Source organism: Antrostomus carolinensis, unplaced genomic scaffold (assembly GCF_000700745.2).
Source record: "Antrostomus carolinensis isolate BGI_N321 unplaced genomic scaffold, ASM70074v2 scaffold30447, whole genome shotgun sequence".
Taxonomy (NCBI): domain Eukaryota; kingdom Metazoa; phylum Chordata; class Aves; order Caprimulgiformes; family Caprimulgidae; genus Antrostomus; species Antrostomus carolinensis.
The window spans coordinates 1-59,762 of record NW_010328532.1 but is presented as its reverse complement, the minus strand read 5'-3'; the positions used below and the strand labels follow the sequence as shown (position 1 = coordinate 59,762).

Sequence of the window (59,762 nt, the reverse complement as noted above, 5' to 3'; positions counted from 1 at the left end):
CTCCTACAGGAAAAATCAGCCAGCAACAAGCCAGGCACACTTGTGTGCTCCACACTTCTAGGGCCAGGACCGGAGCCACCCTTCACTGCCTGCCAACTGCCCTCCCTCCCCTCTGTCCCTTCATTCTCCCTGGCTCCAGCAGCACTGACGAGCCTCAGCAGAAGGGACAGCCTGGCTGCAGCCCCTGCCCCGTCACCCCGCTCACCTCCAGGGAAAGGCATGTCCACAAGCGTGTGCTGACCTGCCTGTACAAGCACAACTGCCTGCTGCTGTCAAGACAGAGGCAGATGGTGGTGTCTGCCATCACACAAAGCCCTCCTGATCTCACATGTAAAACCCAAAGCACAAGAGTGGGGACAGCACCCCATCTTCACCCTGTCCTGATTAAATGGGAGACACTCACTTTTTCTACTTCACAGTAGAGTCCTGACTCCATCAACTTAGAAGAGATGCAGGACTTCACACTAACACTTAAAATCAAATTTCTCAGCTGGCTCAGGCCCTGACATACCTCATCTATGTACCCAGCACTTCCTGCAAGAGGGGAGATGAGACTTGTGGCAAACTCTCACCCCGAGAGGTGACAACTGCCCTTTAGAGCAAGAGCCCTTGCTATTCCTTACGTCAGCTCTTCGCTGTAGCACTTGGCTGAAAAACTCTCCTCCTCCCTCCGCAGCTCTTTGACTCCCTTTTCCTGTGCAGCACTGCCATGCACTCCATATGTCAACTGCTTTCATCCTGGAAGGATTCCAAAAGTATTACTGCAACATCACTGCCTGAGAGGGGCTACTGCCAAGGAAGAATGTGAAAATTAGGAAGGGCTCTTTTCTTCTACTTCAATCCTGTAAGAAGTGTAGAAAGCCAAGAAACAAGTTGCTGATTCAGCTGAAAATCAGAAGGCTCTGGGCAAGCGTATAGAAACACCCTGCATCCCACACCTGCTGTGCAACACAGCCCCACTCCGGCCAGCCCAGGCCATTTCCATCCACCAGTTCTCATCCCTGCGTGCAAGGACAACTAACTGGTCCTGCAGATACACAGCTTGTCCTCCAGCAACCACCCCACTGAACCTACTGGTGCTACCCATGGCAGCATGAGTGTCCCACAGCACCCACACAATATGCTAAAGAGCCCAGCAAATGTTAATTAGCTCCAACCATTTTGAGATTAACTTAGGCTCTTCAGAAGAAAAGCCTTCTCTGTCCCACTGTACCCCAAAAATGGAGCACAAAGCAAATCAGCAGTGCTCTTCTACAGTCGGGCAAGAGATCAGTCATTACTCGGGACAACCTGAGTATGAATTGCTCTCCACACCATGAAGCTTTGCTACAGGTCAGGGATGAAAGTCAAGCATGACTCATTAGCCAGCTGTACAGAAGCAAGCCTTTGTGAGAGCTGGGATGGCACAGCCCTCTCGAAACAGCTCCTCGGGCCCATGTCCAGAGCGAAAAAACACTCTGGCAGCAGCTAAAGTTCATAGGCTCTGACAAAGGGAAATGGACCTTTGACAAAGAGTTAATTAATAATGAAATATTAGTGGAATCTGTTTCTCTTACCTGCCTCTGTACCTCCAGCCTTCTGCTTTTAAATTGTAAATGCAAATCGTCAAGAGGACAGGCAGTTTTGCTTGAGCCCAAACTAGTCCAAAGCAGTTTCCCCGCTAGATTTCTGTGCTCAAGCAGAGCTGAGACGAAAGCAGGGGAGGGTGGGAGGGGAATAGGATGCTGAGGCCAAAGGCTGATGACCAGCTGCAGAAGGTTAAGCAAAGAGCAGAAAAAAAAAAAAAAAAAAGAGCAATATTTAGTTTGAAAGAGGTTTTAAAGTTCAATCTGACAAGGGAAAGTTTGACCACTTACCCCACACAAGTGCCAGATGCCTTCAGTTCTTGCCAACAGAAAATGAACTGCTCATACAATGAAAAAAACTCCTGGACTTTCAAGAGTTCAAATAAAAATGTGATGATCTAAGGTATTTGTAAATCTCACTTTAGTATCTTTTAGCTCAGCAAAATGTTTCCCTCTGCCCCAAGTCCCATCAGCCCCCATTCCCAAACAGACACAAGCTGGGAGAAACAGCCCCACTTCACACTCTGCAGCTTCAAATTGCCCCTCGTAACTGCACTCCCCTTTTCACACAATCACAGAGTGGTAGGGGTTGGAAGGGACCTCAGAAGATCATCTAGTCCAACCCCCCAACTGTTGCCCAACTGTAAAGCTGAGGATTAAAAGCATCTCCCCCAGCCTCCAGCCCAAAAAATTTTGTATCTAGGATGTGGTTGCTCCACAAATTCAACAGCACTGCCTCCTGAAAATCAAAATGCAGGAGCTGGCTGGCTCAGTGGGTGCTAAAGCTGCCCTATTACTGGTCTCCAGTAAGAGCCCAGGACTTAATGGAAAATGCAGCTGCAAATTGGTTTGAGGGTAAGCAAAAGACTTTACTATACCAATAAAAGCTAGAACTAAATGGGACAGAGACAGTGGAAATAAATGTATGTGAAAAAGGATTACATGCTCTGGACCCCACTGTGCTTTTGCAGGTTTCCCTCCATAGCCTGGGACTGCAAGTACCTCTCTGAAAAAACTGCCTCTGCCCAACATAACATCATTCTTGCTCTCCCATCAGACCTATCATCAGGGATATCTTCACCAAACACAAGCACAAAAGCTACACAATCCCCTCTCAATACTGCCCAGCAATACACACAAACGCCTGCTCCTCAGAATTGCTTTCTGCCTGACCACAGATCAGGCCAGACCTGCAGTGCAAGTCGGTGAGTAACCCATGAGTTAGGTATTTGTAATGTGCTGTAGGAGGTAAAACATCCTCTATGAGAAAGGACTCACACACCATACCTTGTGGCTCCAAGTGGCTGGTAGTTTAGTTTTCCAAGGTAACTTTTGCAGGTTCCAGGGTCTTTGGGGCGAGTTCAGGATCCTCCACACCCAGCGGGCAGACATCCAAGCACGGGTTTCCATTCACCCCACGCTTAGCAGTAGTTTAATGCAGTCAAAACAAGAGCGAACACCTATGGTATTTTACACATCCCATTACCTCCAGCTAATGTGAATGAACTCTTACCAGTGTGACAAAGTACGCTGGCATTGCGACTGCACGCTCGCTCTGGTGTACAAGAGAGGCCAACTTCCCAAAATGGAGCATGGAAATGCTTTATTTCATGATGGTGGCCCTCGTGCCTCAATTTTAGTCTCTCCCACACCCCCTGTCCAGGAGAAGGCAAGTCAGTCCAGAATCATGGGGAAGGACAAGACATCCCAGCCAGGACAGGGGACCCCTTCGCTTCAGGGTGCTGCTGCCTTTTCGAAGTGCCTGCGGAGCTGTGCGGTGTGGCACGCCGCTGCCAGAGAAAGGTGACAAGCTCTGCTCTCTGCTTCTCAGAGGCAAGACCCAGAGGAGTTGACAGCAGCAGGGAGACAGTTTTCTCAAAATGTCCTCTGAATTACCCCATTTTTTTTAGGAACAGCCCTTAAACATACCTGAGTGGCAAGCAGAACACAACTTGACTTTGTGTTTGATTGTGGTTTGTGCTTTGGGTGCTCGCTGGTGAGTCTTATGGCAATGTGCAGAGAGGAAGGACGCACACACAGAGTCTCTGACATGGGATAAACCCTCCCCTGTGTCCTGAACTAGTCTTTTGCAGCTCGTTTCTACCCCATTATCCACAACCAAAGGGAAAATAAATTTCCAGCAGCCACCATCCATTGAAACCAACCTCTCCTTGTTCCTATATACAAAAAATTTCCAAGTTTCCCCAAAGCTTTCCTGATTCAGAGCAGTCGCTGCTCCACTCCAAAGGGATCTGACTCTCCACGGCACTTCAGATCTTCTTTAAAAGCCAACCACTGCACAGAAACACTGCTTTTTTGGCTTGTGGTTTTGTTTGTTTTTCCTTCCCAAGTGAGTAACTGACCATCTGGGACCCTCAGACAAGTGGGGAAAAAAGGAAAGGAAACTGTCACCACCTGAAACATCCAGTTTTCTGCTGGAGTGCCCACTAAATACAATTGCCTTCAGAGGAACTGAATGCTTCAAGTCATCCAGTGAGAAAAGTACAACTGTGTGGAAGTGTGAGGGGGTCTAATAGTCAGCAGTGATGGGCTTCAGTCCAGCACAGCACACACCTCAAACTGGATCCCTTGGGCCTGGGCTCAAAAGTAAAGAGAGAAGTAATAAACATGTGTCTAAACTCCCAGGGCAGAAGGCTGTGCTTGCCCTGGAACAGGAGAAGGAGTAGTTTTTCAGATAAGTTGCAGCTTATTCTGCATGAGACTATGTTCAGCCAGTCTCAGATTTATAGCCAGCCACTGACTTGCTAAAGCCCACAAACCAGCAGGAAACAGGAGCGAGAGAAGATTAAAAATCACAAAGCAGACTGTGGTGAGTCCCACTTCAAGGCGAGTTCCAACACAGGCTCAACATCAGAGGCATGCAGCTTGCCCCTCGCTCTGAAGGGTTTGTTTTGGTTTTAAACACATAGACTCTCTTGAAGCAATCAGCAGAACTGATTATTTTGAATATCCTTTCTTGATCACCTCCAGTGAACACGTGAAGAAGCCACTTTGTTTACAGGCAGAGTCAGAGGAGAACAGACCAGATCTCCAAACACAGGCACGTGGCTTCTCTGCTATTTGGCATCTCTTGTGCTCCACTCTGGCAGAGAACAAACACACCTTGACCTGGAGGAAGTCTGACACAGTCAGTCTTACACCTCACACAAAATTTAGAACAATGCACATTCACCCCAAACAGAAAATGAGAGATATTTCAAAGTGTTCTCCATTAATTTATCATTTAATATAAATGCTGACAGAAAAGCAGATAAGACCTTGTAGACACTTCCATCTACTTACAGACCAAGTAGTGAATCACCACCTTTCCACTTATTAAAATATTTTCTTGTTGAATCTGCAACTCAAAGGACCCTTAGACACTATGTGGAAGCAAGGTGAGGCCAAGTCAGCTTTAAGAGGGAGAAAAGCAAGGTGAAGAAGGGGAGAAGAAACAGCATTTCAACAGATGGCTTTTTCTATATAACCACCATGCACACACAATAGGTCTCCCTTGTTCTTTAACACAAAGTGACACTCTTGGCTCTATAGCTCTAAAAAGAAGAAATAAAGGAGACAAATACTGACTTTCAGATCTCTGGATCCTCTTGCCTTTTGCCTCCTTCGATCCACTCGGTCTCACTTCAGCATAATATCTAGAAGGCTTTTCTTTCAAGTTTAAAAAGTATGTTGCAGGAGTAAAGACACAGGGAGTTGGGTATAAGGAACTCTTTCTTCTACTCCTTTTGTCATCTCAGTTTTTCCAAAACGTAGTCATGCATCTAACCTTTCAAGGAAAGAGATGTCAATGCCTTGTGTGTCTCTGAATGTCACCCCCATGATCAGGCCTGTATGTACAAGGCTTCAAAATTCCCCTCTGAACTCAAAGAATTCAGTTTACGGAATTCTTCTCCTACATTCTACTTAATCTCTACTCCTATTAAAAATGTTTTGATAGTTACAAACAATAAATATTCACAATATCAACCCAGAGTCAGCCATTCCCATAAAGGCTCAAGAATCTTTTTTTTTCTGATGGGGAAGAGAAGCAGGAAAGGAAGAAAACCAGCAGAAGGAGAAGAAAAGCAAGAAAAGAACCAGTCCAAACAGAAAGAGAGAATTCATGACATTTTGTTTAGCAGTGATTTATGAGAGCAGCAGACAGGGAATTTCACTTATCCAGGATCCTAAATAAATTCAAGAAATAGTTCATAACCTGACTCAACAAATCTCATGGTCTCCTTTATTACCTAGACTATCCTTTATTTTATTTTATTTTTTTGTTAAATATACCTCTGCAGGGCACAATCACATACAATCAATACGATTGGAAAATTACATGAGCTCTATCCCAAGCATATACGCACCAATGTTAAAAAGTTATTTAAAAAAACCAAACAAACCAAAAAACAAAATAAACTCCACCCAAAAAGGTGATAATGACTGCAGAATGTCTCGGGGAGACTTGTACAGAACTAACAAGATCAAAGAAAACTAGGCTTACAAAAACCAGGGAAAAAAAAAAGTCATCTATAGAGAAATCCCACAACTGGAAGTAGATGATTTCAAAGAGGGGGTGGGAGCTGTTGTATAGAAGATCCTCCAGCTCTTCCTCCCTCCTCCCACACGTGCCTTGCCTCACCTCTTCCTCCCCATAGCAACAAATACAATGGGGAAAGAGCTCGATGCTATGCTACTAGTTATAGAAAATAGGGAAAAAAAATAATCAAGCTACAGCACAGTTGCTAAGCTGACTCCAAGGAAAGCTCCTCTTAGCATAGAGGCTGCTTACACAGCAAGCAGAGGCCAAAGGGGGAATGGGAACTCCTTAAAATGGGAAAAAACTGAAAGTTATTTGATGTGCCAGATGTGTCAGAGCAGCTTCACTTAAGAGAGGCTGCGGATTCAAGGTACCAATTGTAAACTGTGCAGCAGCTGTGACGTGAACAGGGTTTCTTCTCCCCTGTCTCAGGTGGCTTTATACATTTACAAAACACTGCTACCAAGTTTGGTTCTTTTAAAAAGCTAGAAATAGAGAGGTCAGTGCACACATCCAGTTGTGGGATCCATCCAATACACAATCTGGTTTGGATGCCAAAGACTTGTGAGTACTGTCTGCCATAGAGTTATTAATAAATTCTTATAACATTACAAAGAAGCAAATAATTTCTTAAACATCAAATACTCCACAAGATTTTCTTTTTTGCTTACAGATATATTTTCCCCATATACATCATATGAAATTCCATCACCTCTAATGCTTTTTATTTTCAGAGACACTGCACCGCCTGTTGCTTCCATCTTTCTCAAGACTGTATTTTCCAAATTGAAGTTGGCAATTGTGTTTTCCTAAAATTTCCAGATCTTAGAATGAGTTGTTTCCTGGAATAAGAAAACATCCAACCTGTATATCCAAAGACACCTGCCTTGGTGGATGAAGCTAGACACCTAAACTTTCCCAAATACTCAACACCTGGCAATTAGCACTAAAAATCATACACAAACTCACTGGAATTGCAAAGATTGCCTGGGAAAGATCAGTTAATTATTTAGGTTACTAAGCTATAGACATCCAGTTTTGATTATTATGGTTATGTATTTTAAGCTTCAAATGACTGGGATGTTCCTGATGCAGACAAATCCACATTCCCACAAGCTCTTTTTATTGGGAAATTTCAGAAAAAGTTGCACCCTCTTTGCTTACCATAGCGCTCAAAGAGTTTCCACTCTTGGCATGATATTATACTCGCCATTGGGAAATAAAATGATAAAGAAAATCAATACTAAGTTTGCTCTCCTTTCCCTGCTAACCAAGGCTCTACCTGCATCACAAGAAGCGCCCTGAAGACTGTGACAACACTAAGCAGTTACATTCTTCTTCCTACACAAGAATAAAGACCACATGTTAGCTGTATAAGGACACTGTGCTGGGATAACATTCCCCAAAATCACTTACTGATATTGTGTAACTTGAACTAACTTACTCTAGCCTCTTTCACTCCCCTGACCTCTCAACAGAAAATAGTGCAGTTGGTAAGAGCTGAGTATGGAAAAAGAGAATCCCCAATGAAGTTTTTGACATTTTAGATTATAGTTGATCTGAGAAGAACTCAATTTGCACTACACGTTCTGTAGGCTTAGACACCACGAGTAACAACCACCCAACTGTTAGCACGAAGGCTCTACCTAGAAGGTGGCTCAGAAGCAGTGCTTCACCTCGCTCAATTAATTCAGAGTTTACATTTACTCAAGCAAGGCAGATGTTTTGCCAGTTCATGTCTAAATTACCATTTAGACAACTCAAGAACTGTTGCTTCCTTTTTTTTTCCCCACCTAGGGGAACTGATTTATTTTAACAGCAAAAAATGAAGGTGCTGACACATTGACTTTTTTTTTTTGTTGTTGTTTTAAAATCAGTGCTACCAACATTAGGGGACAAGAATAAGAAGTATGTGCTTTGGAAAGTGAACAATGACAAAATTTGAACATGAAGGTAACATGATGGGTCTGTCGTGCTTTGTGCTCCTTCTATTCTAGGAATACAAAAACTTCTTCATACACACACAGAGAAGCACAAAACTTTCACACTTTTTCCTCCATTTTATAACAGAGAGGATGAGTCGTCACTCCTGCTGCTGAGCCTCCTGATTATTAGCGCTGGATTTCCTGGACCATAAAAGTGGGTCTGAAATAGTTAGTCAACCAAGATACTTTATATTGGAGTTCTTCAGACAGCTATCCTGTAAGTCTGCTTCATTCTAGTCCAGATTTATAGATGGAAATGGCAATGGAAGTGAGGGTTTATGCTACTCTGACTTACAGATTTCTCTCTGAAACTAAAAATCTTAATGTCTGCAAGAGTTTAAGTTAGATCAAGGAAGGGAAATGCAAGCAGCTTTCTTGTATTACCAATGAAAAGCCTCACTCCTAATCCTTTCTAATAAAGAATTTGCCCCAAGTTACTCAATTTATGCTGTCCAGAGACAATATCATCATACAAGTTTGCTTCTTTCACATCTAATTTAATGTAATGCTACAGTTTGACAAGTCTTTTCAATTCCAATGGGCTTAGAAGTCAGTCATATTTGCAACACAGATTTATCTTTTACTGTAACTGAAGAAATTTTAAATCCGTATTCAATTTAGATTTAAACACTTAAAGACAAGGCTTCTTTGATTACATAAAATTTCTCTGTTCCTTCTCCCTCTCTAAATGAGCCATTCTGTCAGCTGAGAGAGTGCATGAGAGACTGAAAACATGTCAGAATACCCCAGATATATCTCAGTACATTGCAATTTGTATGCCTAAATGAAATGATTTTCCACAAGTCAATGCATGGATAAGGCTTGACAATCATTAACTCTTGTAAATTGTTATTAGGATAATACAGTCAACTCACAAAACCCTACAAAGATTTGACAATCAACATGGCTACACCAGGAAAAAAAAAAAAAAGTGTAAAGCACAAGTCTTTGGCTCTCCTTTAAAGAAAAACAGCAGTTTACCATGTTTATACAGCTCCCCCGTTTGCCTACCAGTAGGGGCAATATCACATTTGTGCATCACTGAGTAATAACACCATTAGAAAAGGCAACTTCACAGAAGTTATTGGCTAAGCGAATTCATTTGAATGCTCTGTTTTGAGGCAGCAAGCTGTCACTGTTACACAATCAGGGAGGGTGAATGGGCAAGCCACAGAAGGAAAGAATGGACGAAAGGGAGAGAATAAGGCTCAGAAGAAACTAGATGGAGAAGAATTTGAGAAGAAAGGGGGATAACAATGCTGCAAGTTTGAAAGGTGCTCTGATGTAAATAAAAAGTCCTACTCTGAAATGGGACAGGATATGACACTATACGAGAGGGGCAGAAGAAAAAGGGTCATTTTCTCCTATTAAGAAAACTAGGTCATAGGAAAGGAAGAAGACATGTTGACAGGAAAGGAAAATAACACTACAGAATAAACAAACATAATTTCTACACTGACTAAAGCACTGACATACTACAGCTTAATCTAACACTTGGAAGCTTCCTGTTCTGGGGGGTTTGTCCGAGCTGGGGCTGAAACCCATGTATGAATGAGTGTTTGAAGTTGTCTACTGCAATTGAAAATCTAACCCACCTACCAAACGATGCAGTGGTGCCCTAACACCATTGTAATGCTGTTTCTTCTCGACCGAGTAGAAAGAAGCTACTTTCCAGCTGAGAGCAATTTCACTGAGGTGGAGAGCATTCCTGTACAACTGGGACAATGAGGGGCTGTAGAAATGAATGTAGTAGGACAGAGAGTTACTCCGGAAATGTTCATTCCCTGGTTATTTGCTGTAACCATCAATGGTTCTGTTATGTGTAAAGCTACCTGTCCTCCCAGTTCTACTAGCATGCTTATCCACAAAAAGGGATAATTTTAGGTGCAGCTTCCAGAAAGACTCAAAAGCATGCATTGCATTTTGCTGTTTGACTTGTTTAATTAACTAAACTTCTCCATAGAAGCAGGGAAAGGGCAAAATGAGGAAGGGCAGGGGGGGGAAAAAAAAAAAACAAACAAGCCAAAAATCAATACTGCTGGTGGATATTAAACAAACTATTTAACAAACCAAACTATAATACTGGGCAAACAGGGCATTCACCTGGACACACTGAACACGACAAGGACACTATGCACAAAGTACAGCACGGAGAGCTGGATAAAGAAAAAAAAAATAACCCAACAGTAAGGTCTCCTTTCTAATCCGGAGGTTTTGGAAGCATTCACATATGTAGGCCAGCAATCTGAATAGCTCTTACTGCAGAATTCCTCCCAGGAGCAAAAGTGGAGAATAGAATTAATCCCTAATCTGGCAAGGAAACTAGGTGGGCACAAGTAATAAAAGGTAAGAAGTTTTTGCCCCTCCAGATTTTCTTCTTAGTGTTGAAAATGAATCTGTAGATTCAAACGTATCATAACCGTCTTTGAAAATTCATTTTACATCAAGAATTACGGCAGTCAAACAAGGTACATTCTGGGCTTGTCCTCCTAGATTAGAATATTGCACTAATTACCTCAACTAAAATGAGCTCCCTATTGTTAATAAAGACACAGCAAGAAGAAGTAAACTAATTAAAAACAGCAATGAGAAGGCTGATCTGACAGTGGTGCTCTGCATTTAAAGATGGGAGAACAGGGTACGGTGCCTGTGTCAGTGGAGTTGTGAGGAGGCTGCCAGGGGAACACGTTAATCATCGTCATGCCCAGAGCAGAGAAGGAAGGAGAAGACCTGATGGGCTCAAAACTGCATCAGTCTAGCTCTGCTCAGCTCCAAGGGGAGCAGCTCTAGAGCTCAGCCTCAAGTAGGAGATACGGATGGACGGGGGCAAGGTGCAGATGAAGCTCTTTTAGTGCAAAGATGATTCTTTGCCAAAAGTTAAGAAGGGTTAGGGGAAAAAAAAAGAAGCAGCAAGCTTCAAAACTACTCTTGGCAATCAAGAGGCCAAAGTTCAACTAAAATGAAATAAACCTGTGTGAAGACATATGGAAAATGTGGGCGTGTGTGCTGAAAAATGCCTTTATTTTCATTCAGTGCTTCTACCTCCCAGACATTTGATCACAACAGCTGCGCTCATGCGAAAAAATTCTTAAAACATACCCAATATATATACAGATATAACTATGTATATATGTATATATATATATTTATATATAAATTTTTATTTAAATAAAAAAGAAAGCTCGAATCCCAAGCCAATATGTGTATCAAATCCTTGACCAGCCAGGTCTGTAGGGCATAATCAAATTCAATGTGAAATAGTATATAAACGCGGTGCCTTGACTGGGCAAATTAAATAATTGCTACTCAAAAGAGTCTTCTGTTTGGACTCTCCTACTGGTAGGCAATAGTGGGACTGTATCCCCTCCCACCCCCCATTTTGTTTTATTTAACAGTATGATGAATGCAAAGCTTAGCCCAAGGTTGCTATGACCTCAGCAGGAGTTAAGGTTAAGGAAAAAAAAAAACCTAAAAACCAAGAAAATCATTAACTCTTGCTTTACCCAACCAAAGCAATGCAGTAATTTATTACATAACCAGTGCTTTCCAATTTAGTAGTCTAACCCAGAAAATAAAAACGAGAGCAGGCCAAGAAGATGCAGAGGGAGCAGCACTTCAAAATAATTCTCCACAGAGTTCTTCGTATACAGGATCTCATCCCAGTGCATATCAGAGTCAAAAAAGTGTGCAGCAAGAACAGAATCTCTTTCATTTCTTTAACTTTTAAAGGAAACACCTAGAAAGGCTTACATTTTCTCCAACTTATGCTTACAAAGCATTTAATTGGAGAAGCAGCACACTAGATCTATCAAGAAAAATTTGCTTTTTAGCACTTCTGACAGGATCTGTGCTGTACCTTAGGTGGTCATTTTGATGCAACCTTTCCCCTGTGAAAGGGGGAACCTTGGAAGGATTCACTGCAGCAGTGACAAACAAGCTGCAGACTGATTCTCAGGTGTCAAATTCTAATACACACAGACCTTAAACAATGCCAACTTTAAAAAAGAAATAAAAATTCTCCTCTATTTTTTAAAGGTGGCCACCATTGATGTGCACAATCAAAGATGTTAGTCTCCTTCAGTAAAAGGCCCTCACAACAGCATTACAGCTGATGTATCACTGAACAAAAGAAAGAAGAAAAAAAAATCAAGTTATAGAGGAAATTACTTAGTTTTTAATAATAATAAAATAGCAATGAAGAAAAAACAAAGGCAAGAGTTGCTGAGAAGGAAGCATCCATCAAAGGCCTGTTTCAAAAGGCAGAGAGATCAGTAAGTCCCTCTGCCTCAGCTTAATTGTAGGGACTTCTGGTAAGCGGGTTTCAAAGGCATAATGAGAAGGGGGGAAAAAAAACCCCCAACAACCCAGCAACCACTGGATGAACTAACACATTCACCAGCTCATCTGCAGTTAACACCCTTCTAGCAACTGCATAACCTTACGTTCACTCTACTTCTTCTAACCTCTAGAGATTCTGCCTTGGCCACAGCTGCACACCTGCACTGGTTAGTGCAGCCTCTCTACCACAAGCCTCAGAAATCCCCACGCTGTAGGAGACTGGTCTGTGTTCTGCTGACCTCTTTAGTCCCAACAGCAAATAAAAGACCAGCAACCTTCAAATAAAATGTGGTGGACACTTATTTTGTAAGTCTCTGTAATTACACGTGTTGTGCTGGCATACACACAAAGGACTGCAGCTGTTGCACTGCAAAGATTCTGTCACTTGTAGTTTAAATAATTGAAGCAAGAAGTCTCATACAAACTAGGGTTCAGTTCCTAGTCACAATGAGAGGAATTGCTTTAAGAATGAAATTTGCTGCACATCTTTTGACACTGCAATTCACAGCTACTCTCCAACCCTCTTTCCTTGTTTACACTTAAATCATACAAGGAAGAGGCTAGGTTGTTTTCGTTGTTGAGAAATTAAGGTGATAAGGAATTATGCACTGGGTATGTAATAATACCAAAATAAAAGAAAAAACCTACTTCATTAAGATCATACAATTAATCAAACAGAGTATATATATATAATATCTTTTTTTTTTAAGCCCTGGGATCCAAGGCGTCCAAAGTTATTAAAATAAAGTTCATTCACAGAACAAAAACAAATTTAATTTGAATTGCTTGCAGATACTGCTAATTTTCATTTTTTTTTTTAATTAAAAAATGCGTTAATGTGAACTATGTGCAGGATTTGTTTCTAGTAGTTGTGTTTGTGCACATTGCCTCTGGACCTGCTGCTCTGCTACTGCTGTTGCTCCTGGGTTTCTCCAATCACCCCTGGAAAAAAATGTGATGGAAGCTACCAACACCCCAGCAAAAGAAGCTCTGGGGTATGCTGGCCTCACTTCATGGAGCAGACGTGGGCGTAACTCCCGCTCTCTGGGAGTCGTGGTTGTCTCCTCCTCCCTCTGGGTCCTCCGACAGGCTGAGAGATGCCGTCTTGTTTGACAGGAGACCAATGTTCTCTTGTGTCAAGGCTGATCCATTCGGAACATCACTGCTAAAAGAAGGTTGAGGAGAAAGGGGAAGGGGGTGAAGAGAAATAATGGCTGAGATTTTTCATTTCAATAAAAGAACTTCAATATTTGTTGCTGCAGCCTCTCAATGAACCGTTGTGAACATATGTAAACGTGTCAAGACTTGTCTTGTATAATAAATAGGTTGTCTGTTATTCTGCAGGTACTTAACAGAAAGAGAGGAACTAATATAAGGCTAATTGAAAACAAACAAGACTGCATATTTTTAAGGTTCTAGATTAGTTATATTCTGCAAAGTATTTCAGTATATCATAGAGCAAATCTTATCATAGAATGGTTTGGGTTGGAAGGGACCTTAAAGCTCATCCAGTTCCAACCCCTCTGCCATCAGCAGGGACACCTTCCACTAGACCAGGTTGCTCAAAGCCTCATGCAGCCTGGAAGCCTCAATATGCCCCAAGACATGGCGTATCAATCTGCACAATGCACACATTCCAGAATATTTAACTTATTCTGGATAACTTATCTTCCCTTTTTTTTAATTTTTAAAAAAATTAAATAAGTGTTTCAATTTCATCACTTTCAGAATTTCATATGGAAAAATTAGTTTCTGAGCTGGAGGTGCAGTGCAGAACTCAAGGATTGGTTATAGGAAGAAAGTGCAGGCTTCAGAAGCAATTGAGAGGGATACATTTTCTGAATAAATACACTTTCTGAATAAATATCCAGATTCCAAACTGCTCACGTGAAGTTATGTAAACTTGACTTAGTGAAACATCTGCAGCATTTGAGCTTTTCTGTTCCAAGTATTAGTCTGAATGCACACAAAAGCTTGCAGCCATCTGAATATGGTTGCTGTGTTGATTTCCAGCATTCCCATCCAACACTGTATTTCAGTTGATTATAAAACGTGTGTTTAAATCAATCCCAGCTTCTACAGAGATAAAAATTACTGCCTACAAATAAAAGTGGACTTTGTTTCGAAGTTGCATACCTTCCTAGACAACATCCACATCACAAACCTTAGCAGGATGGAATAACTTTCCTCTCACATTTGGAACATTGCTTTTCTTTGAAACTAAAATGGTAGATAAAGATTTCTTTTATGGTTGTTGTTTATCTCCTGCTCCTCCCTACTAATCATCCAATATTGACGAGATGGATTTCTGGTCTTGCAATTCTACTGCTGTGTTAACTGATATATAGTCTCATTCCACTCACCTATTCATCAGCTGAAATGGCCCTTAATTCATGCTCGCACTATAAAAACTTAATTTGTATAATCTCTTCCTAGCAGATGCTTCCACATCAGAGCTACTGTGAGGCAAGGGTTGTTATTCACATACTAGAGAGTCAAATTAAATCATTCTCCTGTTATACAAAGAAAGGTTGAAGACCCATGTTACCTGAATGTCAGTGCGAGGTCCTCAGCTGGAACCTTGCTTTGCGGTTCTAATTGTCCATTTTCTGTCTGTTTAGTGGTGCCCAGTTTGGTTTTTATATCCAATGAGGACTGGCTCTCCTTTAAAAAAAAAAAAAAAAAAAAAAAGGACAGAAGAAAAATTCTTTAACACTGTTTTAAAAGAATCTGGGACTTCATCCTTTGAGACTGATGATGAAGGCCTGTAAATTGGAGTCATACAGTGTAACCCACAAAAGCTATGAGACAAGAAAACAGACTCAGGAAGATATGCTCATCCTCTCAGGACACAGTATTTCCCAAAAGGAAGGGATGATCCTTGTAACAACAAGCAAAGACCATAGACTGTAACAGCACACAGAGTTCTGAACACTAGCCTGTACCTGCAGATGGTATTTTCTATGTTAAAGCAGTTTATACAACTCATGGCACAGTGACCTTGGAGACGATTAATAGTTTTCAACAAATTCAGCGCCATGCTTATTTTCCAATGGTGACAAAACAACAGCAGAGTGTTTTGAAGTTGCTAGAATTGAAATTCTTCACAAAGAAGAATCATGAAACTCTTCAGGAGGTTTTGAAGAATAAAGAGGTGAAGAGGGAGATGACTCCAGCTGTGGTCATCCAGCAGAGAGCCTTTTTGCCAGGGTGGGTGAAAGGGCTGCAGCCAGCTACACGGCTCTCCACCTCTCTGCCTCCCACCCCCACGGCACTCACCATGCTCAGCTCACGGGTTCTCTTCCCAATTTCCCTTTCCACCTGGTGTAGCTCCAAGCTCAGCTGTTCACTTGAGATCATCCCAGGCCACTTGGGAGGTGGGGGTGGGGGCTGTGGTTGGCCTGCCAGGGTAGTCGCCTCCCTCTGCAACAGCAGCCTGTTACTAACAGCCTAAATGCATAAAGCCAAGCACATACACAACTGAGCACACAACACACCAAGCACAGAAAGAGCTCTAGGCCATAACTCCAGAGTATTGCTTATTTGCAAAACCCAGGCCTTCTCTCTCCCTTTTTAACAAGGTCTTAATTGAAATAATTTCCAGTGCAAGTTTGAACATTTTTTTACGTGCAAACAAGTCTTTTCACTTTTAAACAAACAGTGTTAAATACCTTTCACTGTAATAAATCTGCATGGGTTTTCCCCATACACCACTCCCTTCTCAAAACTCAGATTAAGTACATGAACAAAACCACTACTCTTTTATGAGCGATTTGTTGAACAAAAGATAGCAGCAGATAAGCAAATCTGCTGCTTTATTTTACAGTAGCAGAATTTATCAAATTCTACAGTAGAGCCAGCATTATTACTAAATCATCTAAAGTATCTTGAGAGATGTGGGTGTCAGTATGCAGCTCTCTACAGACCCAGATTAGAAAGCACAGGGACAGAGAGGGGCAAGTGACTACAGTCATTCACAAGCTGCAAGTTTCTAGCAGCCAAGTAAAAGCAGTGACCATATCAGCCACTCCAAAAACCTGATAATACTTGGGCATCAGTTCTGTAAGTGTGTGCTCTGCATCTAAACACACTACCTACTACTCCAAATAACCAAACATCTGGCTGGTCTTCAAGTAGAAATGCTCATTTATTTGAGAAGAAAAAAAATAATCTAGTTCATGCTCTGACTGCTGCAACCTTGCAACAGGTAAATCAATAAAGCCTCCTGGATTTCAAATATCTACTTGCAGCTTTGAACACAAGAGAGAAGCTGAAAGCTGCTGTTACTCAAAATCACTGATTAGTTCTGACAAATTCAAATTATGGTAAAAATCAAGGCTCAGAACTCAACTATGTAGGATTTAACACTGACACAATCACAATAATAACGAGCAGGAGAGACAGGCCACTCAGGGGTTTTGCAACTTTCCAATACTCTTCTATTATGGCAAAGGCAGACATGCAAGATTTAAAACATTTGCTCTTCTTGTTCCCAAACAAGAGCACAAGAACACAAGTCACATTTCAAGTAACTCAGAAATGCATACTACTTGTAACTGCTGCTGCAACTGAAGAAATGTGAGCTCTTACAACTCATCTGCAACACCAGGTTCTTAGGTAACCACAGTTCCAGCAGAAGCTGCTATCCACTACTTACAGCAATTCCTTTTGGGAAAACATTAATATCAACAGTTGCTGAGGTACCTACAATAGTTTCCTGGTAAATATTTACTGATTTTTCCTATGAGGGGAAAAAAAATAGTAACTAAAGCTTTGCTAAAACAATTCTTTCATTATGCCTTGACATTTCTCCCTCTGTGTCTCACAGAATACAAAGATTTTGGCTCATTAACTCTTTTACAAATGCAGACTCCCATCTTTCCTTATACTGCAAGTGACTACCTTTCTTCTAACCAAGTAGATATAAAATATTAAGCTTTAATTTTTCAAGCTAAATATCTTTAATATTTATTTTCTTGGCTCTTGTGGTTTGCACTATTTAGGAAGAAACAGGTACAACACAAAGCCAAACATGAAACAGATGAAGGTCATAGCTTCTGTACATAAAATCAGACATTTCCAATGGCAGCAAAGCCAAGAGGAACAGGAACCTAGAGCACAAGTTTGCCTCTGAGTTAACAGAGGAACAGAGAGGGGGGGTAAGTGAGAGAGAGAAGGAAAGCAAACCTGAATGAGCACAGAGTGCAGATTCAAGTATGGTGTTGATTTGCACGTGAAGTGCAGGGAAGTTTCTGCTGCTAAGCAGAGATGGTGACACTTGTACCATGGTCCTGATGCCTGGCAGCCCAGAAAGAAGTACTGTTACTGAGTATCATTACAGTTGGAAAAAGATCATCAACACATGAAAAGCAGCTTTACTAACTTCATCTCTCTCCATACCACCCCTCACTACTCTTCTGAGAGTGGGTACCAACCTCTAGTCCTCGCATTTGTGTCTGCTGGCTAATCTGATGGTCTACTTGCTGCAGCTCCATGCGCAGCTGCTGCTCTCGCTCCGCTGAGGGCAACTGTTTCCCATGACCAGCCACATCTGACATGGACAGTCTCTCCCTTTGGGATCAGAAAAGCAAAAATAAGGGAAATTTCCAAAAAAAGGCTTACTCCACTGGCACAGAAAAAAAAAAAAAACAGATACAGAAAAAGACAGAGGAAAAAAAAAGCAATCCTACCTGTCATTGAAACGTCCCTGAGAAGGTATACTTTGATGAGGAGAATATGGAGAGCCTCCCCAGCCACCGTGAGTTCCATAAGGACTGTAGTCTGACAGTGAACAAAAAGAATACCATGTTGCATTACTACAAAACTATCCTTTAAATAGTTCAGCCAATACACAGAGCTGGACAGAAATTAGAGGACAACCAGGAAGGTCAGCCCTCTAGCAATGAACAGGTCTAACATTTCTTCTGCTAAAATGAACACAAAAATACTACGTGTGACCAGTCTCACGTGAATAATGTGTGACCCTTCCTGCATGTCCAACAAGATTTGCTACAGCCTTCCAGAGCCTATGAGCTTGTGAAGTACTTCAGACACACAGGGGGATGGGGACACAAAAACTAACTTAAAGCCACTATAAGAGCAATTATTTTTATTACTTAAGTTCCTAAAAGACTAAAGAGTTGATTAGTAATTCTAAGATACCTAGTTAACACCAGTTTGAAGATTAAGTTTTCAGGCAAGCCAGAGTTCCATCTGTGATAAAGTCTAGAAAGTTAATGCTTGAATTAAGCAAATGAGCTTGTTTTCTTTCCAACAGTTAACTCTTGAAAAAAAAAATCTAGATGGAAGTTTGGGGGGAATATAATTAAGTCTTTTCTTAAGATTATTCAGTGCACCTCAAGAAAAAAAAACCAACACATTTTTTAGAGTAAGATATACAGCCACACTATACATGTGATTAGAGAACAGATGTGCAGAGGACTACTCCTACTTTATCTGCTTTGCCTAACAGTACACAAAACAACAGCTACATTAAGCTTGCAGCAGCAGCAGCTATCCATAAAGTAGGAGCACAATGCAATGCTTTGTTACGATGGTTTTGAATTATGTTTTTGAGAAAGCAGTAAGTTCCCAGATTCTACTACAACGGATTTAAAAGAAGCCTCATCTCAGAGGGACCAGCAGAACAAAATGACTTTTTCCAAACGAATCACCAACATGTACACTGCATGTGCACAAACCTGTTTGTGGAACAGGAAGCAGTGGCAGCCTTTTTTCTTCAGGCTTCTCAGTGTAGCCCTACCTAGAGTTATTTTTAGTGGCATAACATACATCTCATCTATACTTCTAAGACAAGAAAAAAGGTGACAGGGGCTGTCTTCAACTTGCTTCAACTACACTGTAGCACTAAAGAAAACAGCAACAGCCACCAAAATCCTAGATCACACACTGTACCTGAAATGATTGATTTGGTGGGAGCTCCCTGAACTGCCATGGCCTGCATGGGACCAGAATTCTGGTACATTGCTTTGGAAGTACGAGAGATAGCCCCAAATCTTGACACAGTTGGTCGGTCTCCAAACGGAATGAGGTCATCATCACCGGTCTCTGCCGCTCTTCGCTGCATGTCTAGTCGCTGGTCACGCATGGCTTTACTATCTACGTTCTAGACAAGATATGGAAAAGGCAGTCAAAAACTTACTCAGAAATGAACAAAATCACATTCCTTGTACAACAAGTTGGTAACAATATAGTCAGTCTCTCCTGTATTCTCTATTCCATTCATCCTTCAACTAGTCTTCCTATTCTTCAGTTTTTAACTCTACTGTTCAAAGTTGATGGCTCTTTAAAGGTCTAACTTCAGATGACCATTACAACCACCACTGTGAAACAGTTGCATGATTAATTGCAAACAAATCTACGAGAAGGGAGCAGCAGCAAAAGAAAACTAAGAGAGAAAGTCTCATGGGACAGAAGGGGAAAAAAAGACTTCAGAACAAAGTCAAAGAGGAGATCAGTGGGCATCTCTGAGGAATACCTAGAATCATAGAATGGTTTGGGTTGGAAGGGACCTTAAAGCTCATCCAGTTCCAACCCCCCTGCCATCAGCAGGGACACCTTCCACTAGATCAGGTTGCTCAAAGCCTCATCCAGCCTGGCCTTCAACACTTCCAGGGAGGGGGCATCCACAACTTCCTTGGGCAACCTGTTCCAGTGTCTGACCACCCTCACAGTGATGAACTTCTTCCTAATATCTAATCTAAACCTCCCCTCTTTCAGCTAAAAGCCATTTCCCCTTGTTTCATCATTAACTGCCCTTATGAAAAGTCCTGCTCCTTCCAAAGTACAAAATAAATTTATCTGAAGTCCCGTGTTAAGAACTATATCACCTAACAGTCTGTAAATGACTCAAAATAGGTATTATTCAGTATAGCACCTGCTTGGACATGTCTAGCACATCTTTTCAGGCACATTATTCATTAAGTAGTAGTACTGCTTGCAATATCCTTGTTTCTAACTCAGCTTCAGGCTCAAAGACCTTAATGGGTCAGCAAATGAACAGATGAAATGTTCTCTCTCTACTCCAAGAACTTTACCAAGCAGTCATGAATGAAGAGGTGTGCACAGAAAACAAGCTCGATTTAGCAGGATAAGTCAATTTGACTTCACTTACTTGGAAGAAGAAAAAACAGATTATCATAAAGATTTTTAACACAGTTTTTTCTTAAGATAAAGTTAGGCCAGTTATGGGAGAAGTCACCTGGAGTAACTTCAAACTAAAAGTCAATGGGTTGTTCCCATGAATAAACTTTAAAAAAGCTTCCTCAACACAGAAGAAACAAAACAAAATACACACACACCTCCCCTCAAATAATCACCACATCCAGATAAACACCAAATGGTAAGAGAAATAAACAGACTCAATGAAAAAAAAAACAAACAGGAAAAGTGCTTAGCTAAATGGGAAAGCTGCTGCCTGCTAGAAAATGTAACACGGTAAGAATTACCAAAATAGAGTTAAGACTTTGCTAGAGAAATGAAACTGTAGCACAGGACTGTGCACAACAAAAAGAACAAGGTAAGTGAGGCTACTGCACAAAGACGACTGGCTAAAGGCTAAAAACTTCAGTATGGTCCAAAATTAAAATCAAACTCCACAAGCTTTCAGTGAGGAAAAATATCCCTGGAAACAGACAAGATAACATTGCTAAGGCAAGAATAAAGGGTCAAAATGGCAGTCACAACTCAGATGGAAGCTAAATTCAAGAAATGTAACATGCTGAAATTGGAAGAGGCATTAGACAGCACCTACTTTGTAATTAAAAAAACTCAGACATTTTAATCTTGAGTCCCCAGGATGCTAGGACTGATTTTAATTTATTTCCATTTACTTAGTGGAGGGAAAGAACACAGAGTTGTAATTCCAGCTGCATAAAATCCAGCCTGATGCACTCTCAGATGATACTATTCTTATCCTTGGTAAAAAGGAATTTCTTCTGAACAATAAAAAAAAACAAAAAAAAGAAGGAAGAATTAATTCACTTGCCATCTGCAGTGAAGATCTCTGGAAAATTTTTTCCTGTGAGGAGACAAAAACTGAAGAGCAGCAGAGATCCTATTTGCTTATCTGAAAAGTAGCTCTGGGGCAGAACACCACTTTGTTTAGCAATGAAAAAGGAGGTTGCTTCTCCAGAACCCTATTACTTCTCTAAATTGAGTTCCAGTTTGTTTGCACCCTTTTCCAGCAGCAGGGACAAAAGACATGAGCTGTTTGTTGGTTCCTGAACGCTGCCACTTGGACAGCAATAAATCCATTCCAAGTAATCTTAGTACTTCCCCAGGTCAAACGTGACAGCGTTATGACTCAAGGCAAACACTGTGCAGGACAGAGAGCAAAAAAACCTAAAGGTGCAGATGAAACACCTTTTCTTTCTCTGCTTTTTCTGGGAGAAAGGCTCCTTTTTGCTCCCATTTCAACACACTGCCTTTGAGGTCTTACAGGAAAGCAATTCAGTGGACAGAAACCAGACGCATTTCATTCCAATGAGGCAGAGGGCAAACAGGGAACCCTGCTTGGGGGCAAAGAGAAGCTGGACAGAAAAATCCCATGATTTAGTTAAGTGGCTGCAACAGGGGAGCCCCTGTCCACAGAAGAATAAATTCTAGATAGAAATTTCTTCCCCCTCCCCGTATTGGCCAAAGAAAGGTCACCATGACAATGACAATATATAAACAAAAGATGGTAGAACACTTTTGCAGATGGGAGGTGAAGGAGGAAAAACAGATGTATCTCAAATAGTCCCTCAGACTAAACAGTCCTTTCTCTTGAAGATTTGAATGTCTTCCTACTTGCATGGGCTACCAGCATACTGCTTGCTGCTGATGTTAGGAAGAAATAGAACACTGGTGGTACTTCAGAATCCTATTTATTTTCTTCTGCATTCATGGCTTTCAATAATGACACCTTAGCAGCTCTCTCTCTTTTTGCAAAACTGACCTAGCAAAAATGCAGCAGCACAAAATAAGATCACAGCCAGACACTCATGGCTTCAGTGAAGGACTGAATAAGCACAGCACAGAGTTAGAAACCGCCCTGAAGAAGAATCAGCTTAGTCTAATGTTACAACTATGCTTCTCTCAAAAGCCTCATGCAAGTTTTGGGTATTCTTGTGGTGACAAATCAGAGTCCTTCAAGTAAAAACTAGTTAACATTGTTAACAGCTGTCACAACCACCTCAAAAGGAATTAACAGCACAAAGTTAAGTTACAGTTTCTCCCTCTGACAGAAAGAAGTAGAGGAAGCACCATATGGACATGTTTAATTAACAAGCTGCCAGTACAGTGTGATTTTTGGATTTCAAGTAAGTGTAAAGGATCATGGCAAAGTATCCCTTGCTATCTGCGGCTTTAGAGCAGCGTGCTTAGCCTGCTTCTATATCCAGAATTTTAAAACAGCTACACAGACTGTTCATAACTTTGAAAACAAAGCATGCTGCAAACATGCAAATGCATCCTTTGACTGTAATGCACTTCTGAGCTTAAACACAAGCACTGCCACGATCCTGGAAAGCAAATGAAAGACTCCCTCCCAACCCACAGGAGCAGCAACTTTTCTTCCTTGTCCCCCTCATCCCTACATACCGCCATCTCCACACTCCTTGCTGCCACAACATCTTTGGGTTTTGCATCTTTGGTTCCAATGTAGGAGCCGATGGTGTCACAGGACCAGGGAGAGTACTGGCTGTAGTCATTTCCTTTGTATTTCCCAGCCACCTTCAGGTCTTCATCCAAGTACTGTACAAACACAAAAATCTGGTTCTGTAAGCAAAGGGAAGAAGCAGCTTCACAGTCACTGCTACTTAGTTCAACAGCAGTGAACTTGAAGAAAAACACCACCAGGATTATTTTTTTATTGGCTACATCACCATTTGGGATTAGGCCACAGCAAGCATGAAATGTGTGAAATTCTGATCACCTGGCTATACTCCCAGTGCTGACTGTTCACTTGGCCAGTCTGAAAGTGGTATTTGGACCTTGGTTAAAAAAAATAACCCTCTATCAGGCTGTTAGTTAATTCTAAACATGTCAGGAGCAGGCAAAGCAGAGTCCAGTAACTGTGAAGACTGACTACTTCAATTAATAATGGCTCAAAACTAATTCTCTTGGTTGCACCAAAAGAAGATAAATTGGGATTAGTGGTAGATCAGAGAATCAACAACCAACCAAGAGACTGGAGACTGCACTGTAAGGGCTTCCCACCTGGAGCCCAAAATCTATCCCCCTCCGCAAACACTTCCCAGTACTGTAGTGTTCTAATTTTCTTCTTGTCTTCACACAAAAACCTCAAAGTATATTTTAAACATGCTAGTAAGTCACATTTTTGTCAAAATATGCTTACCTCCTCTGAATGAAAAGGATGAGGCAAGGTTGGTGATGGTGCAAAAGGAGGTGGAGAAATCACCTTCCTCTCTTCTAGCTGGGCCATGATCTCTTTTCTTCGTCGGTGAAGTTCGTCCAGGCTGGGATGCGGCTGAAATGAAGACAGAAATACATTACAAAATGTATCAGCCATATGCTGCAAGAAAAGGAACATACAGTGAACAGACAGTATCATTACAATAATAAGTCATGATCACTTTGTTAAAGCCTATTTGTTAACTTTCACGATTAAATAGGACACGCGTGCTCCTACGTTGGCCAGAGTGTCAGTTCAAGACACTATGAAGACCAGAAATGTTATCTGCCTAAAACTGATTCAATCCCCAACTAACCCAGACTTCTTAACTTTAAAACCACTAATCTTTTAACTCACAGGTAGCTCAACATGACTCTGTGCTGCAACTTAAAAAGTTTCCACTGGAACATGTTCCAGCATGGCAGGTCCTCATTTCAGTCACATGGGGGAAACGGGTAGAACTCTACAGATCACAACCTACACACAGTTAGCTTGCAATTATTATTCATTTTGCAATAAAATCAAGCATCCCACAAATGTGTCCAACTCAAAACTGATAAATCTATAAGCTATGTTAAAATGCTTCCTGGATTCAGCAATATGATTCAGAGCCTTTAATCTGAATGACAGCTACATAAACCCAACTATTCTACAGGACTCAATTCCAACAGGTAATTTACTAAAATAAGTTTGTACACTTCTACTAGGAAGACCCTCCAGTTAGTAATCCTAAAGTAGAGAAAATCTGGAAGAACAGGATTTTTAGTTCCTTTATCAAGGAATGTAGGTTTGAACATTTTTTTAGGCACAGAGATGGTCAGTCAAGATGGGCAGTACAAGAACACACCTGTGACCATTTGCACACACTGTATTTAATCTGTATGAGAATGAGACTTGTCCTCTCCAGCCTAATCTTTGTTGGAGAAGCCATGGCCATACGAGACTTCCAAAATTAATCACAACGCTTTTCTACTTCAAGCCCTAAGGGGCAACCTGCTCTTTCACATATTAACACCATTACAACTGCAGAGTTGACCAGTAACTAAACTGCCTTCAAGTTTTTGATGAGCTTTGTCAAATGTATCTACCCCTTCTTAAAGTTCAAATTCCTCACAAAACCATCACCTCACTGCAAAAATATTAGTAGGTTATATCTACTGCAAAAATATTTAATTTCTCAAGGAGTTTATATCTACTCTCTCAAACAACTACAACAATGCAATATAAAAACCACACCCTGTGGCACGAAGGTCTGATCTGACCGAGATGTGGAGCCACTGGGCAATAACCCTCTGTTTGCTGGTATCTGTCTCTGGATTCAGGTACGTAGGAAGGAACAGCTGCTTGTGGAATTTCAATGGGTACAGGGCTTCCTCGGACAATCTCCTCTCGCTGGTACGGCTGGACAGGGGGATACACGCGCCGGCTGTCGTAGTGCGGTGGGTATATGGGTTGTCCCATGGGAGGATACTGCTGCGGTTGCGTGTACTGTGGGCTCACCACACGATCCTGAAGGTAGGGTGGGTAATGGTCTAAGTAAGGTGGAGCAGGTTCAGGAGCTGATGGAGGAGGTCGGACAAAGCGAGACATGGACTGAGTGGGATAGTAAACTCCTGAAATAAAGCAAGAGGGAAAAAAAAATCACAAATAAGATACAGAAAGTTATTATCACAACAATCCACAAAACCAAATCATTTCATATACTCCAGCCTACAGGTATCATGAAGAGAATGGTATAAATTAATTTGTTTGTTGTTTGCCCCCACTGTCTAACTGGTATCTCTACTCAAAAAACAACCACAGAAGACCTTGAAAAAGCAAAAGTTGATCCAAAGCTCAAGTAACACAGTTTAATTATCTAAATAAGATACCAACAAGGTGTAAAGGTTACTGTAGCTAGAGAAGAGAGGGTGAGACTGAGCCCATCACAGGTGCCACAGAAGTCCAGCTAGCATACCAAATAGAAATAATTCACTGGAATGTCCCTGCAGATTGGCAGGAATGCTTTTAGCTAGACAAGACCTAAAAAGTAAACTGAAGATTAGCCTGTACATCTTTATCCACACACTGACATTCAATTCGTGCCAGCGTATCAGTCACTGCCTGTGTAAAGAAACTTGGATTAATTAGAATTTAAAGGTACCTAAAGATTTGTTCTACGTCTTGAACAGTACAAGGAAATGTCAGTACCATGAATCACTGAAGACTTTTAAGACCACAGCTCCCAGCTATCTGAAGATTTTAGTGATCTATCTGGGATCTCTGGATAATTTAAAACCATGAATGAATACATGCACATCCTCAACAATGTGCGCATCAAATTTTGTGGACAACTTAGATCTTCATTTGCACACAACAATAGTATGTAAGGTTTTTTCTTTTTTCTTTTGAAAATGCTCTGCAGCTTTCCCAAAAATGATCGTCGTCCTCCTCCCCATTTCCTTTCTAGGGTTTTTTTTTTCCTTCTTTCCACTTTTGGTCTTTCATTCCTTATTTTTCTTTCACATTAACTTCACTTTATGTTGTTTCTCTCTCCAGTCTTATGTTGCATAAGAACCATTCCCTGTCTTTATAGCCACACTTTTTCCTTTTAGTCTCCTTCAGTATTATCTTTCTCCATTTGATCTCTTCATACTTAAAACTTTTATTTCTTTTTTTTGTATGTTTTTTTCTGCCCCAGTCCTTGTCTAATTTCATTTGTCTCTACCCATCTCATGCACGTGCAGACATTTCTGAAACACTCATACATTTTTCATTAAGTATGTTAAGTACTTTCACCCCTCAAACAAACTCCTCTGCTCATTAAGTTTTACTTCCATTTTCCATGAGTCAAACTGAATTAAGATTTACTGTATTAGATCCCTAATCTAGCCCAGTTGGGAAGAACTCAAGAAAGAAAGATTTGCTACACTGGATGGATACAAACCTCTGGTTTCACTTGCACTGGTCCTCAGTCAAGACATAAAAAGTCTGCCAATTTCTATTTCATTGTTCCATCACCACATTAGTGTCCACAGTCCACGTGATATGCAAGCAAATTCTAACTTTAGGGCTTAAGGAAACACCAGAGCAGGAAGAAAGAATGAGTATGAAGATGAAAAATAGAGACCTTGGTCTCAAACTTACCTTGTTGGTACGGTGCTGGCTCAAATGGTGGGGCAGCTCCTCTAGGATCTTGATAAAACATATCTGCTTGCTGAGTATTATACAACTGTGACCCTCGTGGTACCATTTGCAACTGCTTGGTGACAGACACGGAAGGCAGATCTGTTGGTGCTCGAGCGGGCACAGGATGAGGGTTGACTGGTAAGGCAGAAATAGAGCTCTTGGGGACAGATTCCAGCCTAAAAAGTAGAAAGGTGACACTGCTGATTAAGGCCTGATGTAGCACACTGTACTTTAAAACATTGTTCTTTGTCTATATTCCACCTTCTGAAGGCTTACATCACCTTCTCCAATAAAAATATAAGCAAACAGGCAAGTAATGTAGTTTAGAGTTTTAGCTTTAGTTTTCTACTCTACTCTTTAATAACTTTTAAAAAAACCAAACAAACCCAAACAACCAATCCAAAAACCCAACCCAAACCAACCCAACAAAACCCAACAAAACAAAACAACCCAAAAAAGCCTTGTTCTGTTTCTTTTCTGGAGCATGGGTTTACTCTGTTTCTACTGCACATTTACACACATGACACTTTGAACAAGTTAGGAAGACCCGTACAAGTCAGGAGGGGATCCAGGGGCACTGCTACTCAGATGGTCCATCTTCCCTGGCTTCAGAGCAGTTTCGTAACCGGAATCAGTCCCTCGAGAAATAAGTTGCGTCACCGTGCTGCCTGTTGACACAATTCCATTTGGCAGAGCAGAAGTTTTCCTATTGGGCAAGTCCACTCCCCCTTCCTCTGAGAGGATAGCTCCTGAAGGCAGGCCCACCTCATTTAGCTGGCCCAGGGAGGCACTCAGGGGTCTTCTGGGAACCAGACGCTTGTTCATTTTACGGAATCTTCAGAAAAAGAAACCATACATCAAAAATTGAAACAAACTAAAAGGAGCTGCATTTTCAAGATTTTTTTCAAACACAGATGCTACTGAAAGCTTCAAGTTTTAATTCAAGTTTCCTAAGGGCTTGTGAGAAATTTATTACAAATATCTGTTAAGACAACAACTGCACTGGTATTTAATAACTGTTAATAGCAGTTTCAATCAGAAGAACGAGGGTGGATTTTTAATGGCAAGTACACCAAGAATTCACAGCTGAACTTCACACAGCAAGTTTAAAATCTTATTTCCTGCACATATATGCATTTCAGCTGTACGTAAGAAAATCAAAGCCAAACACCACAAAATACTACTTACGGTGACAGAAGCTTCAGAATAAGAATCACAGATTATTCAGTTTTATTTTATTCAAAGAAACTAATAGCAGAAAATAAGTGACAAAAGATAAACAGATTCCCTTTTGCACCATTTGTCCAACAATAAGACAAGTCAAGCCTTTATTGCCACGTGGTATCTTTTACAGCACAGCTTGTCAAGATTTATGTTACTGTAACAATATGTAGCTTACACAATTTGCATTGTTTGACAAATTAAGTGATCACAGAGATAAGAGCTCTGTGAATACACTGTAATTCTAAAAACCTAACTGCTTCTGATAAGTCAGAACAAACATGCACCTGCTAACTAATGTTCCACAAAAATCAGCAGACTGACAGTAGTGGACCAGCAACAAGAGCAAACTCCAGAGTCGAAGGTCCTCCACTAAACATCCTGCCATCAGCTTAGATAGCAGAATGCAGGTGGGAGGGGGGTATTTGTATGCCTGAGTGTTCCCGTTGTTTATATTGTAGAACAAGAGGCCATTTCCTATGCAAGAAGGTTTTCAAGAGGGTTGAAGCCAACACTTTCACATCCTACCTAACAGGCAAAGTGAGATGGTAACACAACTAGGAATGTACACACATTGTTGTAGAAAATAAAAAGGAGGGGGCAGTTATACTCTGGTACTCAGTCTTCAGTTAGTCTCTATGTTTGCCTACAGGCACAGCACCACACCAGTGCAATGGGGGCAAAAAGGTGGTTTGGTTGCTTTGTTTTTCAGATGTGACTGAGCACAGAGTCAGGCAAAGTGTGATTTTGCTACACAGATTTGAGCTGTTCATTTGTAAGAGTTCATTGACTATCTTCTAGCCACCTTCTTAAATCTCCACCAACACTCCAATTTCCTGGCTGGATTTAATCTTTACCCACATAATCAAACCATAATTTCAAGCTACATAGCGTTGAGAGTGGGCATAATTCAGATGCATTAAAAAGGAGTCAACAAACCAGGCTATTACCTCACTAGAAGCACTTGAGTAGGGTCAGACTACAGCTTTCCAAACATGTGCTGTTCAGAAGTCCTCCTGGCATCTCATGCCAGCCCTGCAAATCAGCTGGACACATGGAGGTGAGCAGAAGTGAGTGCTTCAGGCTGAACTTACAGCTTTACTTCAGCATCCTGCTCAATACCCAAGCCAAGCAGCAGCAGGAGGTTGGGAAATCACTGCCATGTTCTCCTGTCAATTACTTCTGGACATCTGCCTCCCATCAGGTCTCAGAGCCACAGTGTCTGATGGCTCCTGACTCTCAGAAGGCTTGCACACAACGTGCAAGTTAAGGAGAACTGGCCATCCCTCCCCATCCATCTAAAACACAACAGAACGCTCAAGAGAGGCACACATGTACAGACACCCACTCCATCAGAGGTGACAGGAAGAGTTTAGACAGCACCCTCTACGATAAAATACTTAGAAAGAATAAAAATTGTACAGTGCTGCCCTCTGGATTTTCCTGAATGATTTAAGGAATCTTTGTTGCAGTCTCTACATGTGCAAGACACAAGAATAACCTAAGAAAGTTTAATACTTGCCTGTGCATACTGGGTATTGTCCATTACCAAGAGAGGAATCAGCTGCTGTGTAAGCAAGTCTAGATTATAATTTGTTATTGAAGGCACTACCACATACTGCCCCATAACCTTCCTGCAAACTTAAAAGTTCTGGGTAGAGATATAGGAACTATCTAGCAGCAGCAATGTGTATTATTTATACTAAACAGTTTGGAAAGGAGGAACAATATCTACTCAAAGGAATTAAGCAAAGGTAAAATGTACAAAGAAGAATTGGAACTCGAAGTTCCCTGGCCACCAACAGAAACTGCTGCAACTTGAAACAGAACAAGCCATCACTTCACCTGTCGACAACACTGTTACTAATGTCTTTTCTTAAAAGAAGTGAATTATTTTAGCTCCAAACCCAAATAAGTTAGATATACTGCATAAAATACATTGTATTTCTTTATTTTAACTCTCAAATAATCCATTCAACTTTAAAAAAAAAAAAAAAAAAAGAAAGAAACACCCTTCAGAGCAGCAGCAGTTTGCTCTTGGGATAACTGGGTGCCCCTTCTAATTCTGTAACATAACTTATTTCCTTCAGAATTCATATGACCACCATTTTTAAACTCTTCAACAATAGCTTTAACCACTTTTAAGTTACTGCATGGTCTAAGAGTTTCGAAGAATAACTGTTGCAGAAAGAAGACTTGCAATGTTCATTTTTAGCTCTCTGCAGAGCCTGAGCAGCACAGAACAACAGGAGAACCCCTACATCTGGAAAACTGCCAGCAACTTCCTTCTCACACCTGAATATAAAGGCAGGTGAGAAATGCACACAAATAAAGAACCATAATGGATGAAGTCAAACATCATGTTTGGTCACACTTAAGAAAAACAGCCCACCTCCAAAAATCTCAAGTAACACTCGTGTAAACATCAAACTTTCAGAGCTGCCTTACTGCTGAAGAAAGCAAAATATAGGATACTGAAGAACAAACAGTTCTAAAACCTACAGGATGACTGCTACAAGTTTTTCACATTATTTCTTGCTAATGTAACAGACAAGTGATGCCTTCTCTCCACCTTCCTAGATATGATAAAAGATGAAACAAAGCCTGGATTGATTTCTACCGTAAGAGGTACACTTACTTTTCTAGCTCCTCCTGTGAATGTGCAAAGGTGCAGCTGGCCCCTCGGGGGCATCCTCCTCTCTGCTTCATGTCACGGCACATGTATGTCTTGTACTTGCTGTGCTGAGGAGGCTGACAAGGTTAAAGCAACCAGGTGAGAAACCTGCATATATGTGCACTTAACCAAGAGCTGAATATATTGCCTTATTAAAAGCCTGATGTTTATTGGCAATTCCTTCAATTTAAATGTTCCAAAAGTACCTAATGTGAAATAAACGACTGGAGCAATATTTGTGCTTGCTTCTTCAACAGAACTAAGGTACAAGAGTAAATATTTTGACAACTACGTCACTATCAGGTTTTTAAAACATTTTTATTCAAATTCCTTACTGGAGCTGGATGGGAAACAGATGTATGTTTCAGGGAGCAAGTGGACAAAACTGATACAGGCTGGATAAAAAAAAAAGCTGTGCTTAATTAGAAATTGTCAAATATTCATCAAGCTTTGTGGTAGACAAAAAATAATTACAACTAAGTTACTTAATTTTCCCTTGCTTTCTGTTAGCTCAAAATGGCACCTGAGTTACATTTCATCACGTTCCTTCTTACCCTCCTTTGGACTAAAAATCTCTTAACTATCTATGATAACTATTTCCATCAATAATTGAGGATGCAATTTTACTCCTAAGATAGATCAGCAAGATATGTATTTTTAAGTTTTCCCAAGAAACAATGACTTACTGCAATCTTACTGTCTGCATGTACGCCCATTTGCCAGTCTCTAAATAAATTTTGACAGCAGGCCAGGTCTCAAAGACATTTAAGTCCTTACAGTTTTTATGGCAGAATTAAATCAGGGTATTTCTGCCTCTATCAGAGCTCCCACTGAGGGAAAGGTCTGTAAAAGTAAACTCTTGCTTTCTGAGAAACTCAGCCAAGAGATGTAAATCTGTAAGAAGCCATCTGCAAACTGTTTTTCCTTTCCTTCCCTTTCCCCATCTAGGATGTGAAACCAGGATCTAGGCAGGGTGTACACAGCTGCACAGCCCTCTGCTGGCCACTGCTGCCAGCCAAGCAGAACTCTTGCCCAGGCCTCAGGAAACGTCCCCTTTCCCACTTTTGGGAGGCTTTGGGTTCCCTTCCAAGCAGCACAGCATGTACCAGGTCTGGGCGATGGTCTCACCAGAACAAAAACCCTTGCTGGTTTTCCCACCCCAGTTTCCACTTCTTTTCCTGCTGCTGCTCCTTTTGCTGCTCACAGTGCTCATTAGGCATCCCAGTGAACGCAAAAAGGTAAATCAGCAGAAATAATTCTCACTCTGACTGTGCCTTTTTATTTTTCTTTTTTATTTTTTTAACTAGTTCAGCTCCCCAAACCAGCTCTCCGAGTGCTGAAGCAATGGAGGGACTGGGAGTGTGTGATAGGCAGCTTTGTCTTTCAGGAGCAGCTAGCATCTATATCGACGTAGCTATACAACAAAATGAGATCAAAGGAACATGTGATAAGATAACGATGAGATAAGCTAAGATAGATATTTGGCAACATCGTTGTGTTTCTGAAACAACAAAATTTGCTTCAGGAACTTGGATTGTACCTTTATATTAAGTCTGCTCAAATCTTTAAACTTCACAGACCATTAAGCACAGGTATAAGAGTAACTTAATTAACACAGAGGCACCTGGCTGAAGTGTGTCACATTAAAACAAACCCAAGACAATTCCGACAGATCACAGCACTAGGCACCCCAGCTTCTCTTCCCCACCCTCCCGTCAGAAGTGTTGCTTAATCATTTCCCTAAGCCTGCAGCTGGATCAGGCTGTTTTCATGCTAGTGAGCTGTGCAAATTAATGCAACAGGCACTGGAGGGAAGTGTGGAAGTGTGTTGTTTTGGGTTTTTTCATTTCTTGTTTGTTTCTTTTTTGATAAATATGATGCAGCAGCAGTGATATTTTTAATCAGCTCCTCATCAAACCAAATCTTTCCAGATGCCATTAGTAAACATGACATTCTAAAGATGACATTCTATTATTCTAAACCTCTACTACTGGATATAGACAATAAAATTAAGGGGTAAGCATTTCCTAAATGATTTAGCTTTTACCTGTTGCTGATCTGTTCCTTTCTTGCTGTGATTCTGGATATAATCAACTAAGCCATGAACCACAGTCCTCACAGCAACTAGTCCATTTTCCAGTTGTTCCCATGTTGGAGGTGGAGCATCTATTGCATTGACAGCAAACAGAATATAAAAAGAAAAAAGTCAGAAGGATTTTCCAAACCCAGGTACAAAGAAGCCATCAGTATCACAAACCTTCACTAGACAACAAAAAAAAGATTTTATGGGAAGTGTGTGTCATCAGATAAAGAGCGTTCAGCACCTTAATTCAGGGATATGTGCAGCTTAAAGAATAAAGCCACCTATAGACTCAGGATTCAACCACGCACATGATCCAGCAGCTGTATTGTCAGCATGTCAAATTATGAAAGCTTTGGTAAAAGGAAGTATCACACAAGAACTCCAGAGTAAATGCACTGTACGGACTCGGCACATAATAAAAAAAATCAGGCTGACAATCCTCTGCAATCTGACTCCTGAGGATAACAATCATTCTGCACAAATACCATCGTCACTGGCCTAGATCGCGCAGGCAGAGTCACTGAGCAGCAGAAATTGATGCATCTCACGTGGAAAGATTTTACAAGGCAAATCTGTGTATCAGACCACCACCTAACATACAGCAGTGTGAATCAATTGTACAGAATTAATTCTATCGGGGCACTTGTTCTCTCTATTTAATTTACTTTTCTAATAGTTTAATCTGTTCCAGCAGACTGCTGGACTGCTGGAGAGAGTCCAGCACAGAGCCACCAAGATGATGAAGGGAGTGGAGCATCTCCCTGATGAGGAAAGGCTGAGGGAGCTGGGGCTCTTTAGCTTGGAGAAGAGGAGACTGAGGGGAGACCTCATTAATGTTTACAAATATGTTAAGGGCGAATGTCACGAGGATGGAGCCAGGCTCTTCTCAGTGATGCCCAGTGGTAGGACAAGGGGCAATGGGTGTGAAATGGAACAAAAAAGGTTCCACTTAAACTTGAGAAGGAACTTCTTTACAGTGAGGGTGACAGAGCCTGGGACAGGCTGCCCAGGGAGGGTGTGGAGTCTCCTTCTCTGGAGACATTCAAGACCTGCCTGGACGCCTTCCTGTGTGATCTCATTTAGGTTCCTGCTCCAGCAGGGGGTTGGACTGGATGATCTTTTGAGGTCCCTTCCAATACCTAATATACTGTGGTTCTGTGTGACACTCTTACTGCATGCCTACATGCTCTGATGCAAAACATAGGACCTCAAAGTGCTTCACTAAACACCTTTCAAGATCTTTAGCAAAATTACATTCTATTCCACTCACAAGGACTAAATTCTTGCAGAGGAGCTTCCAACACACCTATAGGACAGCAGGGAAGTAACTCAACAGCACAGAGGAAAAACACCAAGATCAGACTCACCTACTGAAACTGAGTGAGGCTGTTAATGATTCCACTTTCCATATCAGACTTTGGCTAACAAATTTGCAGTACACACACAGTTTTATCCCTGACTTGTTACACTATGAAAGATTTGGGAAGAAAGTATATCATCTCCTTTAACTGTAAAGTACAAGTGGTCCCATTTGAAAGGTAAGCTTATTTGTTTAAGCAAGCAGAAGGTAAGAACTACAACTTTTCGTCTCCTGAAGTCATAGTTTAAGCCTTCACACTATTTTGATATTAATATTGATCTTACAAATACTAACAGGTATAAAATAAAACGTCAGCCACAGCACACTGTTCTGTCCCTTCCCTACTCCCTCAGGTGGCCCATCCTCACAGTGCTGATGACTTTTTCCAACAATTTACATCTTTCTCTCCTCAATCAACAGCTTAGATTTTATTTCCCAGTTATAGTCTTTCCAACTAACTTCCCCTTCTCAGATGTGTCTTTTCACACCTTTGCAGAACTACATATTAAAAAGAAAAATACTAAATTCCTTAGGACAACAAATCTTTCTTGTCTAGACTGATTTTTGCCCAGCTTCTAACTCGTCAGTCTATCGACATTGTACTTCAGAATCCAAAATTGTTTACATAGAAGATGCATCATGATTTTTAAGCTGCCTCTAAGAGAGTCTTCAGAGTACAATGCCTGCAGGCTAGACACCTCAGGTCAAAAACTAATATACAAAATTTCTAGAAGAAAGAACAAGACATACAAATTTTAGGTAAGTTAATGTAAGTCATTAATCTACTAAGTATTTTATTGAAGACTTCCCTTAGTTTGTAAATAAATTATTTGTTCTGGTAAACAACTGGAGAGAAAAAGACATCTCAGAGTGACAGCTTAAAGCTCTGCATTAAGCATAGTGGTTCTATCAATCTTCCTGGTGTTTTGCAAATCTGGTTTCAAATAGCAGCATGGGTTAGAAAAAAGGGGAAACAGATGAAGCTAAGAAGGCTGCCACCTCCTCCAGTCAGCACTGCCCAATAAGAAGTATGTACCACATAACCTTACAGAACCATATGTATTCAATGTCCCTATCCATGCTCACCCACTGCTGTCAAACAAGGAGGCTCTCTTCAGAGAAGTGGTGAAATTATTCCTGCCACGCTTTTGAATCTATTTTAGCTTCAGAATAGTTCAGTTCATCACACAGATTACTGCTGTTCCCAGGCTGGTTATGAATACCGCTCAAGAATCTTGAGTTAGAGGATGTTTCCTTCCACTTGATGAACAGCTTTCAACCCTTTCAACAGTGTAAGCTCCTCTTGCTAAACTGTTAAGTTATAGTTTTTTTATAAAACATCTAAACTTACCTGGACTGGGATCAATATTTGCCAGGAGCTCTAGGTGAGGTCGAAGGCGATTCAGGTTAGCTGGATCTCCAGTCCTCTGAAGAGCAATAGTTAATTCCTGAACACTCTGTGCAAACGAGGCTGGGGTCTGCAACTTAAAAAAATTATAATAATTAACTTTCTACAGACAAAGCAATCCTCATGGTTTCTGAAGGTTGCTCCACAAGCTCACAAGAGCTGTCTTCCAAAATTGGAGTAAAATGGGTTTTGGTTTTTTTTGGTTGTTGTTTTTTGTTTGTTTGTTTTTGTTTTGGGTTGGTTTTATTTTTTGTTTTTTTTTTTTTTTGCACAAGCCTGTTGCAGTCAGCACCTTCTATTAGATTTCTCCTCTGGCAGTAAGAATGCACAATTCTTTGACATCGCAGGTTAAAATACAGATCTAAATATACAAAACAAAGGCTGGTGTTATTTCTAGCAATGTAAATGTGTTGTGCTGCCACTCAGGAAAAAAAACCACAGAATATCAGAAACCATTTAATTTAGATTTCTGAAGAGTCTAATATAACCAATCCCTGAACCAACAGATTTCCACCCAGCTTTAAAATGAGTATAACAGAGAGAGATGGTTGAAGGACAAAGATAGCTAGCAATGTTCCATTTACTAACATCACACAATTTCAGTACATAAAATCCTTTAATTCCACCTAGCTCCTTCAGGAGATGTCTGGCACGACACCTGAAAAGATGGGCAAATGCATTAATAAACAGCAGGTCTATCTTGAAGCTAATCCTCCGGCATGGCAGCCAAAGCAATTGCTTCACAGCTTTTGTAACCTTCAACAAGGTTCCGTTCTTCCCACCTAGTTTAGGCACTTAGGTGTGGGTCCCCTAATTTAAAGGCCCACTTATCCTATGTTCCCTCTGAATGAGGAGAGATGTGGGCATTTCCAAAGATCAAGTCATTTTATTTAAGAAATGTGCTTCCACCTCTCTTTCTTACTTCAGGTATAGACTAGGCGACTGATTTTCTTTCAACTTATGCACTAACTTCCTGCCTCAAAACATGAACCATGAACCTCCAATACTGCACTGGCAGTTGTCAGCTGTTCTGAAAGGACACATCCCAGCTGTGCAGCTAACCTCTGTGCCTTCCCCTCTGCATAAAGAGGTAAAGTAGAAAGACAGCAGGATGGCAGAGGGAGCAAGAGTCATTAAGTTACAAATACATATTCCAATTATTTAGGCCATAGCAGGTTTTGAAATAACAGAGCAAATGATTAATGGGTGAGGTGAGTACACACGAGCACAGTTTGTAAATTCATTTTACAAGCATTTAAATCTACACTTGCAAAAAAGACAGACAGGGCTGATTTTCGGTGGCTTTACCTTGTCAATGATAGACTGCATGTGGGATTTGTGAGACTGGTCTCCGTATAACAGCGAGGACCACTGATCTGGTGCAATGCGTAAACCTGCTTCCATAGCAATTTGAACTATCTGGGAATCGTGTTCCCTTCTCAGAGCTTCGTAAGTCCGAAATTCCTCCTTCAGCTGCATGAGGGAGGAATCCTCGTCACGCTTTGTCACCTAGTCGGGAGAAACGAATCAAATACAATTAAGCAAGATAAGCCAGACATTATGTAAAGGCCAAAGCTAATGAACTCTTCAGTCAGCAACTAAGTTCTTCCCTCTAAATTAAAACGAACTATGATATTATGGAGTGAACACTAGTTCCTACTAAAATAATACACTCTTCATGAACTGGAACCACTATGAAATGGATACCTAGCACAGTTTACTCAGACTCTGACCTACTTATTGGTGGAGATGTCACACTTCTTAAACAACTTCACAGCATCCGCACCTTATTTCTCCAACCAAGGTATTTTTTTTTGTATTGCAGAATTCTGTTTGAGGGTACAACTAGCAGCAAAGCATTTTTCTCCTCATTTAGCAAAAGCAAATGACATTTAAGTTGAGCACCTAGTAATGGACCATTAAATACTGTAAAGTACAATAAACAGCTAAAGTTCTCTGGATACAACTGTGACTTCCAAGAGCATCATATTTCTGTGTTTCTAACATTAACAGAACTGGGAATTTTCCAGCTTTAAGCCTCTTCTTACATACAGGTTTTGTTACTGTGCACCTGGACAGAGTCAAAACTTAGCTTTACAGCCTAGAGTTGCAATTTCAGCCAACGTTGCCATCATAGCTATACGACAAAGAACTCTCCAAACACACGTGGGACTTCATGAGTAATACTTTCTGCAACTACACATATTTTTAGGCACATTTAATGTTACAGGACAATGACAATTGAAAACAAAACCAGTAGTTTTTATAGTATTATGAAATCTTCAAGCAAAATCTTCTTCATACCTTGAAGCACGAGGCTCTGTAAAGAAGCTGGACAACATGCCCAATGCTAGTTTTAGAAGCCTGAGGAAATCGTGGCTCCAGTCTCTGGACCACAAAGAGAACCAAGACCTTTCGTGACAAAGCAGATCCATCTTCCAGAGCCAGGAGAACCAGCTTTAAAGCTTCCTCTTGCATTGCTGGTTGGGAAGGGAAATGCAAAGAAAAGAGACAAAAGATGAGAGAACATCAAGAAAGACTCCTGTACCAATTCCTTGTTCCCTACAAGTGGGAGACCAGCTACAAACTCCCTCCAGAACACACAAACAGGAAAGTGAGCTGAGCAAAAAGGGAAGGAAAAGGGGTAAGGAACACTTCCAGACTCCCGGCCTGGGACTGGGGAAATAGGACTTTTTTTTTTTTTTATTATTATTATTATTTATTCTATTTTTGGTATCAGGTGATAGGAAGACTTCTTTGTTCCTGTCTATATGTCTCTCTTGATTATTAATATCAGAGTTTTCAAAGTGTATTATATATTTGTCCCACACTTAAGCCAGCAGAAAAAGCTGAAGGCTGAGGAAGAGCAAAGTTGGTGGTTCCCATGCAAGTGAAAGAACAATTAGTGCCCACACAAATAAATTAGGTGCTGTAGCACTGCATATTTTGCTCAGTAACAAGCCTCTCTCTTCCCTGCAGTGGTGCAAAAGTTAAGTCTTCATTCGTTTCAGTGGGGAAAAACCTCTTTATTTTTTTTTAATTTTAAGAAATTGGCTTCATATTTCAAGGCATTATTTTTGTTGGCTCTCAAGAAGTGAAGTCTACATTTTCAGTAATGACATTTCTTTTTAAAAAAAAACCCCAACACAATTCATTGTTTAGTAGTCTATGAAAAGGAACTTAATTTGTAAGTATGTAGCTTTTAAAAAATGCATACACATACCCCCCAAATGTAACAAATCTCTCTCCACAACTGTTTTGTACGTTTATTACCCTCAAGAAGGAAAAGAAGCCATGTCCAGTCACTTCTAGTTAACTTTAGTTTTTCTAGAAGGGTCTTACATCTTCAAAGATCAGCAAGTGAGAAACTACTTCCCATTTTATCTTCTCACAAGAACAAAAGGACACATATTATTCTGAACTTTACAGCAGACTTGCAAAAGCACTATAAATGTGAGAAAGTCCTTGACAGCAGCTCAATAGATATCTCATTAAATCCGAAGACCTGCTTTTCAGAAATTAAGCCACTGCCTAATAAAATCACTCACGTAATGTGACACTCATTTATCAATCCTCAATTCTTAAGTGCTGCTGGTACAGAATTAGTACCATGATGTTACCTACCTGGTCCAAGGAACTGGCATCCTCTGGCTCTCACCGCAGCCCAGAGGTTGGAAGAGAGCTGCTGAGGATTTTGATGCTGAAGAATGAGCTCTGTGACTGTCCTTTCACCAAGTGACCGTGCTGCACGCATGGCTCTGATCCGCCCTTCTTCCTCCACTAGCTGGCAATGAACTAATGTCACCAGTTTCCTTTGCATGGGACGACTTAGGACGCTCTGAGTAGTACTGTTAAGACCCACACCTTCAAATCAAAGTGAAGCAGAGGAAAAAATAAACTACCTCATATCTCCTCCTCTTGTGCCAGCCTTCAACCACTGCACCGTAGAAGTGCAAACCTAGTTCTCCTGATGCCCACTTTGTTAAACAGAATGCTGGAGAAGGCACATCAGAAGTTCATTTTTGTCACAGTTTTACTCAGCATTAAAAGCAAACAGTTTTGACAGCAAAGGGAGTCAGCTTTCCCACACGTTTATGTCTTGCGATTCACTGCTTTTGCTCTCTAACGAGGTGGAACCTCTAATGAATTTTCTTCCCGTGTTGGAAGTCTGTCTTGCACTCTCCCATGGATTCCCAGGTGACTCCTCTAGTGTAGGATCACACTGCAGTCCCTCCCGCACTCATGGGCTTCAGGGATCACTGCTTTCTTCAACCATTTGTCTGTTTGCACAAGACATTTAGTTTCTTCTCTGTATCTGGTATCTCCACTAGCTATCTCCTAGCCAAACTGACCCGACACAGGAGTTCAAAACTGCTTGGGTGATGTTTAATTACGTGCAAAAGCTGATTTACAAACGTGTTGGGAGCCACTGAAACCAGGTTACAAGAACAAGTGACTTGCTGGACACATGGCTGCCACACTGAGCACGTTCCACAGCACAGAGCTTGCTCAGTGAGTCTCTACTACTCGGATCAATACTGCTAACACACTGTACTAGTTGGGAAAGCCTGAAACAGCAACAGCTTCTTATAAAAATTCGTTTTTGAAATCTCTACTACTTGGCTTGACAGATTTTTCAAGTCTACCGTGTGTAATACAGATAAAATCCACACTCTTGAACCCAGTGCAGTTTTGCTAAATTAGAATTACTCAGATTGGTTCTTGTACAAAGAGTAGCACTGATTTCTCTTATATATCCAGTAACTTCCTTGTTTTAATTTATTCCTTCTCCAAACAAGCTGCCTTACTACAGTTACCTCAAAGCAAACCAGAACTCAAATAAAATAAAATAAAATCTATTTTTACTTAGTCTGCAGAAGTCAACTCAACTTCTCAACTCACAAAGTTTGTCTCAACTTACTCTAATGCAGCCAAATACCTCACCCTTTTCACAGTATTATTTTTGACAAAAGGCCTTTAAACCCCCCCCCCCCCATAAGGTTATGAAGTCATAACCTTAACACTTAGGAAATCTGTTTCAATTCGTTTTTAAGCTAGGTTTATATCCATTTTTCAAACAGACTAACTAATCATTTGGACAGTTTGTTTTGCATCTTATTTGTTTCTAGTTTTCATTTTCAAAGGAAACAATGCAGGAACTACCTCTTGCGCTGCTGAGTGGTTTGAGGTACAATGCTAGTTCTTCCACACATTTCTTGCCCTCCTCATAATGCTTGACGTCTTCAGCTCCACTACATAAAGTAATTGGCTGCTGCTCAGGAACCTGGAAAGAGATGACATGTACATCTACCATGAATACGCAGAAGTAAGTGGCAGTCACACTCACAAACACCACATCAAGCTTATTAATATCAAGCACTTCCTGTTTTGTTCCCCATTTCTCTATTAGTAAGCATTTTGTTCAGCTTGTTTAATGAATAAATAGCATTAAAAAAAATCAACAAAAATGAAGACAAAAAATGTAAAGAATTTATCATTAGCAGATTTCTTTAGTGGTTGACATGAACTAGAAGCAGAAGGCTTATTCCTTGACAAAAAATGTTACACGAGAAACATGGCACTTTTTAGAACTATAAAACTTTGGCAGAAGTAACACACATATTGGAGTCTCCTTCTCTGGAGACATTCAAGACCCGCCTGGACGCCTTCCTGTGTGATCTCACTTAGGTTCCTGCTCCGGCAGGGGGATTGGACTGGATGATCCCTTCCAATCCCCGACATTCTCTGTGATTCTGTGATTGAGTCACCCTCAACACTTGCTGGCCAAAAACATCAGAACAAACCAGACAAACCCTGGTTTGCAGGTAAGTACAGATTCATATCTAGTGCCCCACAGCTCTAAAATCATCCAGGGATAAGTGATTGGAGTTACTTGGATTAGTAGGAGAAAGACTTAGCAGCAAATATACTAGGACACCCTTGGAACATATTCTGACCAGACCCAATTATCAAGCAGAAGATCAAGTTGTCCTACACTGTGCAGATAAACACATCCTGCAAGTATTAATGTGACAACACAGGCCAGTTACATTCTTGGTTGGTTGGGATTTTTTAAATTCTTTTTTTTTTTTTTTTAATTGTGGCATTTATTTCTTCATCCAGGCATTCACCAGAAATCAGGATTTTTCACAGGAATGTTGGACCACTCCTCTCCTCAAGTTATAATTTTGTTTTTGTTTTCCTCCAGCTAAATTCTTAAAGCTTTAAACAAATTTGAGGGTGCAGCATAGCACTGTACTTACTGTTTCTCAACATCATTTTGCAGCAATCAACTCAACATATGGTAGCAGAGAGAACTAGAATTTCCCAGAATACTAAGCACTTTTTGCATATGCTGTTGAAGTGCAAACAGATCTCAGACTTCAACTTCTATTTCCAAGTCAATCACTATCCTGCTGGCAATAACAGCATGTTAATCTCACAAAGCTGCTTACCAGGACCAACGCAGGCCCCCGATCTAAAAGCACAAGGCTTTAATGCTCGAGTTAGAGACAGCTACAAACCCGCTCACCTTCACGTGCAACCCAGACATGTAGAGAGGAGCATTATCATGGCAGCAGCAAATGAAGGTAGTGAATATATATACTATATATACACACACACACACACACACACAGATATATGATTGCCACTACCAATGTGGACAGGAGCTTTCCTGTCAATTTTAAGAGAAAGGAATCTGTTTCAATCATATCATCACACTTCTCTTACAGGCTTAGACAACTGTACATGCCGAGCTGCTCATTTGACACACATTGCAAAATAAAAAGTTATTAGCTGTATAACTCTTGCTTTTACAGTGCGTGACAAAAAAAAAAGTCTTTGAGTCTAACATATAAGCCCTAGTTAAAGAGAGTTGATACCACTCGAAAATTACCACCATCAAGATAGCCTGGATCAGACAGACACCTCCCCTTTTACTCCTATTAAAGGGAAAAACAAAACCAAGTTTAATCACACCATGACAGCAAGGTTAGCCTGGATGCTTTTCACAGACTAGAGTTAACTTGTGAAGTTTGGGGGTGGTTTTTTTTGGTTTTGTTTTGATTTCAGGGATAAAGTGGTGTTTGTTTGGGGTGGTTTGGTTTTTTTTGCCCCCCACCCTTTTTTTTTTCATCTGTAAGCAAGAAAGCTTTCAGCAAAAGGAGATTTTGCAACTGTATGTTACAGTGGTCAGCCTGTAACTGTTGCAATAGCCTCAGCTGGACTGGTTGCTTAGGATTTGGGAAACAAATACTAACATCTTCACTATTTGCTTTCCACGTTAACAGGAATATTCCACCTCCTTTTCAAAGCCACTGCCATTTCAGCAGTCTGCTTCTGTCTGGGAAGTTATACAAGCAGAACTGGCTTATTGATCAAACAACGTGCATCTCATGCCTTTGTGCCAAGACAGAGACTACCCAGTCTCTGCCCTAGTTACTGCTGTAATATATTTGGTGCAAATTCCTTTTTCCTCCTGCAAGCTATTCTGTCTGGCACTGGTGACAACCTGAAATACAAGCACAGCATCGCAACACCCAGCAGACAAAGGCAGCTGGGAACAGACGTGAACAGGAAGCCGCGTTCAGCCCTGGATTTTGATCTTGAATTAAGGCAGGTTTAGCACACATTCACAGCAGCGGTTTGGAATGCCATACACAGCACAACTCCACCAGCGAGACACAAGGACTGTCTAGGCAGCTAACAGAAAGCTTCCCCCTCCCCCAGGAAAAAGCTGCCATAGAAAAACTTCCAAGAGTTCATCAAGCTATTCAACACTCTGTATCTGCTTATCATTCCCAACACTTCTCTTTGCAAGGGAAGCTTCAGTGTAAAAATCTAGAAGTCTTGCACAACTGTACTGTTTGCAAAATGAGTCTGAAAGAGATTAGAGTTTAACTTTCATCTTTAGTTGAATAAAATTGTTCAGTATTATTTTGTGGTTTCAGGACTCTTCAGGAGACAAGAAAGCGTTTCTCCCCACACACACTTCATCTTCACTCATGATGCATCTCAGTAATGCTTACAAATAATTTACCCTTTTGCTGGTTCTATTATATGCACTTCCAAGACACTTTTTTTTTTTAACATTTTGGGTTTAGAATGATTTTAAGAAGAGCATCTACCAAGAGTAAAATGGTAAAGACATGATTCATAAAAGTCACAGGAGATCTGAATTTTAATTTTGGCTCTGTCATGGAATTGCTGAGGGACCACTGAGAAATAATTCAACTCCAAAACATTTTCACTTCCCCTTTGCAAAATATCCTTTTAATAGCATGCAGGACCCTATGGTCTCTTCTGTTTACAATGCCTCTTGAGAGTCTCAAAATAGATGCCCTGCAGAGCCAGTTCATTATTTCCATCCTCATCCAATATTCCATTCTCTCAGACACCACACCCTTATCACAGTTTTCACTGCAAATGTATTTACATAATATAATAAACACATCCCAAGTGAGACTAGAACAAGACAGGAAAAATAATCTCAGCTGTTTAATTACTTTAAATTTGTGACTGTCTGCCCTGGCAGTGAGGGCGAGTATCCAGGCAATGGAATGCTGCCCTTCAGCGTGACTACCGGTGCCTGTGGGAAGAGGCATGAGGAAGGGGACCAGAAAAGAATGCTAAAGCATCATCTCATACCAGGCAGTGATTGTGAATCGGTGATTTAAGCATAATTTGATGAAGGATGTCAGCTTGAGTTGTCACTAATTACCATTAGACATCTAATTGCACAGAATGAGAACATGTTAAACAGGCCAAATCCCTTTTTGTCTGGTTTGAAAACTGTTTCCTCCCCCAGATTTTTTTTTTCCACCCCTGCTTCCTGCCAAAAAAAGTCAAACAAAACCCCAAGCTTACTGTATACAGTTCCTCAAATAGTTTGCACTGAGGACAACTTCTTCACAGATAATTCCTCTTTTTGTGGCACATCATTTCACCCAAACTTACCAATACAACATTATCAAACATACCGCTAGCATTTCTTCAATCCTCATCTTCCCCTTTTGAAATAGCTGTTTAAGATCACTCCACCCGTTCTCCATAGGAGATTCCACCGCCTAACGCCTAGAATTGTATTGATCATGTCCAGCAGGAGACTGTGCAAGGAATTAAAACACCACAGGAATTTTTGCCACTTAACGTCACCTGTTTGGAACGTGCACGCTGCTGTTTCATGGGTTAAAAAACAGAAGGGAAGAGATTAGATGACAGATGTATGATTATGCACCTTCAAAACACAGGCCTGGTGAATGTTTAAAATAGTTGTGTATAGTAAGCAAGATGTGGAAGCCTGAACACTTAAAATTCAAAACCTCATTCCCATCGAAACTAGCTTAAGGGATTTCTTTACCGGAGAAGTTTAAAAAGCAAGGTAGCCCGTGAATGCCTTTTTGATTTGTGTTCAAGGCCATTGTGCCTCCCTTCCCTGACAACACGCTTAGCTCCTTGCTTAGACACTCTGCTATTTCCAGCTCTCCCCTGAATAGTAATTCCCACCTTCCCCTTAAATCCCTTCTCACTGCCATCATCTTATACAGCTGAACTCACCTATACATGGGCTGAATTGCCAACCACTGCCTTCCAGAACAGACCCTGTAACCACTGGTGATGTGTGCCGTGCTGTAGCAGGGCAGCAGGAAGTTGAGTCTCTACAATAGTTAATTTTCACATCAAGTGTGGCTATAACCCAGGCAACAGGTTTCATTTTTGGCACAGGGTTGGGAGAGGGAAAATTGAGAAACAGCCTATAATTCAAGTAAGAAACTAACTCTTTTCACCATTAAAGTGACAAAACCTACACAGAGAGATAATGCTATTGTCAGAGAAATAGGTTACTGCTTCCCTGGGTGCCTGCGTGACAAATTTAGTACATTTTCCCCAGAAGCACAATCCTGCTTATTTCACCTATTGTGCCTGTGTGAAAGCCAACCAACATGGCTTGTTCTGGAATCCTGTCACTGCTGCCAGTCACAGCAGAATAGATTTGTTCCTTCAAACTGCTTGGTCTCCTCCTCCACCTCCAGCAAGAAAGTGCTTAAATGTGTGAACTTCTAAGAAGCCTCCCCAAAGGGAAAAGCACAAACTGTTCTTTTTCTCCCCAGATAAAAGCTTTAATTGTGTAGTACTCTAAAATGAAACCTGTTTTTTTGAATTTATAATTTAAAAATAAAGCATTACACGTCTCCATGGACTCGGGTTAAGGTGTACAGGGGTTTGTTCAAGACTAGGGGGCATTAATGACACATACACTCTCCTGAAACTAAACTAAGAAGTGTAACAAGAAAATGGGCTTTGTTTCACTAAAGTTGATGATACTACTCATGCTTTGTAAGTTGGCTTGCTGCTCACAGGTTATTTTTGTTGACATGTATCAAAGAGACAATTTTCTTAACGGGACAGAGTTAAAAATTAATGTAGTTTCTCTAAAGTATTTTTTTTCCCTTGTAAAAAGACAAAAAAAAATGGCCTTAAGAGAGTCTAGTGGAAAATGGTAACTGTTCTCCCGTCCTCCACAGCAAAGCAGTGCACTACTTTTCTAGTATTCCATAGTCTGGCAAACACGACAGATGGAGGGAGGGAAAGGGAAAGAAGAGAAGGGAGGGTGAGTTATACTGAATGCTGATTTCATTCACACACTCAGGGAAATCAGGAGCTTAGAGGGAGGTGGTGCAAATTTCTTTTAAGGGGAAATTTTGTCAGTAATAAAAACCCAGCTGAGATCACAGATGATTGTTTAGGTAAAAGAATGCAGGAGCAGCACACATGCAGGAATGAGTGGCAAATGAAGGGGAAGACAATACTGGCTCTTTTGGTGGCATCTGCAGCTTTAAGATCACCACAAAACAAGTTCCTATGAATCCTGATGACATATAAATTTAAGATATAGAAAGGAGCACCACCAAAATTATGTAATTAGTTCAAAATTGGAACCTAGAATTCAGAGCGCTCTCAAGACAAATACAACACTATCATGAAGCCACTCTTGCTTCTTCATACCTCACACACATATGGATGAGGAAACTCCAGTTGGCTAACTAGCAAAACCAGAATAAAATTTTGAATTGCCTGTAACAGAAGTAGAGTGATTCCTCAAGCTCATTCCAGAGGATCTTGGTTTTAGGGAAATTTTAATTCAGGCAAAGATCAAGTTAAAGCTATCACATCAATTCTTAAAAAGCGTAATAAACGCACACAAAGCAACCCAAAAAATGCAGGAGGAGAAAGACATTTATCATAAATGTGGACATTTGGATACAGCTGGAACTATTCCAGAAACTCCAGAGAGGAAAGAAGAAGATACAAGGGAGAAAGGGAATGAGAATAATATGGTATCACCCACAGATTTCACACTGCCTGGAAGCTCTGCAAAGATGGCAGCGTACACGGATCACAGAAATGGAAGCACACGGTCTCATCGCCCTCTCCTGCAGAGCAGGATGAGTCACTTAGTACAGCCAGGAACACAACTCAACTTTTAAACTTCTGAAATAACTTCCATGCCACATACCACAAAACAACAAGTTAGCCATGGTACTTGATAAACCAAACAAAAAACCATGTCTGGATCTCTAGGTCACAGTACCTAATGACAATCCTAAGAACATCTTGCTTTTCTCCATATCTTTTAAAGTTCCTTCACAACATAGCTCTTCTCTTTTCCTGAGCTATGGATCTCACTGAATTTTTTGCTGCCTCCAACTCCACTGAGCCCAGACATGGAAGCGGAAGAAACCAAAACAATAACCCTGCTATAGTAATTGCATCTCATCTACACTTTTGTTCCTCACCTACAAGTCTGACATGATTGTCCCTCCTCTCCCCAAGCCCACAATCCTGTCCAGCTTTGGGAGGTATGGGTCACAGGAAACTACCAGTGATCTAACCATGATAACCTTACACCAATTTAAAGTTTGTGCTGCACTGAACAGCGTGATCCTGCTTTGCACACACCCCTGCCACTCTCCTCAGCTGCCATCAGTACCAGTGCTACTGGAGCACCCACCTCCATCAGATCACCAGGTACTGGTTCCAGCAGAAAGGGGAGCCTTGGGCAGGCTCCCCCCTTTTACCTATGTGGATTCAGACTAATGTCAGCTCAGGAAATTACATTTCCATAGCACAGTTTAAAGTTAAACATAAGGCAGTACACAGGCTGCTATCAGAGGGTTCTGTCCCACTTCCCTTATTCCCCCCTCCTCTTTTTGGGACAACGGATCACAAGTCCACAGGGTGAACGTGGTAAAGCAAGTAACACAGGAGAAGAACAGCTTCCCACCAGATAAGCTCACAGATCCTTTTGGCAGAGCATGGCTAGGTACAAGTTAGGGAAGGCAAAAGAGAACAGAATCAGCCCTTTCTGGTGACAGCCCATGGTTACCCTACATTAGATGTCACACAAAAATCACAGTCAGCAACTGGTAGAAGCAAAGTTTGAACTGTTGTTTCAGGCACCTCTACTACAGCACATCAAAGGTTGTAAACCTGTATTCATCAAAGTCAGTCTACAAGAACATAGATGTCTACTCTACACACCAATAACACAGAGTCAATTCTTTATTCATTAATTGTCCACCTAAAAGAAGAAAATCAACATAAAACCAGATATATATATATTTTTTTTTTAAACAAAAAGGAAAAAAAAGCAGCACCGATACCTGAGCACCCACTAGTTGCAGCAAGGCTGAGTTCACAGGAAGGAGTTCAATGTCTGTATTGATAGTGGTCTGGTCAAAAGGGCAAGCCTTACGGTGGAGCTTGTTGAGGCACATCTTGCAGACAGTGTGGCCGCAACCCAAGCTGATGGGCTTCCGGATTGTTTCGTCGAAAGTCTGTGTGCAAATTGGGCAGGAGAGAAAATCCGTCCATTGTGGAGCTTGTACAGGCATTGCTTCAGGAGTTAATTGACAAGACAAAAATCTAAAGCACAGATTCCACTGGAATCAAAATCTTGGAAAAAAAAAAAAAGTCTGTTTGTTTTTAAATATCTTCTGTAAGTACAGACAGTCAGCACATAGTGTGAAACATAACCTAAAAGAAAAGAGAAACAGAAAGTTAGCATTCTCTACTGGACTGGCATGTGAAATCCATTGTGCTAGGTAAACTCCACTTGCAGAGGTATAGCTGAATGAGGAGTGCAGTTCTGACACTAAATAGAGGACTGAGTCATGACTTGCTTTAATTCCACCTAGTCTCTGGCACTAGAAAAGCCACTTAAAACAGTTTCTGCTGTTATACAGGTTAAAAAATAATAATAATAATAATAATAATAAAAATCAAGATAGTTATTCAAGTTACAAGACTAATTAGCTTTTTGTCTTTACTATCTTTTTTCTTTATAAATGAGCCAATTAACATCAACTAGATTTGAATTAAAAAAAGACATTTTTTGAAGTGTTGTTGTGCTTATTCCACTAAAACAATTTTGAAGTTATTCATTGTACGTTTTAAATAGTTCTGCTTAGACAAGGCTTCAGCCAAAACCTCTATCACAAGCAAGGTTTCTTCCAAATCCAGTGGGCTCTGGATTGGCACACAATGAGTCTGCAGAGACATCCGAGCTGCTGTAGCCTCAAGAAGCAGCGGATGAATGGCTCAGGGTACAGTCAGACACTGTCTGCATGCAAGAGAGCTCACGCACATGACTAGGCAATACTAGGTACTGCTACCACAGCACCTTCACACAAGCTGATCTGTACAGAGCTGCACGGTACCACAAGGGCTTATCCAGTCACATCTCCGTTCCCTGGGAATCTCCACACAGTGCTGGGTGTAATTCAGCTTTGATAACCTGCCCTCAGTCTGCCCACCAAGCAGCTCCGTCCCTCAAAAGCTGGGAGAAAATTTCTACATGTCACTTTGGACTGAAAGAGTGACAACTGTTTCTCAAGGACCTTTTTCCAACCATGATTTATATCATTAATTGCCTACCTAGAGATTATATTGACCAAGAAAGTAAAACTTTTAATTCATTGAGAGTTTATACCGAAACACTACAATAGAGAAGAACCAGGGAAGTCTTTATTACTTGGCACTTTTGAATCAAAAATGCTAAGAGGATAAGAGGATCAAACGTTACTAATTATAAGGGAATGAAAGTTAAGACACCTCTTTGTAACTAAAAAAAAAAAAAAAAAAAAAAAGGACAAACTCCGTATGTGAGGAGAAATATAAGAGTAGACAGACAAAGTGACATGAAAAGAATGATTATCAAAAGGAACATTGGTAATATAAAAATTTCTGATGTCTGGCTTACTTTTTATCAACAGTGAAGTTAGCAAAAAACAGTGCAGGTCACACATAGATGTACTGCTAAACAGATTTTTCTAAATCAAGTAGCAAAACAACAACAAAAAACCTACCCCAACCACCCACACGTGTTATAGTTTCTCTTTCCCACACACCACTGGCTAGGTTTCATACCAAGGAGTGTGCACTTGGCTTGCTAGTATCTGTTCAGATAGAAAGTTCTTATGTAAACGAAACAGCAACCAGTTATCAAATCTTAGCTTTAAAAAAAAAAAAACCAACACCCTCAAAATTAAAATTAAAATCTCAATTCTAAGTAAAGGCAAAGAGAGAAACTTCAAGTTAGGACTTGTGCAATTCAGAATCAAAGCATTTTAAAACAGCAACAAAAATCTAATTCTAAAACAGAGACTCTGAAAAGCCTCAGGCTTTTGTTCCAGAATTGAGTGCAACACTGTTCACAGTTACCATCATTTTGCCAAGGCAAACAATGAAGAGTTGCTAGTTAAGCTTTTAGCCATGTTTCATCAACAAAACATTAAAGCTTAATTCTAAAGCTAATAAAAATAATGACTTCTGTCTTCAAAAGACAAGGTACAACACCACACAGCCACTGTTTACCAGCCAAGAAGGAATCAATAAGAAATCAATACTACCCAGCCAGGGTAGTACTGAGGAAGAGGCATTGCATGTGGTTAACCCTAACAGCACCACTGCACAACTAGGAGATGTGCCAAGGTTGTACAGGGTATCCTCCCTCCCTCTCTCCTTCCCCCAAATGACCTCTTTAAGGGCAAATACATTATTTTTTCACCTTGTCAGCAGACAGCCAAATCATTCCAATTCCTACTGCATCATCATAAATCAAAGGAAAACATTTACACTTGTAAGTTGTTTGATTGCACTAGCTGCCTAAAATATCCAGGAAATTTATTTCCAAGCCTTCCCTGTCCCCTTTATATATTTAAGTAAACCTTGGTATCAAGTATCCTAGCAAGAATCACTCTTCATAAACCAAATCTGTAATAGAAGTTACCTTGAAACTCCACAAAAATCCTTCTGCAAAGAGCAGGACACTGCTTGATCAATCTGGTGCGTGTATTGCTGTGCTATGAAACCATTTGAGGTTCAGCATTTAAGAGCTGAATCATATTGCTTCCTTTCCACCACACTGGCATTAACGTATCTACCAACAACTTCCCAGACTCGTCTGCAATTCAGAAACAATTTGAACAGTCTATTTGAAACACTCATTATTAACCAAGTGTCAAGTTTCTTACTAACTGAGGAAATCTAAAACCAGAACTTAACATGAAGCTATATCGTCAAAATTAGAAAGTAGATGCGAATATGGAGACTCCACCATCCCAGGCTCTTAACTGGAAAAAAGAGATTGAACACAACTTTAACATGAGTTAACTAATTAAAAACTAAATAACAAACAGAGACATGTTGTTGTTACCTCTACCTCTGGCCACTCCAGACAACTGGCATAAAGAAATAGTTCTTATTTATTTACCATCTCAACAGTTGAAAGAGAAGTTTGGGGAATCTGGGGAGGGAGGGAGTAATTAGTGGCATCCCTGATCCCTTCATCAAGGCAGGTCTCAAAAGGCTGGAGAACAACGGAAGCCAAGCTTACACACAAGCACAACTCTCAGAAGGGTCCTAATGATCCCAAGCCCAGCACTGAACTGCCACACATCACATGTGAATGGAAAACCCACAGCCCTGACTGTGGATATGTAATCACTAGCGAGGCACATTTCACCAGTGGGTGACAGTTCCCCCTTCCCCATGATGGCCTTCCCTCCTACCCTCATTTCAGCACTCTGCAGCGCCCATGGATGTGTACTGGTGCCTAAATGCCAGAGGAAGGCCACAGACAGCACTGACAATAGAAAATACGGCTGGGAGAAACCTCAGGAAATCATCTATTTCAGCTCAGTCTAACTGCTGGAACAGATGGCTAACTGGTTTGATCCAGCCAACCTTTTCCCCACAGGAGAAAAGAATAGCTGTTTGAGAAACAAACACTGCTCTGCTAATCATCTCCCCAGCAGATCAGCACAGAACTGTGGAATTCCTCCAGTCCTGCGTAAGAGGGAATGGCATCACAGGGACTGACAGTTCACAAGCTGCATACATACAAGCTGGCACCAAACCAAGTGCTGCTGCCCCAGCTTTCCACATATATGGTCCAGTTTTCCTGCTGGATCTTCGATCTTCAGACAAGGCAGCAGAGACAAGTGCTGAGATACGACGTAAATCTCTCCCAGGCACAAAGCATACAGATGGGGTATACACCGAAGAAGTGAAGCTGGGAAAAGATGTGCACCTTTTTGCAAGGTTTGGGACTTGCTATGACCTTGGGAATAACTGGAAACAAAATATTCTCTAACTTCAAAGGCTCCTTTAAACAGGAGAGATTACCAACAGCAATAGAATGATGGAAACAAGACAGTTTCATTATCACAGACAGCTATTGAAACTATCATCGCTACGGAGAGAGAACACTTCCTTGTACAGATAAGGTAGGAAAAGAGTATGCACACTTTCATGATACAGCATTTTTTTTAAATGTTTCTTTCCAGCACTATGCCAGACATGAGCAAAATGCAAAGAATGCAAACATTTATAAAACACATACCCATTTAAATAAAATCTTCCTCTGCATAATATTATGACATTTTTAACTCATCCTGTCAATTCACTAAGTATTTCACACCTGCAAGCTTCCAACACTTTAAATATATGTACACACACACTTCTCTCTGCATGACTGAGGAAAATAACGATATGCCAAAAAAACCAAGAAAATAAAAAACTCAAGAGACACATGATGTGTTTAGGGCCAGGCTAGATGAGGCTTAGAGCAACCTGGTCTAGTGGAAGGTGTCCCTGCTGATGGCAGGGGGGGTGGAACTAGATGATCTTTAAGGTCCCTTCCAATCCAAACCATTCTATGATTCTATGATCCAAAGTCCAGAAACTGGAAGAAGCTGTAATTAAGAATTAAGATGCCTCAAGACACAGACCTTGATTACTACACTGTGGTCAGAGACAGATTCATTTTGTTATTTCAGAGTCTGAAAATATAAAATATCTGCATGCAAGTCTCCTCCTCCTGCTTAGCCCTGCATTAGCTGTTCCTAGCCACAGCTAGAAGAACCTGAAAACATTTCTCCTCTCTTCCGGGCCCTCCTCCACCTCCCAAAAATCCGTGAAATTCCATCCTTCAACCCAGACTGGAAATGTCACAGTGTAATCAGATCAGTGACCCGTCTCCTCTGGGACCCTGCCAGTGCTTCAGAGAAAGACAGGATCATTCCATAAACCACCGGGACAACTGCTCCACACTTCATTGCATTCCTTACTCTGCCCCACTACCACGCAGAGGGGTAACGCGGTCTCCTGTCCGAGCTGTGTTATGTCCATGATGACCAGAGAGCCTTCCACATGTATCTAGAAATCTCTGCAGGTTCAACCCTCAAGAATATGTTTTTAAAAACGCAGAACACTTCGTACCAATATCCACTGGCATCAAGTTTCGCCCATGATGACATACAGGAAAAACTCTTCTGCTTTCAGTTAAAGTTCAACTCCCTTTAAATGAATGGCACTCTCCGAGTCCTTTGGGACAGATACCAACTACACACTGACTTCTCTCACAAACGTGTCACTTGGACCTCATGTGCCCTAGCACAGACGTATCACGTGCCACTTCGTCACGCACAAGTTAGCACTGATCTTTCCCAGCAGCAGTCCACAGAAAGTCATGTTACAGTTTAAGGCAGATGACTCAGCACACCTACGGGGCACCCTCTGCTCAGTTTCTGCAGTTTCGGTACACACAGCTCTCAAGAGCATTACCTGCCCCCGTGTTTTTACACCTCTCTCTATGGCATTTCACTAACCTTTTCTTACCCAAGCAAGACCATCATCTTCTTGACAGCTGAAGACTGAAATTCTGAATATTTTTAATTTTTGTTATCTGCTTTTATTTTAGTCCTGAAGCTGTTTCATTTTCTTTTTTTTTTTGCTGAGTCTTACTGAGAAATAAAACGAGCAGAACTTCCTGAAGCAGTTAACAGTGAACATGTAAGTAAGTCTATTTAGTGCAAAGCTTAACACTATAGCAGCTCCTCGCTGCCAAAACAAACTCGGGCTTGCCAACCGATCTGCTCACACAAGTACAGCTCCTGGCTAATCCATAGTTTAATCTAATAAAGAAAATATCATTTTATTAATTCTTTTAAAGACTCTTACTCCTTAGTAGTAACAGAGATATTTCTAAGAAAAAGTAACCTAGCCAAAGATGCGCTGTCTCTCCTGTGAGGCTGGTTCTGTGATACATTAACTACTTCAAAAACTCTCTGACATATGAGGTTAAAAATAAAACAACAACCTAAATGAAATTAACAGTAAAACAATTCCTAACTAATAAGGATTACCAGATGCCCTATGGTGCAATCCTACCCAACCACTGGAGCCCTTTATACTTGCTTAGTGCCAAACAGACACCGTCCATTTTCACCAGTGCTTCACGGGACCTATTTAAGTAAATAAGTTTTCTACTCCAGTGTGTTCTATGTAATAAACAGCATTTCTGAGAACACTTAAGTATCTTTCTTCTCTTGCCAGAGAAGAAGTGCAGGAGAAGTTTTGAACACTTTTAAAACTCCTGCATTTCATTTTAGGGAAAAACTGACCAGACAACCAATGAGAAACCCTGACCAGCCAAAAGTAATGGGTTGTTTATTATAAAGACGCAACACTCAGTTCTCAAAAGTCATACAGAAGGCACACACACCAACAGCCCATACTGCCAACTTCACAGTTCACAGAAAAGGATAAATCATGATAGCTGTGTTTTCCATATCCAGTTCCACAGAAAAACCTCTGAAAATAATTAAAAAGAGCGAGAAAGCCCATGCCTGATCAAAGAAGAGTAGGTGGAAGGAAAAGCTTCTTACCTCTGCCCGGGGAGCTCCATGAACAACACATACAATAAGCCCAGAAAAGTACTTCCGATAGATTGAGGGTTATTTCCCCCCCCTCTCCTGTTTGCTCTCTGAAACTTCACTGTACACCATCAACTGAGGCAAGTGCCCCACTTCCTCATTCCTCCCCCGCACATGCCTGCTGGCATACACGCTGCCCAACACCGCTGAACGCCTGCCCAGAAGACAGAGCTCTGTAACAAAAGAAATTTCCACCCAACAGCAAGTCCTGGAAGTTTGTGTGTAACATGTTCCCACCCTTCTTTCAAAGCTACATAAACACCAACGGGCTTCACTGGCCACATAATAAATCTCTTAAAAAAAAAAAAAAAGAAAAAAAAGAAAAAAAAAGAAAAAATCATGAACACCTTCAAAATTCTGTCCGAAACTCACTGAAGATCAGTTAAAATACATCCATGATTTACTTCCTTTTATGCTCAGTAATTTTTACTTTGACTGTGAAAACAAAGGAAGGAGTTTACTTTCATGCAAGTGTCTCTTATTTGGTAGGCTGTAAAATACCTCAGGAAAATGGGGCCAGTTAAGGACAAGATGTTATCCCTCATTTGAAGCTTCCTGGCTTGTAACAACACAAGGGAAACAAACAAACAAACCAACCAACCAACCCAAACCACCAACATCTCAACTCCACCGCAGTACCCCCCCACCAGAGGATCTGAAAGCAATTTACAATTAAGCTTCACAACATCCTGTGAGGCAAGAGATAACGTTTTACTACAGAAAACTGTTGAATAAAGTTATTTATCCAGTGTTTCACAGGAAAAAAAAAAAAGAAACCTAATATATTGTCTTGATCTTAATCTCTTGATCTCTTAATCTTACTCCATGTTCAGTCATTTGTCTTGCACCACAAAGGCCACAAACATTAAAAGACAATATATGTAGAGGAAGCTGTCCTGGTTTTTGCTAGGATAGGGTTAATTTTCTTCTTAGTAGCCAGAAAACACTGTGTTTTGGCTTAAACCTCCTTGCCCACACTCGCCCAAAAAACATACAACCTCCATGAGGCTCACACAGAAATTTTCAGGGAAGATATACATGACTAACTTCATAATTTCTAGTTGATATTATACAGCCCTTATAGCTTATTTAAAAGAATGGGGAAGTGATCCACTCTTAATAGTAAATGTTTTCATGATCTATTACCGAGGAAAGTTTTTCTACCAAGGATAAGGACTCTCAAGCTGATATATCATTAGGTCTTGGGAGTTAATAGCACACAAGCAAATCTAGAACACGTTCCTTACATTTCAAGTTAAGAGTTCTTGCATTTGTCAATGCGAATGACTAGAACAGTAATACAATGATTAAACTATAATTTAAAGTCAAGGAAGAAACAAATAGATTAACAGAAGAAAGGCAGAAGGCACTTAAAATATCCACAACAGTTTTCAGAAGAGAGAGACTTTGGTTCAAGTGGTCAAATACTCAAGAGCTATCGCTCGTGCTCTCAAGCAGGCAAACAAATAATTAGCTTTTCCCAGAAGCAGATATATGTTTGAACAGTTGCTTTCTGAACGTGCAAATAACCAAAAGAATCGCAACAACTACAAATTTGAGAACTAGCACTAATGATCAAGCAATTAATGTGCCTCTGAAAAATTATATTCTGGCATTACTGAGTCTGAGGTCTCTTACAACTAACTGGGGAAGCTGAAGAGAGGACAATTCCTTATCCATACCGGAAGACCAGAAAAAAACAGGTTAAAGTTTCTGTGTTCAGGAGGACTAATCTCTCCTACGTCAGTTTTTCAGAGCTTATACAAAAGCCTATATTGCAAAAAAGTTTTGTTTGGTTGGTTTAAAACTCAAAGAAAAACCACAGCCTCCAGGTTTGCTAGTGCTTGCCATTGGATCAGCCATGAAAGAATCCACAGTAACAAGGACAAGCTTGTAAAAGTCTTCAGATTCAACGGTACAGACACACATTACCTCTTGGTATCAGCTAGAGAAGTCACAACTCTTCTTTACTCGTGCCTTTCTAAGATATTCCAGCTGAACTGTTTGCACAGTTGTTCCCCAGTTGAAGCTGGCAGTTTTAAATGTAGATCTTTATTAATAAACACAGGTAGGCAGAAATGTGGGTGGAGAGCAATTACACAACCAATACTGCATTTTAACTGAAACAGAGAAACAAATCAGCCAGGCAAACAGCTTCATCTAAAATAAAAATTTAAGTAGTAAACTTCACAAAGAGAAAGCAATGGAAGTGGGTGGAATTCTGGAGACTGCAAACACTTCAGCTGCATAGGCACAGGTAAAAGAACAAGTGTATTTCAACCCTAACTCGATTTATACACCTTTTAGTGAGCTGAATTATCAAAAGTATCATAGCAGTAATAAAACTGGCATCTGCTAAAGAGAAACTATATTAAAGATTAAGATCACTAGGGCCAGTATTATTCTTTCCCATGTAGGATAATCCACAATTACCTGACTACTACTATAGGCATTCAGTATATGAAAAGAAAATTTAGGAAGGGAAGGAGATCTTGTTGCCACTGCAAGGCCTTTATAATTTCTTAGACTGAGATAAGTAGACGCGAAACGTTTAGTTAAGACCTAGCACAATCCAATGAAAGAAAAAGCATAAAAAACCCCAACCTAACAAAAAAAAATCAGAAAGTGTTGCTTGCCACCCACTGCCCAGTAAGAGCTTCTCTCCCAGCTTGATTCAGCAGCTTTAATGTCAGTGACACCACAGCTACAATAACGCGATCACTGCAGCGTGAAACAATGAGACACAGAAGGGGAGAATTAAGTCTGGCTGGAGACACAGGTCAAAAACTGTCCAAAAAAAGCTCTCTAACCTACAATACAACCTTTAATAATTCTCCCCCAACCCCTGCTCCCCAGGAAACTTTTGTAAAAGAACTAATCACTCTGAAAAGAAAAAAAACAACCAACCAAACCCAGAAATTGCCAAAGGTGGTTCTTTCCAAGTGCTTTCTATCTGCCTGCAATGCTTTTTTGTAGTATACTGTGAAAATATTACTGTAAAATATCTCTTTGATAGACTTACAAGGCAAGAATCGAGTCTGAACTTACTCCCCACCTCCTTCCCCTTATGTTCAAGAGTTAGCATTACACTATTTACTCTCCCAAAAATATTTTTATTTATTTTCAAACTACTTAGTCGATTTAAAAACCACCAAACCTCACATGTCTAAAATTCCAGGTGCAACAGGAGATGCTGAAATATACTGTAAGAGCAGCACTAAGTGAATATAAATACTACTGCCAAGCATAAGAAAGGAGGCTTCTATTTCAGTAAGTATTGAAAGTGTAAAATGTATAAGTAAAATCTCATTTTATATAGAACTTCACAGGTATTCAGAAAATAAATATTTTAAGTGTCCATTTGAAAACTTTGTCTCAGAACTTCCTCTTTAGTGTTTTTTCCCCTCCTCCCTTCTAATTTCTTTGATTTGAAGGTGGTTTTTCTTGTCACTTAGTAAATGCTGCCCCCGTTTTAGAAATAGATGTGAAACAGCTTCATGTTAATATCTGTTTACATAATAGTAGTCTCTAATAAAGCTTCAGTTATTCTATTTACCTTCAAAGCAATTTATTTTGGAATAATGTACTTAAACATTAAAAAGATCTTTTAATAAAAGCACAAAGTCACCCAAGAGCAGTGAAAACAACTAATGAATTTTTAAACAAAATTACTGATGTAGTTGCATGTCTGCCTGTTTTTTTAACAGAGTTCATTTAAAACATATTATAATCACAAGAAAGGTTCTCTTATTATATGCTGTATACAAAACAACCTCTAGACTACTGTGATGTTATTTCAAAAGGCAATGGAGCATCTAGTTTGCTGGCACATACATTTCATCATAGCAGGAGTTCACAATGATAAAGAAATTTTTTCACCCCTGAGCCTTATTATAATTCTATACCCTGATATGCCCCCCTCTCAAAGACTTTGAGACAGAATTATTAAACTACATCAGCCTCAAGAATCCAGCTCCTCTACTTCAGGCACCTGTTCAGTCAATCATGTGCTATCATTTCTACCTTAGTAAGAAACTGTGTGGCACCATCAACTGCAGAGAAAAGATGCACATTTGAAAACAGTTGTCAAAATACTTGTTCTGCTTACCACAACACTTCAGTCCTAACAGCCACTTCCAAAAAATGGAGGGAAACAGACTGAGCAGCTGCTAATAGAACATAATCTAGGTTTTCCTCACTTCTCTCCCAGATCACAGTTTAAGTCTCATCTTCACTCATCCTGTCTAGAACTAAAAAGAGAATTGTTAAGAGATGAGTGAAAACACTCAAATTGTAAACAAAGATCAAATCACAGCTACCACCTATAAGTGTGATATTCCAGACAAGATTTAACACCACAGCAACAGAATCTCACCTCTACCAAGATCTGCACTGCTCACCACAAGCTAACATGGGTTAACTGTCTTACCCTGGACTGAAACATTCAGACTTACGTTTTAATTCTGCCACCAATAAAGACAGATAATGGAACTTTACCTATTGGGCATTTTCAGTGCAGTTTCGTGCACGACTTACAGTGGGGCAAGTCAGAACTGCTTCTCAGAAAGGCACCACTGCCCTCTCCCCAGCACTCTCCTGCCAACTCTAGATCTGACATGTCATCTACACCAGGGACCTAAACCTGTCAAAACCAAATCCCTTTCCTTCCCACATTACCTTCTAACAGGCTCCCAAAGCTGCTCCAGATCTGTTAAATGGTGGAG

The 59,762-nt window shown here is 40.6% G+C and overlaps 1 protein-coding gene across 1 annotated transcript; it reads right to left on the bottom strand.

Annotated features, from left to right (window-relative positions):
- Positions 1 to 13,066: 13,066 nt before the first annotated feature.
- RC3H1 (ring finger and CCCH-type domains 1) lies at positions 13,067 to 48,654 on the bottom strand. The gene is made up of 19 exons (XM_010172284.1): positions 48,424 to 48,654; positions 40,922 to 41,042; positions 39,383 to 39,622; positions 38,063 to 38,238; positions 37,067 to 37,267; positions 35,702 to 35,834; positions 32,955 to 33,073; positions 30,872 to 30,984; positions 27,566 to 27,847; positions 26,971 to 27,188; positions 25,081 to 25,457; positions 23,788 to 23,919; positions 23,031 to 23,183; positions 19,344 to 19,554; positions 18,119 to 18,209; positions 17,864 to 17,999; positions 15,708 to 15,851; positions 14,977 to 15,092; positions 13,067 to 13,593 (listed from the first exon to the last, which is right to left on the bottom strand). The coding sequence occupies exons 1-19, from the start codon at positions 48,652 to 48,654 to the stop codon at positions 13,440 to 13,442; spliced, it is 3,348 nt and encodes a 1,115-aa protein (XP_010170586.1). The 3' UTR covers positions 13,067 to 13,439.
- Positions 48,655 to 59,762: the final 11,108 nt, after the last annotated feature.

Bases quoted from the DNA above. Each gene is read 5' to 3' on its own strand.
- RC3H1 (XM_010172284.1), bottom strand. From the start codon at position 48,654: ATGCCTGTACAAGCTCCACAATGGACGGATTTTCTCTCCTGCCCAATT. The intron at 38,239-39,382 runs GTAGGTAACATC...CTTCCCAACCAG, and splicing joins ATGCCAGTTCCTTGGACCAG to CAATGCAAGAGGAAGCTTTA. The intron at 27,189-27,565 runs GTACGGGTCTTC...TCTACTTTTTAG, and splicing joins CCTGGATCCCCTCCTGACTT to GCTGGAATCTGTCCCCAAGA.